Source organism: Leptosomus discolor, chromosome Z (genome assembly GCF_034619465.1).
Source record: "Leptosomus discolor isolate bLepDis1 chromosome Z, bLepDis1.hap2, whole genome shotgun sequence".
NCBI classification, from domain to species: Eukaryota; Metazoa; Chordata; class Aves; order Leptosomiformes; family Leptosomidae; genus Leptosomus; species Leptosomus discolor.
The window spans coordinates 4,001,552-4,071,432 of NC_141419.1; the positions used below are offsets into that span (position 1 = coordinate 4,001,552).

At 51.3% G+C, this 69,881-nt stretch overlaps 3 protein-coding genes across 7 annotated transcripts in view; all 3 read right to left on the bottom strand.

Moving 5' to 3' along the window:
- Positions 1-6,906: 6,906 nt before the first annotated feature.
- On the bottom strand, positions 6,907-46,894 carry RPS6KA1 (ribosomal protein S6 kinase A1). The gene is made up of 23 exons (XM_086479823.1): positions 46,832-46,894; positions 40,275-40,319; positions 23,375-23,428; positions 18,508-18,624; positions 17,332-17,413; positions 16,955-17,035; positions 16,084-16,163; positions 15,382-15,488; positions 14,756-14,793; positions 14,480-14,622; positions 13,884-13,954; positions 13,545-13,633; positions 13,258-13,322; positions 12,158-12,260; positions 11,727-11,854; positions 11,116-11,241; positions 10,585-10,674; positions 10,205-10,363; positions 9,829-9,990; positions 9,138-9,214; positions 8,879-8,996; positions 8,325-8,462; positions 6,907-8,004 (listed from the first exon to the last, which is right to left on the bottom strand). Exons 1-23 carry the CDS (start codon positions 46,892-46,894, stop codon positions 7,882-7,884), a joined length of 2,259 nt encoding a protein of 752 aa, XP_086335949.1. The 3' UTR covers positions 6,907-7,881.
- Positions 46,895-62,689: 15,795 nt separating this feature from the next.
- HMGN2 (high mobility group nucleosomal binding domain 2) lies at positions 62,690-66,286 on the bottom strand. Its single transcript, XM_086479607.1, has 6 exons — positions 66,185-66,286; positions 65,265-65,309; positions 64,871-64,900; positions 64,491-64,541; positions 64,042-64,137; positions 62,690-63,596 (listed from the first exon to the last, which is right to left on the bottom strand). The coding sequence occupies exons 1-6, from the start codon at positions 66,197-66,199 to the stop codon at positions 63,561-63,563; spliced, it is 273 nt and encodes a 90-aa protein (XP_086335733.1). The 5' UTR covers positions 66,200-66,286; the 3' UTR covers positions 62,690-63,560.
- Positions 66,287-67,058: 772 nt separating this feature from the next.
- DHDDS (dehydrodolichyl diphosphate synthase subunit) overlaps positions 67,059-69,881 on the bottom strand; it is a 13,853-nt gene continuing 11,030 nt past the window's right edge. For 2 of the 5 annotated variants that reach the window (XM_086478970.1, XM_086478969.1), the window contains exon 9: positions 67,159-69,881. This exon is cut by the window's right edge. In XM_086478970.1, the coding sequence (XP_086335096.1) occupies positions 69,771-69,881 (111 nt within the window). In that variant the 3' untranslated portion in view covers positions 67,159-69,770. Of the gene's footprint in view, positions 67,096-67,158 lie in introns of those variants that run through there. The other 3 variants (XR_015184047.1, XR_015184046.1, XM_086478971.1) reach the window with 3 other exon arrangements.

Below are 69,881 nucleotides of genomic sequence, written 5' to 3' on the forward strand. Positions count from 1 at the left end.
TTCCCCGGTCAGGCAGCCCATGGAGAGCTGCCTGCCTGCCTGCCTGCCCTGCCTTCGCTTGGGTTTCCATTAGAGGGGAAAGTCAGGCCAATTAAATCAGGCAGCACTGAATCTCTAATTGACATAAATGAGACAGACAGACAGCTGGGAAGACTGGGGGGGGAAGGGGAGCAGGTGCCCGGGATGAGAAAGCGATGGAAATCCAACCTAATGGTGCTGCAGCTTTTCTTATTCTGTGTGTTGATATTCGCTCGCAACATCTTGAAAAGTCTCTGAGCTCCTGCTGGAGGGAAATTAGTGAAATATATACAAGTTACAACCATTGTGGAGTTGATTAGGCTGTTCCCCAAAACCTCCAAACAAACCCAAAGCAAAAAAAAAAACCCACCCTCAAAACCCCTTTATTATTGGTGTAAATAAAAAAATGTGTTTTTTCACTATGCAGTCTGAACATAAGGCCTCGCAGCTGAACAAGTACAAAATAATTTAAAATCATATTTGTTTAACTTCCCACATCTGAGCGTCACTTGACCGGGTATTTCCCCCTGCCTTTTTAACCAGGGAGTGCTCTTTTTCCTTGCACAGACCCTTCAGATATTAATTTATACAGAAAGAAGGTATTTAAATGTGTACATCTCAGAAGAATGAGGCATAAAGGGGAGTAACTTACTCAAGTCCCACACACCAGCACCCGCACTGCGGATGGAACCAGTATTACCAGCCCTTCGGCGGGCGCCTCCCCCGGGAGAGCGTGCTGCCTCGCCCAGGGTGTTGCCCTTATGGAAACACAAACTCTCCGCCGTTTGCTCCAAACGCACTTCTCGTGCTGTGCGGGTGAGCGGGGGGGAACCTTGCGGGGTACAACAGCAGTCCCCGGGGGGGTGCAGGTAACACGGGAGCGGCCCCTGTGCTGGTAAATCTACCAGTGGCACAAAAAGCAGCAACTCGTGCAAACCAGAGCGAAAAATAACCCGCATCTCAGTTTGAAAACAAGAAAGATTTGCACATTGGGGTGCAAGAACACCAGAAATGTTTTTCACTTCCATTTCCAGCAACTTTTGAAGTCTCTTCCCAAATATTTCAACACCTTTTCCTTCACCATTTTTCCCAGCTGGGATCATTTGCCAGTACAGACAATTCTTCTTGGTATCCATGGGAATTGCCTCCATAATTAGACGTGCACCCAGTGCACAGATCAGAGCGTTCGAACCCAGCAGCTGGAACTAGGAGGCGGGTCTGATTAAATCTGCTCTGCCAGAAGGAGAAAAGGCAGCTTTAATGAAACATCAGAAGAGCTCCCTACCCCTTCTTCAAACGGAGCAGGAAAAGGGACTCCGGTTTTACTTTGTGAGTCGCTGCTCGTCATGTGCTCGCAACTCGCTCAACAGCCAGCGAGCCGAGCAGCGAGGGATCTGGGGCCTTGGGATCGGGGATCTGTCTCATTAAAAAGGGTCTGATCGCCAGCCACGGCACTTATTAAAGGCGGCTCCGAATACGCCTTCAGAATTACGGTAAAGCCTGGAAACGTTGGCAGTTGCAGACCTCGGTTTGCCCCTCGATGGTTTAGGACAACCCCTCCTGCAGCCGGTGAGATCAGGGTCAGCTCATACGTGTCTCGCAGAGGAACAACTTCTCATCGGGGTTTCCTGCCCTGACCAGGAGCGATCGGTTGCCTGCATCCACGAAAACACGGGCGCAGGCAGCCAACTCCTTCTTTTTCATGGAAAGCAAGTGATTTCTGTTACCGCACACCCAGGCTGCATTTAACAACCCGCTGTACGGAAAAGGGAGCTGAGGAAGGAGGAGGGTGGTTGGATCGAAATTATTAATCCGAGGTTTTTTTACCTTTAGTCGCTGTTTCCTCTCGGTGTCACAAACCCCGCGACTACTGGGGGCTTCCCCGCCGGCTGGGACACGGGGCTGAGCAAGCAGGGCAGGCTGGGGCACAGCGGAAAAATCGCGCCGTAAACCCGCATTTCTGTACCTTTTTTTAAAAAAAAAACAGAGCTGGGGTGGAGGAGACATGTTAAAATGACAAGTAGTTTGGTGGGTGGGTGGGGGGAGCGCCTTTTAATGGGTAGTGATTTTCCTACTGCTCACGGCAGCAGAGGACACGGCGGGGACTGGGGATCAAACACGGCTCGAGTCTAGACGCAGCTGCAGCCCCCGTCTGCCTTAGAGGTTCGTACAGCACGGGCTGAGCAGAGTTTAACATATCATTTCCCTAATGTGATTAAAACGCAGCTCCCCGTCCTGGGGTACTGACAAACCCTCAAATCTCCAGGCATTCCAAAACGTGGTAGTGTTTCCTCTGCGGAAGAAGTAATTCACTTTGGAAACGTGGCAGCGGAGACGAGCGCCGCTGCGGACCCCAGCTCACGGGGGGTTTCTTTCACTCGAAGTTGGAACTCGGCCCTTGTAATTCTGTCATTTGAATATCATTTTCACAAACCTTGCGAGATGCAGATGAACGAGGGATTCCTGGCTTTGAGTCAAACGCTGCAGTAATTAAATGTTTATAAAACACTTGAAGCCCGCGAAGTGCTGTTCTCAGAGACAAGAAACCAATAGACGGTGGCAGATTGGAGCCGGATTTTGAGGCAACGAGCAAACAGCTCGCTTCTCCCGCTACACCTCGCTAACAGAGGATTATGGAGAACATTACCAGGTTCTTTTTATTATAACCAGAAGAAGTCAAACCAGAATTGCTTTCTTTCATATGAACACGTGTGATTCCAAAGTTTTCCCTTCTGTAATAAATACCCAAGCAGAGGGCAGCTTGCTTCTTCTCTCGTGAAGAAACTGCCCCCAGGGAACCGAGAAATTGCTGCTACTTCTGATCTCTCACATAAAACTGAAGAGGTTCCACCTGTTACAGGTTTCTAACACCATCTGCTGTTTAAAAATAAGACAGCATTTGAGCTGAGCAGCACACGAGAGCGTGTTCTCGTTTGATAAAGCAGAAGTGACACCAGCTAATCCAGACGGTTTCTGTAATTGGCACATTTCACTTTTGTTCTTTCACGCCCTGAACATACTTCAACTTGATCTTCATTATGAAGGGAATTATTTCTTCGCAAGAAGACCCAGAAACCCAACGAGCAGCACCTGAAAGCCAGCTCCACACCGCAGAACTTAAATCCTCACCCACAGTCACGGGACCCACCTTTTCAGTATTGAAGCAGATTTCAAAGCAGCATCACTCCACTCCAAAGCCCGGCCCAAAGAACCTACTTAAAAACCTTCGTATCCTCCACAGGGTATGAGGAACTCAAAGAAAACAATTCTTTCCACTAAAAATAAAAATATTTACCTGTTGCTGTCTCACACTGCTGCCTGTATGACAGAACAAATACTCTAACCAAGGATTCTTTTACTGCTTCCTAACTGATACAAATTTTTGTCCCAGGAAAAACAGCAGAGCCCTGGAATTCATTAGACATCTAAACCAAAGGCTTCACCACCAAAGCTCCTCATTTTTCTTACCTGTGTTAGAAAGCAGGGAGGTATTCTTAATTACAACACTTTTTCTAAAAAAAAAACCCAAAAACAAAAGAGTTTTCGCCAAAGGGGTCCCTACGGAGCCCAGCCATTCACCCCGAGACGATGCAGGGGTTTTATCACCGCATGTTTAGACAAAAATCACCCCAAACCCTAAAGCCTCATACCGACCGGAGGATGCAGCGACGCCATCCTTCGCTAGCCGCATCACGTCAGCCCGTTCACAGCATCGCCCTCCATATTGAACATTGACAGCCCCCTCCACCCATCACTGAAAGAGTCAGCGGCTCCTTTTGTAAGCGATCAGCTTCTTACCCCGGCACTTTACACGCACGTCGCGACAAAAGAGACCTTTTACATGTCAATTTATTTTCAGACAAGCATATCTGAAAGGGAGTTTCTCTCCCCAGCAGAACCAGTATTAATGGCAGGTGCTCCAGTGTCACACAAAAGGAGGAAGGCAGCAAGTTGGCTGAGCTTAAGCAGTAAGACAGCTTGATGTTTTAATAACCAGAGCTCAGAAGAGTGGCAGCGGACCTCCAGCTTTCGTTGCATGAATGAAGGTTTTATTCAGAGCCCCCTATGCACTCGCAAAAGACGACCTTGAAATATTTCAAATGTTTTCTTTGCATTAAAAGAGGGATTAAATTGTTGAATATTACATGAAAGCGCAGCATCCGCCCCACATACCGCCGAACACGCTTGCGGTCACCGAGTGAAGCCTCCCACGTTCTTGGGAAGGCGGCAGTGGCTGCCACGAGGAGGTGGTGGCACCCGGGAGGCCATCGGCTGCACAATTCACTGCCCACGAATGGCAAAAGACGTGGGAAAAAGAATTATGTGAACTAACTTGAAGGTGGGGATTGACTGCTGAGAAAGTTACCGGCCTTCAGTTTCAAAGACAGCCTAAATAATCATGATGGGAATATGTATCAGGCCAAAATACGTTTATTTATGCTGCAGTTAATTTGACAAAGGTCAGTACCACATCATTAAGAGGAGGCACGGCTCCTTTACACAGTGGGAAGAAGGAAAACAGCCTCTCAGCTGGGTCAACCTCTTTTACCACAGAAAAGCTGCTGATTTACGCCCCAAAATAGGAAAGTTCAGCCTTTCTTATATGGAAGCTGCATCACATAAAGAGAGCTGCTCAATATTATTTTCAGGCTCCTTGTCTATGGATTAACACGCTATTTCCACACAGGTTAATTCCAGGTAGACTCAGCTATTCGAGGCTGGATTCCGGGATTTCTACTCCCTCGAGCTTTCCTATAGACGTACAGGGCAAAATTTTAAAGGTCAAGTTGGCTACGAAACACCTGAAATAACACAAGCAGTTTTCCTTGTGAAAATTTCCTTATGTATGAAAGTTAAATACATTTTTGTCCCTTTTCAAACCAAGACAAAGGCAAGCTGTATATCCTCTTTGTCCCAAGTTAAAGCTGAATGACCTCAAACTCTTGTGAGAGCAGATCCTTTGGTCTTCTCTAAGACACCTACTGGCTCCCCGCCACTGGCATTAGAGACCCAGCCTGACCCAGGCCCAGCTTTCACCTGAAATAACGCAATTTCAGTTAAGATGACAGTAGTTGGTCTCAACTGTATTTTCAAAAGGTTTAATGCTTTCATGACAAGACCAGAAAGGGAACGAGGGGGCCCAGCTGACCCGTTACAAACACCTACAGTTCTCATACACAGAAAGATCAACAAGTCCATTTTTATTGAGCACTGGAATTAAAAAAGTAACAGCACTTGGTTGAGTTGGAACTAAAAATCAAGATTATTGTGACTTACGGAAGGCTCGCTCACAACAACTCGGTTAAAAGCACCCCAGAAAGCAAGGTGTAGCCCTTCGTGCTCGCTCTGTCCAAAGCGATGGAGCTCCCAGAAGCTACAGCTGCACTGAACACAAAGTCCCTCTGATCAAAGACCCCGGTGAGGCGGAGGGGTTTGACCCTCCCGGTGTCGGGGTCTGACCCTCCGGGTATCGTCTCACGGCCAGGCCGAGCCTGCAGCAGCCACGGGCTGCGCTCCCTGCGCCCACGGATCTTTGAGCCGTCACTAGTTGGCCTCGCACCAGCACCATTGCAGGGAGGATTAAGCAAAGGTCGTCACGTTTTTCCTGGCCGCTCGTTTGGACGCCTCTATGATTTCATACAAACAAGCCAGCTACCCTCCAAGCAGGGCGAACGTTTCGTTTAAGAGCCACCCTGACCGTCCGTACCGTTGAGAGGTTCACAGTGAGTGGTGATTACCACCAACATGGCCAACCCACCCACCGTTTCAGACCCCACCCTTGAAGTGCCAACACAGCAAATATTCTGAAAAACTCTCAAGGTGCCTGCTTCAACCCCAACAGCCCCCAAAGGGACCAACCCCAGCTCCAGAAAGAAGCTGTTTACAGTTATTGTATTTGTTTCAGGTACCTAAAATTTGCAGGGGCACCAGAGTTACTGCACAGCTGTAGGAAACGTAAGGCAGGTTCACCGGCACCAACGCAGACATCGTGCCAGAGGAGAAAGCAAGGGTTTTTAAGGAAGGCATTGTGCGTGGTGGAGCGTCCCCCTCCCCAGCTCTCAGCAAAACATTAAATCCAGCTCTGCCGGGGGTCGGTGGCAAACGCAGTGAGAAGATCCAGCATGCACTGGCACTGGCCTCCTCCTCTCAGCGGCACTGGACACTAGGGCAGTACTCGGAATCAATATAGAAAAAAAATTGTGACTGTTTCAGCTTCTCGCTGGCTGCTCTAGGGATTAAAACAGGACCTGCCTGGATGAGGGCAGAGGAGGAGAGAAAGCTGTACAGCTCCGAGAGGTTTTTTTTAATGGAATTCTCCATTTTAGAATCAGCTGGGACTAAGCAAAAGAGAAAAGCAAAAAAGAAAGTTTCCCCTCTCGTTATGTGATCACCCAAAAGTAGCAGAAATTCACGTGAGAACCTTTGCTGGCTTCGGTCGCATCCTTGAGCACGCGAGTGTTTGCTGTCCCCGCAGCTCTCCTGCTCCTCCCGAGAAACAGCCACCACTGAACCAGGGAGCTCCAGCAATTCCCTGCAAGTCAGAATGAGTCGGGAATTTATTTCTAGCACAGTTTGCCTGCGAGTGTTGGTTTCTATTAGCACTAAAATGTCCTGAGAGTAAGAAGTTCCCCTCTGCAGCCCCCCGTTGCTGCCTTATTCCATAACTGGTTCTAATTCCTTCCCTCTGCAAAGTGAGGAATTGCACCTGCGAGAAGGTGGCACAATACGCAGCCCGACTACAGTACTGCTGGTTTTCCCATCACAGGGCCAGATGAACAAGCTCTGCAGATCTCCCAAAAGGCAGACAAGAAACATTATCCCTGTACGACGTGGGGAAACGACCGGGGTCGCTTATTCTGCAGCTAAAAGTCAGTCAGTAAAGTAACGTCAACTGAATGACATGTTTATTGTACAATTCAGAAAGAAACCCTGAGTTACCAGCTGTAGAACAAAGTTAAATAATAATAAAAAAAAAGGATAGTTTGTTTCATAGGTCCCTGCTGAAGGAAACACAAAAATGGGCAGAGCAGCCGCCAGAGCCAGCTCAAAGCCTCAGCTTTGCCAAGGAGAAGGTTCCTTTGTCGTCCCCACCTGCGTGGGTGACAAACTCCCCAGGGAGTGATGGGGAGAACACGAAGATGAGAGGGCAGAGGGAAGGAATAAGCCAGACCTAGCAGGTATCCTGGACAGCCGAGCCTCTAAGGGGGTGTTTGGAAACCCCGTGGTTTATTTTGTTCAGAGAACTGCGGGCTGGGCTGGGGGAGGGCAGGAGAGAGGAAGAAACGGAGTCTGGAAAATCGACCTTATGCTCTGAACACACACGCACAAAAAGTGAAGCCAAGGGGAGGGAAATCCTTTACAAACACGAGTGCTGCTGGCTAGGGGTCTGCAAGGCTGCTGTTGGGAAGGGCGTCCAAAGCTTCAAGGGAGGAAAACCCCCTCAAAAGCCTAAACCCCAAACATTATGGAATCTTCCAGCTGCTGTGGCGTTGGAGAGGATCAATTCCAAGAAATGATGTAGCTACAACAAATATCTGGCCCTACACAGGGAAGGGTGAACCAGAGCTGCTTTTTAGTGCCACTTGACATCAGTTATACATTCTAGTTCTCATATACACAGATGGATGTCTTTAAAAATTGACAATTTACACTTCAAAAAAAGTTGTACAGTGAAGTTCCCTCAGCAAAGATCAGTCCACACAAGGAGGAGCCAGTCTTTCAGAGCCAGGAAGGCACTTGGCCTTTGGAGAACGAGTCCTCAGGGGAGCTCCTGTGCAGGCATAGACCACCCGAGCTCCTGCCCCTCGTCTTCAGTAGGTGTGCAAAGTCTGGTGCGCCTGCACCGCGCAGACCATCCCCCCTTCACAGCGTGGTGGAAGGAAGCTTCTTCACCCGCCTCTGTGCTAGGATGGAGGATTCGATGGGCTTCAGCTGGGGGCTTGGCTTGGAGCTGTTCAGTGCAGAGTACGTGGCAGCCATCGCCCCCTTGGAGAGAAGGCACGAGAAGTCATTTAGGTCTAGGAGAGGTAATTCAGACTCATGGCTTTACAAGATGAGGGACCAGAGGAGCCAGACCCACACACAAAGCCAGGAGCGTCCTTCTTTCTTCTCTAAACCTCCCTCCCGCACTGACGTGCCGTTAAAGAACCTCCCTAGGTTTTCCTGCCAAAACCCACCTTGTTTTGTATTGCCGCCCCTGGCCCTCTCCAACCTTCCATCCTGCTTTGCCCCCACCCAGACCGGTGTTTTCCAAAAAGCCCAAGGTACACGAGGAGCCAGCGGAAGGCCCAGCCCAGACTTTGTACCTTTACAAGCTGAACGTCCTGGTGATTCAGCTGGCTCTGGGGTAAGCTGTCCTTCTTGGTTATCCAGGGATGCTGCAGGACCTGCTTGGCTGTTAGACGCTGGTGAGGATCCACGTGAAGCATCTTTGATACCAGATCCTAAGGACATCGTTTGGAAAGTTAGACTTTAGAAGATTTCATACTTCCAATGCAAAAAACACCTGTCTGCCTCCAAATCAGGATTTAAATTCAGAGGCCAGGTTTCAAGTCTCCAGACATCAGTCTCCTTTTGTATAAAACTTGGTTTTGGTAGACCTGGGAGATATAACACAGCAGCAAATCCCACATGGGTCAAGCACGAGGTTGATGCTGCAAGCAAATATTCACGGCCAGAGCGGGAGAGGCACACTGCTGAGCTGCCGTGGGGGAGATCTGCACGGGGTAGAAGCTACACTGCTGGTTTTCTCCTCTCTCTTCTGGCCTCCCTCTCCAACCTGCTTTAAACTTGCCTCCCAGCAACTGGCGGTGCTTGACCCCGACCCTTTAATATGACACAGATGAACATCAAACTGTACCTTGGCCATGTCCGAAATAGTGTCCCAATTGCCTCCACTGATGGAGAACTTCCCCCCACCTATCCGGGTCAGGATCTCTTCTGGAGTGTCACTGGGACCATTTGCAAACGGAGTGCAGCTGGGGAGAGAAGAGAGAACATTTGGTTTAGTGTCCTGTGACCCGGCCAGGGAGCAGTGACCGACGAGGAGAGGCCCAACTGCCACCGCTGAGCACGGCTGAGAGCAAGGTGGTCACAGCCCCTGCTGCTGCCCCGCTTACCCTGCGAGCATCGTATAGAGGAGAACTCCCAGGCTCCAGATGTCACAGCCCTCGTCGTAGCCTTGCCGTTTTAGTACCTGAACAGAACGCGCAAAGGGAAAAAAAAAAAGTGTGTTTGGTTCTTGTCGCTGAGCTCACTTCAGCTTCTGAAGAGCAGCTTGACCCCCGCGTGCAGCCCGCATGCAAAGCTTCTAGAGCCCTGCTGAACACCAAAGTCTTGGACTACAGATCAGGATTCAAATCAGACTTTGGTTTTGTGCAACAGAGGAACCCCCCCAGGCACATCAAAACAACAAGCGAGAAAGAAGCCGCGTTCCAGCGCAGCGACACTGCACACGTGCTCCACGGCGTGCTGGCTCTCCTCCTTTCTTCCGCACCGAGACAGCTGAGCGGAAAATCATCCCACCTCTTTCAGCCGGTCAGTTAATCAGGAAGGGAAGCAGCTAGAAAATCACTGGGGTTTCAAAGTCTCAGTACCCTCAGCAGACGCCTCCATAAGGACAGTACAAGTTGGAGGACTGCACCCATCCCCTGTTGGTCCATTGCTACAAGTGGTATTTCTGTATTTACCTCTTCCAGGACAGAGCATGCCAGAGCAGGCTGGAGTGAGGAATGGGCCAGACCTACCTGTGCACAGGCTAGGGGAGGGATGTGAGAGCTACCGAAGGGTCTCAGGTCAGTAAGTGCTCACCTCGGGTGCCACGAAGTTTGCCGTATAACAAGGAGTCATGAGGAGGCCGTTCTCAGCCCTCAGCTGCTTGGCAAAGCCAAAGTCACAAATGCGAATGCTTTCGGGGTTTCCCGACTCATCCACGTAGAGAATATTGCTGGGTTTTAAGTCCCTGTGAACCACCTGTGGAGCGAAGGAAGTTCTCATACCCCAGGAAGATGAAGGCCTGAAGCTGCAGCAGGACACTCGACCCCAGCTCTGGCCCCACCTCTGGCTTGCCAAGACAGCAACACCAGCAAGAAACAATAGTCCCGACAGGCACGGTTACTCCCCGGAGGAGAGGGAGCGTAGTGCAATGCCAGAGAGCTTCCCAGAAGACAGATGGAACCATACTCACCCCTTGGGAATGCAGATACTCCACCGTTTTGCAGATCGTGTGCAGGACTGAACTGGCTTCCCTCTCCGAAAAGAACTTCTGCCTGAGGATTTTATCCAGCAGCTCCCCTCCCCTCATCAGCTCCGTCACCAGATACACGTACTTCCCATCGTCATACACCTACCAAAGCAAATATGGAGGGGTTAACCCAAAACTGCTTCCACAGCTTCCCTTTTGAACTCCTGCCACCAAGAAGCACACGGAAATCAGCAGTGCAGAGGTGGGTCTGGAGATGCTCCCCCACACCAGAGCGACACAGTTGGGTTGCCCGTGCTGGAGCTGCTAGACCAGTCTGTGCTTCCTAACCCAAAATACAAGGAAATCATTCAAGCTACACTCACATCTTTCAAGGTGATGATGTTCGGATGCTGCCCGTAGCGCAGGAGGATTTCTATTTCCTCAGAAGGGTCTCGCTTGCTCTTGTCAATAACCTGCAAGAGCGTGCATAAGCGTTAGCCACATCGGGGTGGGAAAGGGGCCAGGACAAGGCAAACAAGCTGAGTGTTTGGAGCCCTGAGAGATCCTGTATCTGCTCCCTGTCCCCTGCTCTCTTTAGCAATAAGCTCTATGAATCCCCTAGTTGCTTCATCAGTTCTGTCTCCCCAAACCCCAAAGTTTTACCTCTGGCTTATTGGTTAAGATCTGACAAGAAGGGTGAGATACTGGCCTGCCTCTGAGAGAGGAGAACCCTGCTTCCCCGCTACTCCTAGGTAAGAAAGCGGGTGCAGTTACATGCACAGCAGCACCGAAATTGTCCGTTTAGGCCCTACGCAAGCAGGGAAAGCGATTTCATTCCTGGATGTTATTTCAGTCATCATGGGGACAAACAGACACCTATCAGGGTAGATCAGTTCAGGAGGTAAATCTCAGACCTTGACAGCGTATTCCATGTTGGTGGCTTTATGAATGCAGCGTTTACACACTGAGTAGGAGCCGACGCCGATTGCCTCCTTCACCACGTAGCCGTCGTTGAACTGGACGTTCTTGCCGTGCAGCTGCTGGAGGAGGAGAGCGGAGAGCAGATGAGCTGGGAGGGTTCAGGGAAGGGTTTGTGCAACGTGACGAGTTAACTTCAACACCGAGCGAGCTGACAGACTGCTGTCTGCTACATCCCACAGCTTCCCTCCCGGCTGGGGAGAGGGAGGAGAAGAGAACAAGGCAGATATAGGTCAGTGGGCTAGCACTGCCTGCAGCAAGGAGGGTGCATTTGGGTGGCACCTTTCAACCCCTGGGCATTTACACGGACCTCCTGCTTGCATGGGTCCACCTGAGGAGAGGAAAGCAAATAGACTTGCATTGCCCTGACGACCTTTGCACATGATGGTCAAGAGAAATGAAAGAACAACAGGATGCAAAAATTCAAAACAGAAAGACGCTGCCTTGGGCTTCCCGTTAGCTCTGCTCCAGACGGTACAGAGGTCCCGCAGACCCCCTCTGGAGTATTACTGCAGCTTCAAACAGTTCCTCTGTCCCCACTTCTTACCTGTACCACCGAATGTAGAGGCGACTGGGAAGGTTTCACCTTGCCATCCTCCATCAATCCGGTCGCCACGAAACTGAAGCCTCGGAAGAGCTGATGTGCCCCCGCGCTAGGGGGGATGCCTGGGGAATCTACAACAGGAGTTGAGAGGCAACTTGAAGAGGGCCAGCCCTGCGGAAGCAGAAGCCTTCCCCTTGCTCTCCCCCAGGAGCTATGGCTCCTCGCTAGGTTATTTGGGATAAAGCCACACCACAGAGCACCGAGCTTGCCCCTAACAGCCCATGGCTGGGCCACCTCCTCAGTGCTGTAACCATCTGGAGCTGGCGGCACTAGCAGGAGGCAAACCTTGCCCTGCTGGCACCGGCAAACCAGTACGAAGCCGTGAAGCACCATTTCACACAGGAAACTCTGGCTTGGCGTGAACTCATACGAACCTTTTGGTGTACGTGATGTAAATTCTGTGTCAAAATAAAAGGTGTCATCTGGCTGGCCGACGGCGGGCTTGAAGGGCGGTTTGATTTCCCTGCGGTACAGCTTCTGCAAAACAAAGGCAGCTCGAAAGTGCTCCGACAGGTCAACGCTCTCGTACGCACTCAGAAGGGCTTCCCATTCAAAGGCTTGGTAGGAACGAGAGGCCAAGGAGAGATTTTGCAAAGCTGGAAACACCTCTGTGGCTTAGCACTTAACTATAGCTCAGAGGGAAGACTTTCTTGGCCAGGTGCTTTTGAGTCACTTTGTGGAGAAATACTACAAGCTCTACCAAATATTAAATCAAGAAAACAAAGTGTTCTACATGCAAAGTGGCCCCACTCAAAAGCGGTATCCATAACATATTTACCTCGCCAGGCTCTTCCACCTCGTCCTAACTCCCTTTAGGGCTTTGCTGACACGTATCTCCCCAGGGACAGCCAGAGGAGATGCCCTAGGAGGACATTCCTCTCCCAGCACTCCCACAAGTATCCTTTTTAAATTGCTTCTTGAAGCAAAAATTTGAAATGAGCTACACCAGCATTGCTGGAGGTTCAGGGGAGCAGCTTTCTTGGTGCCTCGAAAGCACTAAAGGACTGACCTTCAAAATCCCTTACCAAGTATGGGAAAACAGGGAAGAAACACAATTGTGTGGTAAAGTAGGGAGCTGGCCAGAAGCAGCTGGGAAATTCCAGTGCAGTCCTCACCCTGCTTCTCTGTGCAAAACAAGGTATTTCCTTGCCAGAAATGTTTCCCCGATGCCTTCCCAGCTTGTGCAAGACAATCCTTGTTGTGCCAACCCCCAATTAAAACCTGTGCCTTACTGCTGAGAGATGAGCAAATTCAAACCAAGGTGAGATCACAGGCAACTCGGGTGTGAAGCAGCTGTTCAGGTAACAAGCAGAATTTTAGTTTTGGGAAGGACTGTTGGAACAGAGGGAAGCAGGGACTGGTAGCTCTCCCATAGCTGGTCAAGCATCACGGTCGTGCTATTACGGCAGCCAGCAGAGCTGCGTTACTGGTGCTGAGTGGTGGAGAACCTTGCTCTTCTGTTTCTGATACTCACATTCCAGTCAATGGTGGAGTAGAAAGGATGGCGCTTGATCTCTTCCGCCCCATCTGGTCCAGAACCTGAAAGACGCACCCGTGGAGTGCGTTGCATTAAACCCAGCAGCCGACAGAGCGAAGGCTACGGCCACGTACGCCACACAGCCAGGTATTACGGGGAACCTGGCTGTAACGAAACGAGCCCATTAAATACCGAGCACAAGTGTGAACATGCTGCTGACCCACGAGGATGTGAGAGGCCCCGATACAGCATCAGGTGTACTCAGAAACCACAAAACGTCTTACCTAATCTGTTGGCTGGATTTCTTTTGAAAAGGGCTCGCAGGATGCTCTGTGCTTCAGAGCTCAGGAACTGTGGCATGCCCAGCTTTGCTCTGGAGAGGAAGTTGTGCAATCAGTTGCAGGTTTAAAGAAGTCAACCCACAAGCTGACTGCAGCACCTCCACCCCCAAAAGTACAATCATCTGTTTGGCATTTACACTGCACCCTTCAAACGAACTGTTGATCCAAAACCGCTTGCCAAATAATGCCATTAAGTTGCAAGAACCCCCTAAATTGCAACACGCTCGGAGAAAGAGCAGAAGCTCGCCTCCTATACACTCGTGAAAGACAAACTCCTCTTACTTGAGGATGAGGGTCATGGTCTCCTTGCGATCCTTCCCCTGGAAGGGCAGCGAGCCCGTGAGCATTTCAAACTGGGAGGGAAAAAGAAGAAGGGGAGGTCACGTCTGAGCAAGCCTGAGGGTTGCACAGATCCCACTGCACCTTCACCTGGGAGCTCGCCAAAGCTAGCGAAAAGCCAGAAGCCTAGCTCTGAAAAAGATCGTGTTTTCTCAGGAGGAGCTTGGTTCACAAGGTTTGCAGCAGGAGTTATGTTCGAGCCAGCGCCTGCTCCTGCGGGAGCCCTCGGATTCAGCAACCACCAGACGGTGGCACCAGATCTGCACAGACACCGACATCCCAGCGCTGGGGTGGACACGGACACCCCGACGCACCCCACGCTGCCCACCCCACGCTGCGCACCCCAGCGCTCCCTCAGGAGCTCAGCCTGCCCCGAGAAACACGCATTCCTGGCTGGATGCCTGGACGGCCTGTTGCAGAGCCCTTCTGGGGAGCTTGGAGAACATCCCCAGCTCAGCACATCTGCCAGACATGCAGCACAGGGCTGTTTCAGAGCGGCTGCTGAGCCAGGTCCCCGATCACGCCAGCTGGGTACGTACCATCAACACCCCGTACGACCACCAGTCAGCACTGTGGGAGTGGCCCTGGCGATTCACAACTTCTGGTGCCATGTATTCCACCGTCCCACAGAAGGAATAGGCTTTCTTCTCGTGGTCTATAGCCTCCTTACTCAAGCCAAAATCTACATAAGAGAAAAACTGTCAGCGTGCACCCACGTGCCCTGAGCAATCACACGGAGCAGAGAGGCCTAAGAGAAGCTCCGTATTTCAAGACCCAACCTTGCTGGAGCACAAGGCTTTTGTGGAGTCCCTTACCTGTGAGTTTGATGTGCCCTTCTTCATCCAAGAGGATGCTACAGCAGGAATGAAAAAACCAAGTTGTCACTGTCTGCAGTAAGGTGAGAACAAGCACACGCAGCAGAGGTCTGAGATGCTCCCAGAATCCAGAGGAGAAAGTTATCTGTCCCTTCCCCCAGTGCATTAAGCTCCATCACCAAGACACGAGCGGGACCAAGAGCAGCTCCCTTCTCTCTACACCCTCAACTTCACAGCGAACGAATGACCCACACGGGTTACACCACCTTTGATGCCCCCCGTACCCCAGGTAAGAATGACCAACTCATGCAGCTGGTACGCGCCTCTGCAGAGGCCCAGCCTGGTGCCTCTGCCCTCCAAAGGGTCTCCGTTGCTTAAAGCTGGAGCCCGGAGCCTGCCAAGGATTACTGCTCAGACATGTGGTGCACACATGCTGCCTCCTGGCCGTAAGAGCTGATCTGAGGAGCAGGAGAGCCTCGTAGAGCGGCACTGCCGCCTCCCATCTGGCTGGCCTCGGGGCACCGTTCAGCTTTGCCTTTGTGGAAGAAGGCTGAGCCCTTTGTGGACCACAGGCTTGGGACCGAACTGGAGGACCAGGTTCCCTGCCTCAGCTGTGCCCCACGTACTTCTCTGGTTTGAGATCCCTGTAGATGATTCCCAGGCTGTGCAAATGGTCGAGCCCCAGAGCCAGCTCCGCGAGGTAGAACTTCACGTCCTCCTCGGTGAACATGACCTGCAGGAAGGGAGAGGAAGGGAACAGGCGCTGGGGTCACAACGCCGGCAGCGGGACCACCTCCGCTGCGCCCCGTGCAAGACCTTTCACATCCACGTTGCTCCCTCCTGCCCTTTCATACCGCAAGTTTCCCAGGCTTCGCCCGCCATCCTGAAGTATCAATTAAAACCACCCAGGTTGCTCAGCAGCAGACGGGTTTTTAAAAAAACCTCTTTGTTTTCGTTCACCAGGTTACGTTCCCAGTTGTCTTCACCTGGCACAACTTCTTGTCACCCTTCCCATTCCCTGCCCTCGCCCCGTCCCAGCAAGGCGACACAACCAGCCAACACTGCAGCAGAGCACGGTTCTCGCCTGGTTTTGTTCTTAACGTGATACCCAGCAGAGGTGATACCTGCCTCCTACGCGGCTGCTTTTCTGCCACAGGACAGGGTTCCTGAGACATCCTCTCCTGCCTGTCAGCTCAGGGCTTGCAACAGGTTGGAGGTTGTTTCCACCCCTCTCAAAGGCTTTCCAAGGGTCAATCGCTTCTCCAGGCAATTAAGCACAGATGAACCCAGAGCCTCAGCAACCCACCGAGATGCCAGAGCGTACCCACCTCTTTGGAAAGCCGAGTAAAAAGGTCACCTCCTCTGAGGAAATCCAAGATGAGATACAGCTTCCCCTCCGTCTGGAATGCTGAAACACAAGCCGGAGCAGGAATCAGACCCCTCCGCTAAGGGAAGGCTCCGTGGTGTTACATTAGTCACTTAAACCCCAACGGCTCCAGTTGTGCAGATGCCCTGTGTGGTTACTAGGTTAAACACAGGTAGGGCTAATTATTTGGGCTAAGTGAGATCGCCTGTCCGTGACGTTGGAGTGGGAGCTCACCAGGAGCACTCTGGCACTGCAGAGAATCCTCATTTTTTTGGTTCCCTTTCAGCCAGGGAGGTCTGGCTGAAAGGGCTGTTTTCCTGAGAGAGGCACTGCTCACTTTACAGGGAAAGAAGGTGTCCTCGCCTTCCTCAGCATCAGAGCGTTAATCTTGCCAAGCTCTGGCTTGACTAGCTAACTCTGCTTTCTCAGTTTCTCCTGATTTAATGTTTTAATCCCAAGGATTTGATATTTAAACCTCTTCTCCCGCTTTGTGCTCTGTTCCCCATTCAATAGCTAGAGCAGGCACGGGACCAACGGCCTTTCCAGGAAAGGATTTGTGTTAAGGGGATTGTGACGGCTCCAGAGCAGCACAGCCATTGAGGGATACAGACAGATCCAGGCCTCTTCCCCCTTTCAGGTATCTCCAGAAGCCTGTTAGGGACCATGAGAGGGTCTTAGCATCCTCCAAGCAGCCTGCTGCTGGATGCCTCATGCTCATCCACCTGCTCATGGCCTGTGTGCCTGTAGTAGCATCTTCATTGTGCTTAAAAGCAGTCAGTGTCTGCCCGAGCCTGCAGCCCCTCTCCCAGTGTCCCAACTAGCTCCACACTCACCGTAGTGGAGTTTCACCACAAAGGGATGGTTTACATCAGCCAGGATGTCCCTTTCTATCTTTGTCCTTACTCGATCACGCACTGTGGGAAGAGAGAGGAACGGCTCAGACACAGGAGGTGGCACGTGGTACCCCGGAGTCAGCCTTGTCCCCAGCCTTATGCCCTTTAGGACCAGGCGGCTTGAGCCAGATCTTTTCCCACCTCCATCACTCCAGTAAGGGTCTTTTACAGATGGAGAGAAAAGGAGGCTGTTTGGCTGAGATAAAGATACTTCTCTTTCACCCACACCACCCTGGGGCCAGCAGTGACTGCTGTGACATTTCCCCAATGCTCTTCAAGGCGTGGAGGATAAGACGATGGCAGTAAGAGTCTCCTACCTTTCAACGTCGCCTTCTTGAGCACTTTCATGGCATAGAGGTGGTTGCTGTCTGGCGGTGTTATTTTTCTCACCAAGAAAACCTGAGGCAGAAGAACACCACATTCACCAAGCACTAAACATGAGCAGTAGGAGCTGGATGCCTCCCAGAGTGGCAAACCTCACAGTAACCCCAAGAAGCAGCTGGCCACAGGACTGTTAAGATGTACCTCAAGCTCTCCATGAGAAACCCCATGAGGTTTTCAGGAAACTGCTGTGTGTAGACTCCTCTCACCCCCTATCTCCAGCCATTACAGCACTCATGCTTTTATACTGCACTTTCCTCCTCTCCAGTCTTCCACACCTCTTGCTCACTCCTGCAGTTCCCGTGGGGCTGCAGCTGATGCCTGGGAGCTTGAAGCACTGATGCTTCAACGTACCACAAAGCCTCCTGGTTTGACAGCCCACATCAACTCCTTATTATCCAGGTCCTGCGCCCTCTTTGGATTTTTTACCTCCTTCCCTTCCCTGATGTCCCATTCTACCTGCTTTTAGGCAGCTTCAAAAACACATCACCTTTCTTCTGCATAAAGCCGCTGCTGCGTTTGCCCAGGCAACAGCAGAGTCCTTGTACAAGCCCTCGCTGTGAGCGCTGGGAACTGATTGACATGAAGTTGATTTAATGTGTGAGCAGATGGTCTGTAAGAGACCTGGATTATTTACACATTCACATAGATAAGAGTTACAGGCTACTTCCTTCCCCCTTCACAGAAGGGAAACTGGACCGTAAACAGGGGCCAAACCCAGTCTCTGGCACACAGCAGCGTTTCTGAGAAGAGAGGAACACGCCCGAGTCCTCCAAGTCCTCAATTCAACTGACAGCTCGGCAGCCAGCTAGAGAGCTGCAGGAGGTCCTTCTGCCCTGGGCGACACCTGCAGTCACGAGCAGGATGCTCCTCCTTTCCTCCTGATCACCTGAGAAACGAATTACAGGGGAGCTCTGGGCACACGGGCTGGCCCTTATGAGAAGGCATCGCTAGAGCTGCCTTTGAGGCCAGAAGCAACCGTTTGCTAAGTGGGTTCATCAGTCAGATTCTCAGGATCTGGTGGGAATCAGGTAAGCGGTTTCCTTGGGGACAGTCCCTTTCGCCATCAAAATCATTTATCTGGCACGAGGCACAGCAAGAAGTGAGCTCACCTTGCCAAAAGAGCCCTGTCCCAGCACCTTCAGGAGCTCAAACTGCGAAGGATCGGCTTTCTCGGAGCCTTCCTTCACGTGGTGCGTGATGTTGATTTCTTTCACAACACCTTCACCCTGAAAAAGAGGCGACACGGTTGACTGGGAATATACTCCTGAACACGGGAAAGCAAGCCTTATCGGATTAAGGAACAAGGATTGTAGCTACAGACTCACAGGAACCACATCTGAGAGAACCATAAAAGTTGGTGCTTGTCACAGGTATCTCCTGGCTTCAACATCTGGAATAAAGAAGTCAGCGGCAGGCTCGCACCAGGCAGCCCTGATAAATATCCTGCGCTCTCCCCAAAGGCTCTGCTCCTCGCACCACAGGTGCTGCGTCCCTTTGAACTGCATTTCAGAAGAGCGCTTGAAAAGCACCTTCCTTTTTTTTAAAGCACTGGTAGCAAAAACAGGAGTGTTTATGCCACTAAAAATCCCACAACACAAAAATACAGCACTGTTGTCAAAACACGGCCAGGGCTGGCAGAAATCAGACATGTTGGAGCCCATCTGCTCAGCAATCTGAGCAACTCTGCAACATAAGTCTTAGTGCATCTTCAGCACATACAGATGATGCTTTAACAGACTCAAGCCTTCAAGAAGATTGAGGGGAAGCCAAGGTCTCTGGCACATGTTTTGTTTAAAACACATTTTTTTTAATTTAAAAAAAATAAAGAAGAAAAAGAGATTTAATCAGCAGTATCTAGAATAAACTCTCTGACGAAGCTAGGCCAGCACACTAGAGCAGCCACGGACCCTGAGGTGATGCTGAAACACCTCCTTTTCCCCAGCAAACCTTGTCCATACCTCTGGTGCAAAAAGGCCACAGTTCAGCTCAACAGAAACACCTTGTGCTGCTTTCTATTTGCATCCCAAATACAAAGACACTTCTTACACTACCACTCTTCCAGCTGTGCCTTTCCCTCTACTTCTCTTGATCATACCTAGCCAGTATATCTGTGCTTAGGTTTCCTCTGAGCTTGACCCGTTCCAGCCCCTCACCCAACTCACCACGGGGAGAGCCCACAGGCTGGACTCAACCTCCCACTTCTACAGACACGAATCTTACTCAGGCCAGAAATGCCTCGTGGCTGTAGGTCTTGTAAGGGCAAGTCCAGGCTTCTCAGCACTTCAGTCCCACGTTATCCAGTGTTGGACGTGGGCTGGTTGCTATTTGGACCCGAAGGCCGGCAATTATGTTCCAAAGGGCATTAAACTCAGTTGCTCTTTGACCCTAGGGCAGATGTAGCCATCAGAGGCTGCCAGAAAGCTGGGACTACTATTTAGTTTTTCCCCTTGCAGAGCTGGCGGGGGGGGCAAAGTTATGCTTTGTTTTCTGAAACTGTTCAGATACTTGGTCTGGAACCCACCTAATCAAAGCAGCTTTTAAAAACAACAGGAACCAAGTCTCAGGCTCTGCCCCTCCTCTGCACCCCAGCCCACTCCTCACCCTCCCAGCACCTTCTCGGGGAGGGCGGCCTTGCCAAGCACCCGCGGATGTGGTTGCCTACCTGCACCGAGCACCCTTCCCTTCCTGCTCTCATGCTTGGCTTTTCTCGAGACTAGAAAGAGGCTTTGTTTCCATGTCGGTAGCTTTGCTCTCTCAAGATCCTGCATGATTCAGACACTAAGACCTAGCAGAGAAGCCCACGCTCTCAGCGGTGCAGCACGTACAGACTGAGCACGGGGAGAGGGCAGGGGGACAGGAGCTCCCCCCGTGGCATCCTGCCTTTTGCTGGTCTCGGTGATCACAGACAAGAAAGATCTTATAATCCCTGTAACAACAAGTTTTCATGTTCCATATGATCCCCCAGCTTAAACCTGCCACCTTACACTTCTGGGTTTGTTTGGAGGCTTAGTCCGTGGCAGACGGCTGGTGGTTAGGAACAGCTTCCCACTTCTAGCCAAGAGCCTGAGCGGGAGTCAGCCAAGAGGTCTCCTCCTGCTAGTCCTTGCATTCAGCTCTCCAGGGAGTGACCCCACAGCAGGGAGAGACCTGGGGATGGCACCAGTGGAAGCTGTAGGCTCTTTCCCTCCTGCCCATCCTCATGAAAACACTAGAGAGAAACCAGGTCTACACAGCATCAGCACTTGCACAACCGTTCACGTTTCACCCGGGAGCATCACACACCGATGCAGAGAGGAAAATTAAAATGAACTCTTGCATCCACCTCCGAGGCATCTGGACCCATCCTCCCACCGCAGCTCTTCGGGAGCTGCTGAGCACCCTGTTTTCACAGCCGTGGGAATTCTTTGCCTTGGCCCACAGCAAGACCCAGTGGGTTTAACTGCAAGTGCTTTCAGCAGCCCCAACGGTATCTGAGGGCAGGCAGACATTTGCATGCGCAGCCTGCCAGCCAGACCGCGTCGGCAAACGTACGGACACACCAACTAGACCAAAAGCGGCATCAGCGGAGACGTCGATAGCTTTCTGAGAGAAGCTTTGAGATGCCGTTTGGCATCTTGCTGACACAAGGGAGGTTTCCTCCCATGGACTCATCCAATAAGGTGCAATTCAACAGTTAGGACTCTGGAGACCGGCTCCTACAGCCTGTTTGGCAGCACACCAGAACAAGTCTCCAGCACCAAAGCACCTGCGTGCCACCGAGCTGCAGCACAAACAGGCTTGGCTTGCACCGAGACAGGTTTCTTCCAACGGCACCATTAAGCAAACGACCCCAGAAGGCAGAAAAAGGAAAGCAAACCAGGCTGCTCCGAGCATCCCTCTGAAGCATCGGCCCACCTGGACGAGCAACCAGTGACCCCAAGCGAAGCGACGCGAGCTAGCGGCAGTACTGACCGGGCTGGAGAGCTGGCTGGGGGCAGGCAGCTGCAGGCTGCAGGGCTTGGCTCGATGTTTCCTCTGCAGCCAGAGCGCGAGGAACGCGCAGATGCGAGGAAGTTTAGGGTCCCTCTCCATTCTCCCATCCCGATCAACATCGCACGGCCCCGGTAACGGCCACCCCCGCGAACTCCCCGGGAAGCAGGGCCGGCTCCCGGGGATCGGGGAGGCTCCCGCGGCGCTGCGTGGACGTCCCACGCTTGAGGTTGCCGGATGGAGGAGATACAGGTGGTTAAAGCCCAGCTGGCAGATGCGCAGTGGAGACAAGCGACTCGGTCGCACGGAGGCAGGTTCACGCTCTCACTCCCCAGCAACAGTGCTTGTGGTTGGGGCTTTTTTTTTTTTTTGGTTCAAAAAAAAAATCTCACAGCTCCTCGCTCACATTTGGGTTCCCTGGTTTAGACAAGATGCTGACAGAAAACCTACATGGTCTAGTAAAAGTGACTTCATTGAGTGCTGCATGAATCTCCTGTCAGGCTGTGAGCTTTGGGGGTATTTCCACAACGGGGGAATATTCCGAGAAGCCACTTACTCTTTAAAAAGGAAGAGAAAAACTTATGAAAACCCACACAGAAGCCTGACACAACCTCAGAAAGTGGCACATCTCTCTGCTCTCACACTGGCACAGGGATGAAGGGACACCCACGATGGGATGCAGGGTGCATCGATCCCATGGGCAAATCCTCTGGCATCACTAGGATTTGCATCCAGCCCTCTATTTGCTTTATGCTGTACAAGAGTCCTTGCCGGGGATGCTGGAGCTATCCAAGAGCCACCCTGGGAAGTTCCACGCGAGGTATTTTTAAGGGCATTTCTGATGCAGGCAGCATCTGAACCCACTGCTGCTTGGATTTACTGGCAGGACAGAGGAGAGGTATTTAGATTGCTTGTTTTGCCTCCTTCCCTCTCCGAGCCTGCTCCCCTTTGACCTTTCCCCTGGGTCAGGACAGACAGATATTTTCTGCAGCCAGACCCCAGAGAGCGCAGGGAAGAAAGAAACCCCTTGAAATGAGTAAAGAGACACCCACGCACCTTTGCAATCAGAAATAACCCCGCGTCAGCACTGATTTCTGAATTTCTCCAGAGGGTGCAGAGTATGAAAAGAGGATCTCGGTTTGGACCCAGACAGACCACTTATGACTGTCTTGCCTCCTCCGCATCCATAACGTGCTCTTTGAGAACCAATAACGAAAGAAACAAATGACTGAAGACCAGCAAGGCAGCCGGTCCCAGCTCCGCAGAGGCAACCTCGATAGCTGATGAGGTCCAAAGAGCTGGGAGTAGGTGCCAGAGAGCAGCGTGAAACAGCACCGTGCAGCTGCTGAGCACAGGAGGCTCGGTTCACACTGCTGCCTCTTTCATTCTGCCGCAGTCCCAGCGAAGCAGAAACCCGCGTCCACCACGGGCCATCTGCAGACGAGCATCCCCGCTTCCAAGGAAGCCTTACGTCGCTCAGCGCGGCCGCGCAGGAGATGCAGCCAGCCAGCCAGCCAGCGCTCTGCGCGTGGGCCGGGCAAGGGCTGATCGATCTCGTCCCAACCAAGATAACTTTGCATGTTGCGTTATTAGGCGCTCAGCGCGGGGAGAGGAGCCTCAGAAAAGCAATCCAAAAACCCCGCTGAACGTCCACGCGACTAAAACGCCGGAGCGCCCGCCCCAGCAAGCTGACAAGATCAGAAAGCCACAGGAGACATAAATGACAGCACGGAAAGGGGTTTGGTGTGGGGAGGAAGGAGGAGGAGGATGAAGTGAAGTCCAGGATGTCACATGGGCAAGTGAGTAATCAGTGTTTTCTGTATTAGCAGTCCCACCTAGCTGAGACGGGCTGGTAGGGGCGTGCTGCAAGGAAGGGTTTGGTTTCCAGAGAGGTCCTTGTGAGCTCTGCTTACGCCCTCGCACACGTGGGATGACCCATCATGGGACAAAGTGCAAATTAAATGCAAGAGTCTCCTTGAGATGCCCATCTGCAGCAGGCTCTCTTACCTTGTCTGCCGAGTCCACAAGGTCTTTCTCTATCCAAGTGATGTCTGATTTTGCCTGCGGGACAAGAAATGTGTGTCAACACAGAGGGGCTGCGATACTCCACTACAGTTTTCCCAACGAACTTGTTTAGCCAGACCAGGCGAGCTCTTTGCGGTCGCTGGTGGTGTCCCACCAGACATCGCTCCTCGGGATGCGATTCCGAGCTGTGTTGGTGGCTCCAGGAGAGCAGTTGGAGCCAGATGCTGTTATGGGCTTTGATAAACTCTGACGGGCGGTGGAGTAGGACACGCGGTTACACATGTTCCCCAAGAATCAGAGCACCACTGCCAAGAAGAGAGAATTAATTTCTGTCAGGTTGATTAACGTCTAGATCAGATTTTACTCTCAGCTACACCTGGACAAACTCCAAAAGCATCTCGTCTGGTAGTGGCGTCCTGGGTCTGCAGGGAAGTTTGGCACCCCCACGGCAGAGAGATCTCTCCAGGGGCACGCTCAGCGTTTCTAAAGCAACCAGAAGGAACAGATTCAAATACCAAAACTCACCACATCCCTCGAGGGCAGGGCAGGGCCAGCCCAGCTGCTCTGACAGCTCCCCGAGCAGCACTAGAAACGTCAGTTTATGCTGCCTCTGGGGCCAAATGCAATTCTGTGAACCCTTAAAGGGAGAGATGCAGAAGCATTTAAAGGGAGCTCAAAAAAGAAATGCTTCTCAGCTAGGGTATGGCTCCTTCTCTCCCAAAAACTCAGACTTAAGGGAAGAAGTAGGTTTTTGCAAGGTCAGTCCCAAGCCCGCTGGATTTTAATGAACATGCATAGATGTTACTCTTTCACCTGTTTTTTAGATAACGGGCTAAGTTTGACCAGCAAAATCACCCCACCCCCCCCAAATCGAATCAGATTTGAAACATTTCCACTGAGAGGTTCAACTCTTTGGCTGTGGATGAGATAAAACTCATGTGACTGCAGACAGAAGAGAGCTAAGAGAGACTCGAGCTGTGACTTCTCTTGTTTCTTTTCACGCAGTCCGTCACCACGACGGAGCCCGGGGCGCTGGCAGGGCTCTTCGGCGCCAGCAACGTCAACCGGGTGGGCACAGGGCAAGGCAGAGCGACCTGAAAGTAGGACAGGAGCTATGGAGAGGCGAGAGAAGAAAAAGCAAGCCTTGAGGGAAGGGAGAAGCTGTGCGAAAACAGCGAGATTAGAGTTAAGAATTAACTGATTTTCAGCTCCGGAAGGACCGAATCAGAGAATCAGGGGGCCCTTGCAGTCCTTCCCCTTTCTCCCCTCCATTGCTCTGCCCTTGCTGCGGGAGCAGCCAAGATCTCTTTGGGGCTGGGAGAAGGTGGCTGTCCCGCTGCCGCCGCGGGAAGCGGAAGCCTGGCTGACCCGTCTACCAAAGCCACAACAAAACCCCTTCCCCAGCGCCCAAAAGCGATCACAAAAACCTCAGCGGTCCCCCGCCTGGGGATCACACCCACCCACAGGGAAACCAGCTCCTTCACAGCTCCCACCAGCGAGCAGGCACCAAACCCTGCCTTGGACGGGGATGGATCGATTTCTCTCCCACAAGCACGGATCTCTCTGCAGGTCCACCCTACCAGCACAAGACACTGCTCCTGTGAGCTACCAGCCATCTTCTGACACCCACAGCCTCCGGGGAGGCCATTTTACACAGATTCCTGCACCACTGGGGAACGATATTTGCTGCTCCTGGAAAAGAAAAGGATACCCCTGGCCACCGGCCAGGTGTGAGCCCAGGAGGTCGCTCAAGTCTGAGGAGGAGACAATTTCTTCTGAAGTTTCCAATGACGCCTTCGAACCGCACGGGTGGCTTAGTCATCCTAGATCGGGGGCTGGGGACATACATACAGTGGGGTGGGTTTTTTTTCCAACACCGAGTTCAAAATACAAGTCCTCTTTCCTACTTTCCCCTTTTTTGAGGAAGGATTTTACAAGCCAGGAGCCAAGAGACAGGTTTGTTTTTACTCGCGTATTGTCACTTTGCTGGTTGAGACAGTCACATCTAAATGCAAGGAAAAAAAAACCAACCCAAAAACCTGCAAGAGCTAGAAACAGATTATGCTTTTGGCATTTTGCTTCCTATTCATCAACAACTAACCAGAAGCTGTTTTAATTTCTGTTGCTTCAACACATGCTCTGGTCCCCAAACATTCCCAAATTCTGGCAGCACCTAGGGGAGACACTTCTTAGAAAGCAGTTCTACCATCAGAAATGCCTTTTCCAGAAAAGAAGTTGTTAAATAAAGCTGGATAAGGTCTGGCTCTCTAAGGTCAGGCGATTCACCAACTTCTTGCATCCTGCAGAAGAGACAGAGCACAGTACTGTACGCAGAGCAGATAATTTTATCAGCTAGACACTTGCCTCCTGGATCCTTGGCTTGATGCGAAAGAGGAGCCTCAGCATCTCCAAAGCTTTAGGCTGCTATTCTCCCATACTTTGCAAGCTGGCTTCTGAACTTAGAGCACTCTGCAGCACCCAGAGCGGCACGAGAACCCCGAGTGTAGTAGTTATGTCACTGGGATGTATTTTGGGAGTTTTCGCTGAGAGGAAACTGCGGTTTCGTATGGGGAAATTGCATTGTGTGGCGATGGCTGCACAATACCAGCAGCCAAATGAAAACACTGGATGGCTTTACGGGTGCTTAGGCATGGCTCTTTCCATCAGCAAATCTCAGCAGGCTTTTCAAGAGGATCAGTATAGTCCCCCACGTCACAGACAGGAAAACAGGCACAGAAAGAGCGATTTCAGTCACTACACGAGGCAGCAACAAGCAACTGAGAGTCTGTGTAGCTTTTTTCCCCAAAGTTACGCCACCCCTGCTCTGAGCAGCACAAATCCTGAGCCCAGCACAACTGCTCTCCCTGCAGGACCAGCTGAATTGCAGGTCTCCAGGAAAGGGGCCAGGAGGAGGCAGCTCCCGCACCCTTCCCTGGTTTGTCCCTGCCCCACGTCAGAGTTGCCGCTTGGTCATCTGCTGTAGCGGGTCTTTGGGACGCTTCTGCGAGGCCCCACGCGACGTTTGCACACTGACACCTCAGGGGAGGTTGCACAATCCCGCCCGCTTGCTCAGGGGTCAGCTCCTGCACCGAGGCGCTGCTCTGCACCCTCCTCTTATACATCCAGGGATGCCTTAATACGGCTGGAGTGGGAAGGAGCTGGGAATTGGCCAAGTGAGGCAGTGCAGACGCGGGGAGCAGAGCAGAGGGGGAAGAAGGTCTTCAGCCCTGTGGCTCTGAATCAGTTCTCTCCCAATTTCTACGTTTGCAGGGAAAAGGTGGAGCCACGCCTACTCCCAGTTCCCATCAAGAGGCCATCTGCATTTCATCTATGCAAAACAGAGGCCCTAGATGGTTTCAAAAGTTACCCAGCTGTTTCACCAGCCTCGCTGCAAGGTCCTTTGCTGTCTTACAGAATCCCTGTAGCTGTCCCCACTCTGGACCTTAAAAAAAGTCACAGTTCCTGCCAAACTTCTTTCCAGATCCATGCAACTTTCGCTGCTGTGAAGCTGCTTCATGCTGCCCTGGCCCGCAGCATTCAGACTGCTGCCAGGCTGCCGCTGTGTCTACATGGAGCATCCCAATAGCTCCGTCCCACTCCCAGAGCAGATTTCCCAGAGGAGACGGCTCCCTCCTCGGCGGCAGGAGGCACAAGGGATCTCAAAACAATTCTGCAGCAGAGGAACACAGAAGCTGCAGCTTACATTTGGGCAGCTGCAGCTCGTGCAAGGCATTAAAGCAGCTGCAGAAGGCAGGCATGCTTCAGGGTGATGATGCAGTACGACGGTACAATGCAGTACACTCGTTCATGGTCTGGCCTCTCTTCTGAGCAGTTTTCTGACCTGTGTGTTAACACGGACACAAAGAATTGCATCCTCACCCCGTCCTGCCTTGCCAGGCTCAGCCTACCTGCTCCTTTTCTCCCTTAGAAACAGCGCTTTGAATTCCTGAGGCTCTTCACAAGGAAGAAGCCTGTCCTGAAGCCTCTCTGCTAAACCTAGAGACCATAAACCAGTCTTGGTCAGAAGCAGAAGCCATCAGCTCTTTGCTTCAGACGCAGTTAACAGCCATGGAGGGAAAGGCTGCTGCAAGAGTGCAAGCCTCCAGTGCTTCGCCGTCTCTGCTCCAAAGAGAAGGGACCAGAACCAGCCAAGCAGGTAACAATCCCAAGATAAGGCAATAAATCTAAAGCAAGAAGCACAAACCAAAGGAAACTGCAGCGCAGGCAGCTGCACGCCAATAGGCAGGTTGTGGGTCTAAGGGCAAGAGACACACGGGCTGAGCCGAAGCAAGAGCCTTTCTCCATCACATCCCGGGTGAGTTTGATGCTTTTAGGGCAGAATTAAGTCACTTCTAAGCCTTATGCCTGAAAAGCAAAAAGTTGGTGACTTTTTGGATTTGCCAATTCTGTTCCTTCTGTTCCTGCACCCGTGGGTCCTGGGAGAAGCGAGATGATGCTGTCTGGCCGGCGGTGGGCCAGACGCTGGCACCGAAGTGCCAAGACCCGGCTGTAAACTCTGCGTGAACCTGCTGGCGTTGGCACATCAGTCCTAGGAAAGACGATCCCCAAATCGTCGTGCCAGATACAAACGGTTCCCAGCGCACGGTTTGAAGACGCTGTAATCCAATCCTGTGTCAGCAGGCAAGACTGCAGGACTGAGCTCCGGCAAGTCCCAACATCAGCTCCACAAAACAGGACACTTGCTAGCTCTACAGATTTAAATCGGAATAACCAGGGACTGCCTTTGCCTCCTGCCAGGATCCAGTTACATCCCACCCCGCACTGGGAACAGCACCTTGGCAGGAAGGATCAGGGTTTCATAAACAGGAAGGTGACGGTGTGAAGAACTGCTGCCTGAAGAGAGAGCGCTGCTGTCACCTCAATACGCTTCAGAAGTGGGACTGGTGCCCCCAAGCTGGACCAAAGGGATGTCTCGGCAGAGGTTTCAGCTGCTGCCCAGGAAACACTGGACGAAGACGACCTCTGACGGCATGCAGCCGCCGGGGCTGCACCTCCTGCAGCCCCCTCCAGTGCAGCCTGCTCCTGGGTGCCAGCCTCAGGAGTGGGAGCTCCACACTCCCAAACTTCTGCATGAAGTTATTCTATGCAGTGTACTCCAGAGCAATAACCTCCCTGCAGAGCAGCGACTCCCGCTCTGGAGGGAGCTTGAAATAAATGGGAAGCAAGAGACGGCGCAGTTTTGCAGAGGAAGCAAGTCTGCTTTTTGCTGTTGTAAAGAGCAGAGAGGCAAAGGCTGCTCTGTCTGGAACTTTTTTTTAAAGTGGTGGTTCTCAAAAAGGGGAAGAAACAAAGCAAAGAAACCTCCCCAGCCGCTGTCTGTTCTCCTGCAAAGGCCTTATTTGGGCAAGGCTGACGGTTGGTCTCACTTGCAACCAAAGAACTGGCTACAACTACGTACTTTTGGCTGCGCTTCTTTGGTGCATCACCCTCTGGGAGCCCCCAGACTGAGAAATCCTGTGGGACACTTGTCCCTGAGCAGCGCTGTTCTTCCCTGAGCAGAGACACCCTTGGAAAGCGAAAGGCTTCAGCTTGCGGTACCTGCGTGTGAAGGGACCCACCAGCCAGCAGGGAGGAGGGGCTGGACCTGTTCAGAGAGACGGGGACGGAGGGAAGGGAGCTGTGCCTCCAGGCAGAGCCATTTTGACACGAGAGGGAGTGCTGCCCACAGCAACGAGAGGGTCATATCAGCAGCTGCAGAGTTTAACTCGCTTTGTTGCCATCCTCCACCTTCCAGGAAAGCGAGGCAGGTGACGCCGACTACCCCCACAGGAAACCTGCCCTCTGAGCAGCGCCTCTCGAGAAGCCTGCGACTGCCCCGGGACTTCTCAGGAGCTGAGATGTGTCCCCGTGGACCTGCGCTATGTTCACACCCCACACGTGGCACGGTCACCACGTCAGCCCACCGCCACTCCTGGGGCTTTGCTGGGAGGGGAGAGCAAGAGTTAGAGAGGTCAGAGCGAGCAGGTGCTGCTACTCCATGTTTATTCAGGAAAGGAGGTGTTTCCTGGCCTGCTGCTCACTACAGCTTAGCAGAGAGGTTGAAAACAGAAGTGCAGCCAAGCAGAACATTTTGTGAGATCAGACCCATTTCATTCAACTGCACGCCTGGGAGAATTCAAGGGTTTCACTTTATCTAATTCGGCAGCAGCGCCGTATCAAGGTTGTATTCAAAGATTCAACACCAAAGCCATCTCTCCCCTGCTTACACACACCCAATTAAAGAAAAAAAATAATCATTTGAAACCTCAAGCGGATTTAAAAGCCCAAGAGGAGACTCTGCCCTGTTCTCCCACACGCGTTCCCATGGGTTTAGTCCCAGCCCACGCTCCCTGGGCCATACAGCAACCACAGCCCCACGGCTGCCCTCCCTTCCAGGTAGGAAAAACCTTGTGGGCTCTGGGTTTCCCATCATCCCAAATCACCAGTCCACATCACTGCAGGGCTGCCTGCTCAAAGCGAAGGTCTGACCGACCACTGTTTTACCGCATTTTATAAGACAGGGTTACTTTTGCTTAGTATGTGTGTGCCCACATCTGCAAAAGGTCAGGGAGAAAAGACACGAGACCTCTCACTTGAGCTCCTCAACCACTTCCAAGCACACTTGGAGCAGGAAAAGAGAAGAATTCAGTCCTGGGGGTTTTCTAAAAGCAGGCAGCGGATGGAGGGAAGAAGTGTGCCCATGCCCCTATGAGACACTAGAGAATCGGCAACAGCTTCTGCAGGAGGAGGGAGAAACAGGACAGCGCTTAAAAGAAGAGGGAGATTCTTAGAGCAATCCAAGAGGATCTGCAGGGAAAGAGACAGCTTCGTTAGTCCTTTCAACTGAACTCACGCTGAACAAGGGCATTGGCTGTTTTGACAGACAAAAGCCTCGGGAGGCAGCCAGGGCCTGGGGGAGGAAGGGCCCACCGCAGGGTGGCTTTGAAGATGGAAGTCTTGGACAAAGTCACTTCTACAAACACAGCTAAAGAACACCGGAGACTTCGGCAACTGGAACTTCCCGATAAGTGGATAAGGATGGGGGCGGATTCCTGGCAGGAGCTTTGCTGCCAGAGGTTTGCAGGACGGGATTACTGAGAGGGAACAGGGCTGCGGTAGAAAAGAGCCAAGTTTCACCCTACACCATCTCCAAGGACTGTTTTATTTGTCTCCTCAAAACAAAACAAACCAGAAACGAGTGAGGGAGAAGAAACCCAGGACACCCAGCCAGACCTCTGCACAGCGAGGGTGTCGGTAATGCTGGCATCTAGAAATCCCGCTCATCGCTACCTTCATGCACAAACTATTACTCAAACTCCCAAGGCAGCTGGGAGAGGCGAATGACCAACTCCATCATGGCATGGATAACACCAGGAATCTCCCCACAGATGGCTTAAAACAAAAGCCTTAGACTCCGAGCACCCTAGAAGCACTTTGTCATCTTCCTCGGGCAATTCCTCTCCACTGAGAGAGGCAGCCAAATGCTCAGTGTAAAATTAATTCGGTGACTCTTGGGAAGGACTTTGCTGCCACTCTGAGCAGTGATCTTGGCTCCCCGCAATGGGGGCTACAAGCAAATCCCTAAAAAGGGAAAACTCAGACCAAGACACTACAGTTTTACCCTGTTTGGTGTTTAGATGGAGCAGTTCCACCTTTTTTTTTTTTTTTCATGGGCCCCTTCTCTCACCAACAAGTTCACTTCTCCTGTACATCAGAAAGTGACCCACATCATCTTCCGTGGAGGTGGACGGCGCTGTCACAGGGAGGAAACACTGCAAAACCCTGGAGGCCACAAACAGACACCAGCACGCTCTGGCAACGAGGAGGAGAGCAGCAGTAACAAGAGCACGGGGCAGTGGTGACAAGTACCGGTGCATGCAGCCATGGGACAGGCTGTGTCACCCCAAAGGGGCCGAGAGCCCAGGGCACCCTGCCAGGCTGGCTGCCCGGCCACCGCTCCCCGTTGAGCACACTCCAGCAGGTGGCACTCGGAGCATCTTTAATGTTCAAAATGTGTTTCTCTTCTGAAACAGGAGGGTGAAAGCCCCAAAGGATCCATTTCATAAACACCCGTTTCATAAACACCTCTGTGGGAAGGTTCAGCACCCCCAAAACTGGGGGGATCCAGGAACTGATTAAGGGATGAGATGTTTTCTCAAGCAAAGCCTGAGGCTGAAGAAGGGAGAAGGCAGAAGGTGGCCTCACACAGCACAGCTCCCATGGCAAGGCAAGTCCTTCTGCCTCACAACAGCCTTTTTGACTCATTTGACCAGGAGCACCAAAATATCTCCTTCACGCCAGAGAGCTCGGATCCCTTGTGGGACAGGGAGAGCAGGAGGCTCAGGCACGGGCATTTCCCTTGCACCCCCTGGTCTCCTCCTGCTCTTGGCTCTCTCTAGGGGCATTCAGGCACCAGCTCCTGCAAATTTCTTTTAAAAAAAATAAATAAAAGAAATATCTCCACCCTTTCCAGGCACTACAAGCCACAGCTGGCCAGGATCAGTTTGGCCTCAAGATACAAGCTCAGGCAGAAGATGTTCCCAAACCCCACGGAGACTTCCCAATAGCTCTCCTGTGCCACTGCAGCCTGTCGCGGAGCTGCGAGAGAAGCCCTCGCAGCCGGCAGGAGTTTGCACCCAGTGAAATGAGATGCCGGAGAGGAAAACACCTTTAACCGCCAGGAGATAAGGAACTAGTTAATTATGCAGCTTCTACAGAACAAATTAGTCTCCTTTTAGAAAGTGCAAAGGATGCTGCGGCCCCTTCCTGCAGCCCTACACACATTTCCCAGCAAGGAGGAAAGGTCTGCTCTCAGCAAAGTCAGATCAACTCACTCTTTGATGGTGGGAAAACCAGGAGGGCATGGCCAAGGCTTTTCGAAATGAAGAATATTATTCTTAGGAATGAGCATTAAAGCGCTATCCTCCACCTGGCTAAAGATGTCCCTGCTCACTGCAGGACTAGAGGACCTTTAAAGGTCCCTTTCAACCCAAACTATCCTATGATCTAGGCACGATGCAGTTTTGCAACTTTCAGTACCAAAGACGAAAACTCTTTCTAACTGAATTATAAAACCTAACGCTGGTTTCACAATGAGAACCGAGGCTTGTTTGCTGCCCCTGGAGTTATCGTGGGATGTGGAAACTATTCTCTATCGCAGGAACGCAGGAATTCCATACTCCTCCCACCACACACATGCTGCCGGCGGTTTTCTTGTTGCAAGACACACAAAAAGTGGCCTCAGGACTTGGTAAAGCCTTTGCTTGGTACCTACCAGGATTGGTATGCGCACGCTGGGAGAGCCCAGCTCTCTCCCACCCTCTGGGAAGGACACACGTGCGAGATAAATTGAAAGAAAAGCGACCGTCACACTTCCGTGGTGGCTCTGGAGTATGGCAGTGTGAAACGAAAAAAACCCACCCCGTCCAAAACACACCCTGAGCTGTGTGTTACCAACACCCTGGTGAGAGCGTTCAGGATGACGAGTGCCTGCTGGAGCAAAGCAGGATTTCTTCATTTAACGCTTGTAAAAAATACTGATGCAGCCAGCGGCTGCCCCCTCCACAGCTCAGCCGGGACACAGGCACACGCCTGCCCGGGACGTGAGGATCACTGTCCATCCCCTTCCCAAACAGTATGGGGATTACAGACACCCAGAACACTGGGAATTACATGTTTCGTCCTGTTCCCCTAAAATACAAAACCTGCTATTTTGAGGAGCGTTTTTCCCCTGCTCTGTCCACATGCAGACCCCGGGGCTCCTCTCCCGGTGCTGCTGCACAAAAAGGGGTGACCCCCAAAGACCACCGCTGACCCCAGCCCTGGCCCGATGCCAGTGCAGAGCCGTTGCCTCTTCCGCTCTGTAAGCGGACACTGCACAGTCCCGAGCCATAACCAGGCCAGCCCGAGCCGTCCGGTTAAACACACCTCTCTGATGGCAAGGAAATCGATACCGACACGGCTCAGAGTGCTGACGGGAGCACAAAAAGCTGGTGTTCACAGTCCATTCGGTATTCCCAGAGCCACACCAGAAGCTCTACCGAGACCGAGGTTTCAAGTACAAACAAGGGATAAACGCCCTCATTTTTCTGCATCCAAAGGGGTGAACTGGCAAGGGAAGGACCTGGATTTCACGCTGCAGTTGGGAAACCCCTTCTGTGTCAGATCATCATTGCAAGGAGATCACTGGAGTTTCTGGGAGGCAACGTCTCTGCATCTCTTGCCACAGAGGATCCCCAGGCATGCAGCAAGTGGCTTTTCCTAAGGGAGAAGGGAAAGAGCTCCAGGCAAGGCAGAGTCCTTAGAGGATACCTGGGACTATCCTCCCCGGATGGTCCCCAGCCCCATGGCAGCCCCCAGCAGGCAGCACAGCGCAACTGGGGGGAAAAAAGCTATTGCAGCTTCGCCTGGGGCTATGGAAGGAATTTACTGCTCGTGTCAAAACTAGGCTTCGGTTTCCAAATAAAGCCGAGACTTGTAAAGCTGCAGGAGCTTCAGAGAGACTCCTTAGGTGTGCAGTGAGAGCGCTGGATCAGCATCTGAGCTGGCTGTAGAGCCCGTGACGCCCCAACAAACGCAGCCAAGGGGACTCAGAGCTCCCAGTTACCGGGGCGGCACGCTCCAGAGACCCAAGTCCACTCTGACGTCTTCAAAAATCAAGTGTGAATAAGGTCTTCAGTTTGCGCTCTTCAGGGTCCTCTTTGGTGCCAGCCCTTGGCTGCTGGCTAAGGGAGCTGCCACCACTCCCTCCCCTGCGGCCCGTCTCCATCTTTCCCTCAATCAAAGAGAGGAGCCCACAAATCCTCCATCCCTCCGGGGAAGCGTCGGCAGAGCTCTGGCCTTGCTCACACGTCTTCCTGGGTCCCCAAAGACCTTGACTTCAGCAATCCCGTGCCCTCTCCCCACCCCCAGCTCAGACAGCTGGGTGAAGCCTGGCCGAGGAGGGGCTGGCAGGAGCACCCCTTGCTGTGCTGCACGCTCAAGAACTCCTTTAACTCTGATGGGGAGGTGGATGACACAGGTTTCCCCCAGGTACAGCACACAGTAAAAGACCTTTTTTTTCTCTTTTCCCAATAAAAGAGGCTTTCTGGAGGCAGAGCTTGAGGCAGTTTCCATTAACCTGCGAGGGCAATGGAAACGGGAGAGAAGAAAGCGGCGCAGTTTGGACGGGTCGGCGTGCCGTGCGTGAGGGCTGTCGGAGCGCTGCTCGCCAGCTCTGCAGGCTGAGCTGCGTTCCTCGTGTGCAAGGCCTGTAAACTGACCCCTCTTCAATTATTCATCAGAATCTGCAGCTCATCAGAGACTCTGCTCCTCAAACAGGCATTTATTTATGGTTGTTTTTTTTTTTCTTTTAAGAGCTCAGAAGCTTGCTGTTAACCAGAGCCCAGCCTTGCCAAGGACAAAGAGCAAACGCTCTGGCAGGAACAAGCCAGGCAGCTGTCAGGCATTACGTTAAAAACAAACCCACTTGATTACTTCAACTGACAGGACGGAGCAGCCAGTTTGAACTAAGAGCTTCACCACTGCCAGGCTGAAAAAGCCCAACGTTAGAAGAGCTGCAATAGCTGCAGCCCAGTCCCCGCGGTGGCGAGGGGAAGGCAGATCTCCAGGCAGCGCCGTGCCACGCTCGAGATGCTCCCGCCACGTTATCCCAGGTCCTGCACCGCCCTGAGGGACCAGACTGGCTGGAGCACCCTTGGCCAAGCAGCTCGAAGCAACAGAAGAGGGGGCAGTGGACAGAGAAGGGATTTGCTGAGGTACCTGTCCCTTCCCACGTTTGACAGCTTTCCAGTTCTTGGAGAAAACAGCAGCAGCTGTGCAAACACGCCAGGCCCGTTTCAAAGCAGAGCGTTTCACTTGTTTGTTTTAAAACCCTTCACGTGAAGAGGCCGTGATTAGAGTGGTGTCCAGTGCTGATGAGGATCACACCACTGGACGTGTCTTCTGTCTTGCACTCAGCCTGGAGCTGGGGTTCACGTGCCACGCTGGCAGCGTGCAGCCTATGCCACGAGAGCCCTCCGTCCCCTGGACACTAGGTGGGCCCACAGGTCTCGGATGACTCTTTCTTCCTGCCCCGCTGTGAAGAGAAGGTGCTTCAAGTCTCCTCTCTGACCACCCACTTAGTGACGCAGCTCCAGAGATGACAGGACGAGTGCCAAGGGATGTTCTGCAGCCAGCAAAGCCTACAGCAAGCCGCGCAGCGCAAAGCCTGGGTGCAGGAGAGAGACGGACTGTCGGGAAGCGGAGCTACGAGCAAGCAGCAGTGCAGTATGCCATGATGGAGCAGCACAAAGCCTTCCTCTCTGACATCCCGCTGGAGGAGCATGAAGAATTCCCGGTTCATGACTAGAGGTCAGAGCAGGAGTCCTCACCAGCAGTGAATTCCAGCCCACAGGAAAGCTGCTCCAGGTACACCGGTTTTCAGGTGGGAGTGAAGAGCTTGGCTCGAGTACCTCCCAAGTGCAGAGGGAGCGTAGCAAAACCAAGAACCAGCCTTGTTTCTAACAGCAGTCGACTGCTGTTGAGCCACACAGAGGATTGGCACAGAGCTGTCACAGGTAGACAGCTACAACCCTGTTTCCTCCAACTCATCCCAAAGAATTCCAGTTCAGAGCTGTGACTGCAACTCTGTCATCACTGGAGCGTTACAGCAGGGTGTCTCACCCAGAACAACACAAACTAACGTTAACACTGGTGATGCAGGTATTTCTCTGGCCAGAAGTGTCCATGTCCAGGGTTCCTGCCTATAGCTTCCCTTGCTGAAGAAGCTGCAGGGGAAGACCTTTCTGCAAGCTTTACCTGGTCAGGACAAGAGGATAAATCAGCAGGAGCTCCACAGATCTGGGAAAGAGCCGTGCCTTCCCCCTCACTGCAGTCCCACCGGGGTTTGCTGCCTAACAGCAAGGCTCAGCCTGAGCAGGTGGGGCACCTCATGCCTGGTGTGTGCAGCAGAGCAAAGCCATCCCTCCGGTCTCAAAGGTCTCTTTTATGGTGGAAAGCAGAGCTGGAAGAGGTTACTTATTCACTTCCCCAGTTGTCATTGTGCACTGTGATAATCACCCAAGAACAAGCTGATCGGCCCTCCCAGCCTGCACCAGGGTTACCTCCAGAGAGGGAGTGGGCACACTCAGCACTGCAAATCCACTCCTCTGCTCTTCTTTATGAAGTGATTTCACTAATTGGGTGTTGTACTTTCACGCATAATTCCTCACACTTGGCACCTTCAGGGAGCACAGGCTCACCCCTCAGCCAAGCTGGCTGCTGAGCAGGCTGTAAAGCCCCAATTATGAGAGGTTCCATTTTTCCACTGAATTCGAGCCCTCTGTTGCCACTCCCCAGCCGAACAAGGCCCAATCTTCAGCCTACCCAACAATTAAAATCTAAAGAACGCAGGAGAGAACGAGGTTCAGTACCTAAGGACCAAGGCACAGCGCTGCCAATTAGCCCCTGGGGCAGAGCAGCTTTTTGAGAGCAAGGCAAGAGACCTCGTGTTTTGCTCCTGACCTGCACAGAGACACAGCGGAGGTTAACCCAAGGCTGTGGCAGGAGATGCTTCTCTCGGTGACAGCCCAGGTTGGGCCAAAGGAAAGACAACAGGAAGAAAGCAGACCCTGAGCTCTCTGCAATGCAGAGGATGCCGGGGCAGTTGTCCTGCTCCATGAGCATCACTCCTGCTCCTCTATCACGGACACGAACACGGATGAGGAGCTCTTCTGTTCAGCAGCCCACAGCCATTGCACTGAAACCTTGCACCAACTGTGCTGCTGCTATCCTAAAGCCAACATCAAATTTAAACGGGGTCAAATGCCACCACCAAAAAGGAGAGGGGAAAAAAAAAAAAAGCCATCCTTGCACCTATCTTTGCCAAAGGCTCTGTTCCACGTAGCATCGGTTCGGCAATCTGGTTTTAGGGATGAGGCCGGGATTGCCTGGCAGACTGCAAACTCTCACAGTAGCAACTCACTGGGAACACCCAGACAAGCAAGGATTCGGGCACGAGCAATCTAGGATTGTGCTCGCTGTCAGGAGAGGGTTTGGCTTGGAATTCCTTATGGCCACAGAGCTGGAATGCCGTTGGGGTGGCCCTGACTGCGGACTCAAGCTCCTTTCCCTGTGACCATGCAGAGGGAGGCAGATGCTCCAAGACAGCTCTCTGCCCAGCCTGTGGGATCTTGCAGGCATTTCCAAGATACTCAGATAAACCCACACCGAGGTATGATGCTTGCAGGGACTTGTGTACCACAGTTGTTCCTGAAAGGTGGGAATCCACATAGGAATAAAAGCCACAAGAAGTTGGGAAATGCACCAGCTGCCTTCGGTAGAAAGCTGAATTGGAGCTACAAAGGCAGCTAAAAAGTACCAGATCACAGCCAGCCTGGCCCAAAACATCCCCTCGCTCCCTCTGCAGTGCCCACCTCATCGCTTTTCATGCCCAAAGACCCTAATGTGCTACAACAGCAGGCGAGATGAGGATGGAGGCATCAGAGTGCATCAGTCTCACGCTACCAGCTGCGAAGGTCCCAACTCTTTTGAGGAACTCTTGGATTCCCTCCTTTGCAAAGCATCTTTGGTTATTGCCCAGGCAAATAACCATTGTACTTCTGGTAGCATCCTACTTACGGGGACAGAGGGAGGGATGGCACTTCTGCGTGGGTGTTGAGTAATCGCCGCTGTCGCTGCTTCAGGCTATTTTTAGAAGAGATCACAGAATTAGCTGCAAAAGGATAGCAAGTACAAACCTAGAATAAAGGTGCCTCTTCCCCTCACAGCTCTCCACACACAGCTCGAACAGAAGGGCACGGGAGGGCTCCTGAGCAACCTTCAACTTAAGAACAGCCAACCTCAGATATTTACTGCCACTCACTTCTCCATCCTTAGACTTTGTTGTGGAGGTAGAGCCAGTGCCAGAAGCTGCTGCTGACTTCTACCCCCAGAACGAACAGAAAAATACAAAGATATCCCGTGCGCTGCCTGCTTCCCCCATCCGCAGCATCACAGCTGGTTCAGAGCGCCAGAGTTTGCCCTGAAGTTGAAGGTATGTGTTTATAGGAGGGATTTCATTTGCCTCTGCTGGTAGCAAACGTACCTTGTACAAACTTGGAAAACACAACCAAGGTTATTTCAGGAGCACGTAGAAGGGCTTCACGTGTTCAAAAGTTACCAAAAATGGGGTTGTCGAACATGGCTCACAAGCATTTTGGCCACGGTGCCTCAGAAAAGTGGAAAGAGGACACCTGCACGTAGCACAGAGCTCTTAAGGTTTCCCTGCTGTGGGATGTTGGACTATTTGCCTGCTGCTCTGCTCCAGCTCCCCAGCTGCAACAGGGACTTCACGTCCCTCTCGCACAGAGGGACAGATGCTGACACAGAGCAGCAACGAGAACCCCAAGTGCTTTTTGGCCTCTATCGCACAATCCTTCTGTGGGGCTGCTTCTACGAATGGCATCAGCCAGGGTTTGTCCCAGTGATGTCTTTCAAGGAAAAAAAAAGCCTTCAGTTATTTTTAAAGCAACATCCTTCAGTGGCTTTTACGGGAGGGCAGTTTAGCTGAGTATTTGAAGATGAAAGAGGGAAAGTCTCAAGTCTTAGAAGCCCAGCTGGAATCCAACCAGAAGAGACAGATTTTTTTTTTTTTCCCCATGCCGGAGATGCAAGCACAGTGAAGAACCGTAAAACCCACTATTCTCAGGGGAGGGAAGTGCCCAGTCTCATTGACCTGAGTTCACCTGACCCACACCAGATTTCTTTGCAGGCCACTGGAAAAGTGCCAGTCCAGTAACTGGGACAGAAATGCAGCACAGGTAGTAGAGACACAATGGCAACGCTAGAAATCCAGCGTAAGTTCCTGCCAAAGAGCTGGCTGAAAAGCAGACAATTGGTTTTTTAGGTTTAAACTTGTTTTACTAAAAATATGACAGTAACCAACCGGAAAAACAACACAACAAGCTCTCATGGCCTTTAGCACGGATGATGATTCAGAGAGAGAAGCTGCTACAGGGCACTCACTGACGGCAAGGCGCAGGACAAACTCTTGACAACCCGTTCAGCAAGGTCTCCCAAGCCAAATCAAACATGTTGTGTCATTCTTCACGGTTATAGCATGTATGTATCAGAAAAGGAAATCCTAAAAGGCTTATGATTTCAAAGGTACTGAAATGGCTCTTCTGCCCTGCACAGCGTCTTGCAGGACGGAGAAGTATGGGTGCAACTAGGAAATACCCCCGCTAACATCAACGGTCCTCGGTCTTGTGCTTAGAGAGGGCTCACATCAGAGAAATCAAGCAGGAAGAGCTTTCGCTGTCTGAAGAAGGCCTAGCACATTAAGACCCTTGCCCAAAACATAGAAGACAGCAGCTCAGTTCCCTCTACCATTCCCAGCTGACGTTAATGGGGACGCAGAGGGCAACTCGACAGAAGTGGAGCTTCTCCCAGCCCCACCAAAGCACGAGAATAAACAGATACCAGGCACCTAGCAAGGGCAGCTGTGCCAAAACCATCAAATACTCCTGTATTTCTCATCCCATCTGGCAAGATCACAACACAGAGAAAGGTGTAAACACGGCACTGAAACACCCCAGGGATTCTCGCTTCTAGCCCTCTGCTACAGCCTCCAGTCCATCTCCTGTGTGCTGGACTGAGGTAGCCCTTTGGGAAACCTTCCAGATGTGTTTGGATGACCAAAGGGACAGGAAGAAAGAGGATTTTATCTTTTCTCTTCCCCTACTCCAGTCCCTTACACTCCCACATGCGCTCATCCAGATTACAAAGCAGCAGCTTACAGGATTTAAAAATAGCCGTCCCCAACCCATTCGCCAAGTCAGCTCACACCCCCCCACGCAGCTCAGAGGGATGACTTAAAGACATAACCCCAGAGCGTTTTTACCTTGGATGGAGGATTCCCACCTTCTTCTGGAGCAGCCTGCCCATTCTGCAAAGGAAGAGAACCTGCCATTAGCACACGCCAGGCATGGGACCGCTCCTTCCACCCCCTTCACAGAGGCTGTTGGCTTTTGAGAGCCCTTCACGCAGGACAGACAGGGGAGGGTGCCGCTTGCAGACACGGTACAAGGCAGTTGAACACTCCCCACACAGAGAGGACACTTTCTGCCATGGAAAAAAAACCTTATTTAAAAAAAAGGCTCTTGCCCAGAGAGCCTCTCCACGCTTCCCCCAAACGAAATGAGGGCTGCTCAGATACCGACCATCGCTTGTGGGGCGAACGGCACCCCTGTGCTCCTCAGGCGTGGATCCCCGGGGCGGTGGGCACAGGAGTCCCACCCTCAGCACCACGTGCTGCAGAAACTGCTCGAGAGATGCAGCCCTGCGGTTGCACTGTCCCCCCACTCCCACACCCACGTCGTGGCTGCCCCCCTCCACTGCTTCTCTGGGAGTACTGGAAAGGAGCAAGCAGGGGCGGTGGGAAAGCAGCGCTGGAGTGCAGTTAACAGCCATTTTGCCATGACGTTGGCTTTAATATGAACATTTATCAGTTATTTATTACCCTATCGCAGCTGATACCGCGGCAGGAAATCTGCACCACCTGCTTGGCTCCAGGCCACCTCTGCCCTGCAAGTCCAGCTTCTGCTGCTGGAGCTCTGCACAAAGTCACAGCAGGTGACCTGAACCGCCTGGAGTAGCATCAGCCGGTCACACTCGGCACTGAACCAAAGGCGTATCAGGTTCAGCACAGCCCTGTGCCCGGAGAAGCCAGCAGGAGCACAAGTGGGTGGGATTTAATTAGACGTAGATACTCAGAGCAGGATAAGCACGTAGAAAAGGTTTTCTGCAGACTGTGGAGAAAAACAAGGGCGAGATGATTTTGCTTTGACATCTATTTGCACTACAGTCTTCGGCTCCAAAAATCATGAATTCCTCTCTTTCTTTGAAAGAGCAAGGCAAATTTATTCACTCCTCTTCAGATGCTATGGTCCAAGAGAAGAGATGCAGTGCGACTGTATTTCAGACTCAGATTCTCAGTTGAATGCCTGGGCTTCAGAAATCTTAACAGAAACGAAGCTAGCTCCTTCCCTGGAGAAGCAAGGGGACATCAACCTGACATCTGTCTTAGGATTACACCATGCCCTTCTCCCCCTTGGGCCAAATTTAACTTTTAAAACAAAGCAAAACTTGCAATTGTTGATCTTGAGAGAGATTTGGGGCCACTGAGAAACCCTCCCTCTAATGCTGCACTCGCTTTCTACAACGTTCAATGGGTGCTTCCAGGTTCAAACTCTTCTGCTTCCTCTAGGAGGTCACCACTGCTGTTTTCAAACCGCTGAGGTACCTCCTCACAGCTAGCTCACAATAAAAGGTGTAACGCTAAAGAGCTACATTTAAGCACAAGTTTAGTTTTCAGATACTTCAAATCCACAGACAATAGTCCAGAGTCTCCCCATATCTAGGTCTCCCCACCTCAGCCCAACCTGCGCTGCCTGCAGCACCTCACGGAACAGCTTAGTCCTGCCACAACACAGAGCACCACCACACCAGCTGGGGAGATGGGGAGACGATCATCTGCCTCTTGGCCTAACGCTGGCCCTGCAATATTGACATTTATATGGATCCGCTCGGAGCTCCACAACTCACTCAGTACCAACTTGAACTGGGCTTAAGTTCCTAAGTTCAGCCAACGACTGAAAAAAGCACTACCACGCAAGCCAAGATCTTCCAGAGGAACGCTGCCCTGATGTTTACAGGGAGATCTCGGTGCCATTAGCACAAAGAATAGCTAAAAAGTGAAGTAAGAGTTTGTGTTTATGTATAGCCTCCACGGAGAGGGGGGGGAGATGCTGCGCTCGAGATAACCAGACTTGGAAACACACTTATGTTTACTGGCTCAGCTGTCACTGATCAACAATTCTTAACTGGCTGCTAATCCAAACCACAGCTCGGGGACGGCTGGTTTATGTCTAAAACAGCTTAAGAAGTAGAATTTCCATGTCAGACAGAGGGAAATAGTGCCTGGCTTGTGGTCTGGAGAACAGATCTACAAGGCACGTGTCAGGAGAGGGGTGCGTTGATGCATAGGACAAGGTCTTTTATTCCCCTGGGAAGACCAGCACAAGGCGCAGGGTCTGCCCGACCCTTTGGCTTCAAGGATAAGCTAGGAGACCCCGGGCGCTGCCAGACCATTTGAGCGCTGCGTTTATCAGCTCCCTACACCGAGGAACACTTGTCCTACACGCTGCTGTTGGCAGAAATCCACCCTACCTGGGGATGGAAGAGATGTGGAAAGAAACAGAACAGCATCCACCCCTGGGAGGTTTCCTGGGCATGTAGGTCCATGGTCTCAGAGAGATGAAGCTCCTGATGAACAGTCACTTTCTCAAGATGACATAAGGCAGATGTAAGGGGAGAATTGCAGTATTTAGAGCCAAGTGCTTTCCTTCTACCCCAGAGCAAAACCAGCCTTTATTCCCTCATATGGAATTCAAGAGCCATTTGTAAGCATCGAAGATGGAAACACACTCGCAGCTACAGACTCATCACCTCCCGAGATAAAATACAGCCATTCACCGCGTTGTAAGTAGAGCTGAAATAGTTTGTGGGTTTCTTGGTTTGACATTTGTCTCTTTAAAATGCTTTATTTCTGCACTCCCCCTGCATACCACGCACAACATGTTAGCGAGTGCATGTGTGCGTGTGCCTCCGCGCCAGCTACCCTCGTAGAGCACGCTGTTCTCGGGGTTGGAAAGGCGCCTCCTGACTGTCCTACTCCAAAAGCGACCCCAAAGATCTCCCCACAGGCTGTAACCAAGCAATACCTGCTGCAGGAGGGAGGCACAGCTCCTTCCCTTGGGTGCCCAGGGCAGTAAGGAGCTGATGCAGATGGTGACAGAGGACGGCTTGGGCTACCAAGGTGGCAGTGGCATGAGCCTCACCGGGGGCCGGCAGCCTGTCCCTGCGGCTTTCCAGCCAGCACTGCTCTGGGGCAAATGGAAATGGGGATTACAGAGCTAATCTGATGGGCACGTGGAGTGGCAGCCCGGCAGCGAGGGCACCTCTGGGTGAGTGACAGCTAAAACTGGCCGAGAGGGAACGCAAAAGCTTCTGCACACACGCTGCTCTGGGAAGTTTTCTCACTATCACGCGGAAAAGTTCCCCGGGAAACAAGTGCGTTCAGTTATGCAACCGCCAGCCTGGCTGAACTTGGGAGATCTTTATCTCAGGGCATCTTGCATTTTAAATCCCTTTAATTCCACATAATCCGCAGCACAGGGAGCAATTTACAGAACAAGCCAGTGCTGCTCTGATCTGAAACCAGGACGAGTCGCACCCCTGGCAGGACCGTGCGAGATCGTGCCCACTCCTGCTGCCATCGAGGGCTGCGCTCTCGAGTTAGCACCATCAGCACAAGCCATCCCGGAGTATCCACAGCTCTGCTTGGAAAAGCAGCCTGCTGCTCTTGCTGGACCTCCATGTTTTGACTAGTCGCTTTTGAGACGCCAGGTACCCAGAAATGCTCTTTCACCCAACTTTGAAGAACCAGAAGCAGGAAGGAGTGGGGGAAGAAACCCTTCACCCCAAAGCTTCTGCTCGTTTGACACAAGAACAAGGCATTATTATTAATAATAATTATTAAGTGGAATTTATGGATCTTGTTCTATTGCAGTTCAGAGAAAGGAAATGATTCTGCAAAAATAAAGATCTCCAAAAGAACTCACGTAGCCCAAAGGGACCGAGGAGTTTATGCACAAGGCGCAACAGAGACAACACTCGCTCAGCTTCCTCTCCTATCTTTTGATCACCGTTTTACGCATTGTTCAGCTAAGATGCTTGAAAAAGATAGTTATTCATGAATAGCTCCTGCTCAATAAAGGATGATACACATATACAGGCAAAAGTAATTCGCTTGAAGTGGCTGGGTTTGGCGTAATCCCACGCCAGTTGTGTTGCTGTATGTTTGCGTAACAAGACAAGAGTTTAAAGAAAAGCACAGCCCCGATGACAGTATCCATCACTATGGCGATGAAGTCATTCAACTCCACTCTTTATCGCTTGTGCTCTGCCCCAGTCAGGTTTTTCTACTACATAAGCAATATTCTGAATGGTATGAGCAGCAGAGAGAACAGAGGAAAAAGGAAAAAAAAAGGAAAAAAAAGGGGAAAAAAAGGAAATAGTATTACGGAGCTAGCTCAGTCCCCAGGACAGGGGGACTTGTCTCCCGCAAGGGACCAGTTCAAGCTCCCACTGCCTCCCACTCCCATGCATTTCCCCAGCATGGCTCCAGGTTGAGCTCCGGTGGGCCGGCACAAGGGACACCAGTCGTGACCCATGGCCAGCAGCAGACGGCCAGCGCAGTGGAAAAACCCCAAATCTCTTAACAATAGGACTTGATGCCTCCACCAGCGCGGTGACAGCACCTCTGCTCCATGACTCAGAAAGCAAAGGTTGGAGGAAGCCGGTTTCTAACCTGGATGGCAGCGATCCCAGGGCAATTTACGTAACTGGTGTTCCAGAAAAGTCTCCTCGGTTTCTCAGCTGTGCCACCTTGCCCAGAAGAGGTGAAAACTTTCTTCTTGGGCCCCCACCCTTGGTGATTTTAAACCTTGGTGCGAAACTCCCCCCAAGCCCTGGTCCCTCTCCACTGTTTGCAGATACGCTGGATCTCAGGGAACCCCCTAACGTCTGGCGACGGCAGCCAGGTTTAGGGGTGAACAACACCGGTATTCTTTTCCTCGCTGGAATCAAGTGCACGTACTTACTTCCCTTAAAACAAAGGGAGGTAAACTGCTAACGTCCCACTTGTGATCCTGAGATGTAAAAAGACCGATCTGCAGAAATACCACCTGCAAGCGGCTCCTGACCCTGACCTAGAGCTCTGGCCGAGGTGAGACGGGGAAGGGGCCAGCTCCGAAGCGCGGGGCAGGCCCTCCAGTTTCGGTTTACAGTCAACACGCCCGTTACTAATGCAATGGGGAGAGCAGTCCTGGCTGCTGCCACGGGCTTCGCAGCTGACCCGGGCTGCCAAATGCACCGGACCCCCCTGGCCATTTCCAAGATCCCGTGACGCTGACACAGCGCTGCCTGGCACCTGGGATTAAGCAGTAAATGAATCTCGCCCACAGCATTCACCGCCCTGGGCACTGGCATCGGTTTCCTCCCATTACGAGTCTAGTTGCGTTTTCTGGCTTTTCAGGCTATCTTCCTCCTCAAGAAGAGAGAAACCACAAATAAAAAGCCCTGTCTCCCAGCAATAACCTACACCCTGGCTCTAGGCGCACGGCGCGGTTTCAGGAATCGCAATCGAGTCACCGCAGGACTTCCCTCCTCTCCCACCTTCGAGCACAAACCCACCCTCGTGACTCAAGAGACGTTTCAGAGCAAATGCTCTCAGCCCACCGCACCTTCGTGCCAGCTGCCTGGCACCCACAGCGGCCCCTCAGCACAGCACCCCACCCGTACGGGGGTCTCTAGGAGAAGCTGTGCCGTATCTGGCCGATGAAAATGAGGCAACTTCACCTCCGATGGCCAGCAGACCTCCCTGCTGTCACTGTAGCAGTGGTGAAATGCTGTCTTCACTCACAGCAGGGCTCTCTCAAGAGACATTTTAATAGGAATGAGCAAATCTGACCTATTAACCATCGCGACATCCCTAGGCACGATAGAGGAGTGTGACAGCGTCGAATCCAGACAAAATTATGCGAAAACACCAAGGTCTGAGTAAAGTGCCTGGGACAAAATCCGCCCCCCATCCCTCTGGTTTCTCCAGGAGAGCTGCTAGCTCCAATTTGGCTGAGAAGATGTTTAACTAAAGAGTGCCAGAGCACAGTGCCTCAGCTGGCTGCTCTGCGAGGGTGAAAACTGCTCCAAGCTGTCCCTTTATTCTGCCATGGCTGTGATGCAAGCCTGCAGATGTGGACAGATGCTGTGCACCGTCCTGCACATCTGGCTCGGAGGTCTTAATAAGAAAGAAAAGAGCAAAGCCGGAGGGAAGAGCAGACACCCAGCAAAGTGACACAGGACCGTGACCGGAGTTTGAAACACAGGCCTGGGAGAGCAGCTGGGGCTGGGGAGGGGGACAGCGGGGAAGCCTGGAGGAGAAAGACCCCAAACCCGAGACATTTATTCCCTGGCTTTCCTCTATGCCTGGGAAGAGATTTAGGAGCACGCTGCTCACGCTCCCGGAATAATCAAGCTCCACAAGGGCAGCACCGGAGCCAGGCAGCCCCCGGCACACACCGAGCCCCCGGTGCAGCCCTCGGCTGGCTGCGACCCCCCCCCCCCCCCCCCCCGCCCTTATCTCAACCCCGGGCCGCCAAACCCACCCCCACGGGGAACCGCCCGGGCCGGGGCGCCCCGCAGCCCCCGCAGCCGGGGCGGGGAGGGGGAGGCCGGGCCGGGCGCTCCTTTGTTCGGTGGAAACCCCCGGGAGCGGGGGGGACACACACACACACACACACGGCGGCGCAGAGCTCCCCCCCCCCTCCCGCCGCTCACCTCCGTGTCCAGCTGCACCAGCTCCATGTTGGGCCAGGGCTCGGCCAGCTGGGCGAGCGGCATGCTGCCGGCGGGTTGCCCCGCGGGGCTCGGCAGCGGCTCGGCTCGGAGCGGGGACCCCGCGTTGGGCACCGGCTTTTCCCCCCCCCCCCCCCCGCCCCCCGGGGCCGGGCCGGGCCGGGCCGGGAGCAGCGGGGCGGGGCGGGGCGGGGCGGCTCCGCCCACCGAGCTGCGGGGGCGGGGAGGGGTCTGGGCCCGGCGGGAGGAGGGGGGGGGGGGGGGAGTGTGTGTGGATCTGCTGGGTGGGATCTGGAGGTGGATCCAGCGAAGAGCGATCGCACCGCGGGAAGGGACAAAGGTGGGAGCTGTGCGGGGATGCCACGGGCGTCCTTCTGTGGGTGCGGGGGGGGGGGTTTAGGGGTGATCCGTTCTCTGCCAGCTGCACCCTTCCGCGGGCATTTTGTCCTCATAAATTTGGGGTGCAAATAAAAAGAGCCGGTAGGGTACTGCTCGCTCCTCGCAAGGTGAGGGGGACAGTCCCTGCGTGCTCGTGTCTCCTCAAGAACACCAAACATCTACTGAAAAATACCCAGCACCGAGTGTCCCACTCTTCTGTGCCCCACAAGGGGGTTATTTTCCCCTCTAGGAGCGCCCCCCGCACACGCAACGCTGCCTAGCGTCACCAGAAGAGGTGGCGAGGATAAACTCGGTGACACAATTCAGATATTGCTGCTCAAAGCAGGAAACCGCTCGGGGAAATCCGCATTCCAAGTTTGAGATGGGCGATGAGTCACTGCTCATCACCGCTGGCAGCGACCCCCCCGCCTTCCCTACAAAACATGAATAAAAACCATATCCACCTTCCTACGGGGTTTGGAGAGACAGAGGAAAAGTCCTGGGCCACGAAAGTGTCTTAAGTGTTCACAATTCGTGGCTATTCTCACCTGCTAGGTTTCCCAAATTAGCAAAAGTTCTCTTCTACTCCCATTTTACCAAACCCCAAAGCATCATGTTTTTGTGTTTCATTATAAAATTGTTAAAAAAAAAAAAAAAAAAAATCTTTTTAAAAGGGTGCATCGCTAAGGGTTGACTTCATCAAGGTGTGGCTGGAAATACTTAACGAGCCTAAGCCAAAGCATATACAGCTGGGGGTTTTGGACTCCAAGGGCAGCTGTCGCAGGCAGCCGGGGCTGTACAGCTCTCAACCTGTTCAGAGAGGGCAGCAAGTGCTTTTCATGAAAAAGCCGAATTAGGACAGAGCTGGGCGCTTTGAAAAATTCATCTTCACAGCGCTTGAAGCTAATCTGTAAGTCATCATCAGGACCTGCTTCTGATTTAGGCTAGAGCTGTCAGCTTTTTTGCATGTGGGGGAATCGAGCGTAGAAAATTCCCACGGTGACAGTAAGCGTTTGAGCCAAGCCCGGGAACTGCTGTCCCCGAGTCCTGTGCTCGGAGCCCCCCTCCGTGCCGTAAGTGTTGGAGCCCCAGATGAAGGCGTTAAATAACACAAATCCACCCGACTGGTACTCAGTGAGGTCCTGTTATAGCCAATTAAACTCATGTCACTTACGGTTGGAGCAAGCTGAAGCAGATCTTGTGGAGTGTTATTCATTCAGCTCCAAAGCTATTCGTAATTTCCCCTCATTGCCTGGAACACGGCGTGCCGTCTGGTTACGTCCATCCTCCAGCTGCTGCAACCTGCTTTAAACGGCATCAATAACACGATGATGTCAACACTGGCGTCCCTTTTACCTTCTCCAGTTGTTTGCAAAACACATCTCCCGGCCCTTCTGCTCTGCGTGCGTTTCAGACGGGTCCGGGGTAGGAACGCAGAGCGGGGTGAGGGCAGGACAGTGCGCTCTCCATCCTTTCTGGAAGGAGAACAAAATGAGACACTACGTGGTGACCTGCCACGCTTTGACACCCGGCCCCACGAATCCATCCTTTGGGCATCACATCCTGGTACGCTCGGAGCTCCCCACCTGGGTGACAAGCCCACAGGGAATATTTGAGCCACAATGCCAGGCACAACGGCCATTTCCCGCTAGGCGACCCACTGAACGCCTCCCAGCTGCCACGGAGGGTTACACGCAGGCTCGGGTGCTGAGCAGTTACCTGCAGCAGCCGAGGGGGTGACCTCAGCCAGGCTGGTCATTAACTCCTGGGAGATTTCTGACTCCAAGGTCATGAGTGTTACTATAAATGGTAGGGAAAAAAAAAAAAAAAAAAAAAGTTAAAAATGAAATAAATGACTTTTGAAGTGTTGAAAAGTTATAGGGTGGTGCAGCAAACAGTAGAAAAGTGAGTTTTCATTTTCAAGGTCACAGTGAAAGGTTAATGGGCAATATCCAGAGGAACTGTGTGAAAGGCCGAGCAAGGCCTGCTGCAATTCAGCGAGGGGAGGGAGACAAGAACCACTGCTGCTTCCATCCCCTGGTCGGTCTGTTGAGATGCAGAAAGTCCTTCGTATTTCACAGCAGAAAGACAGGCAGGCTGACCGTGAACTTGACAAAAGGCAGAAATCACAGAGCTTTATGGAGCAATGACTTCCTTAGGCTGAAAGAAAAAGACAGTGCTCAGCCCACGGGTACCACTGCACCTCAATAAAACTCCCAAATCATCCTGCCCACTTCTTCTACTAAACCAGCAAATTAGAGATATTGGGGAGACCAGAATTGACTTGTGCCTGATTATTCCCTGCATCTCTGCAGCTACTTTTATCAAAGGCTAGGAGAGGATTTTGTAACTCTACAGTATCCTCAAAATTACACTAACACGCCCCAAAAAGCCCAGGCAATGCCACAGGAACCAGCAGCCAATGCTGGGCAGACAAGCTGAGGTCTCTCAATTCCCAGCTCCAGGACTCAAAGCGAAGCCATCTATCTGCTGAGAGAAGCTGTCTGTTATCAGCCTGACCTTCCCTCGACTCCTGCACCAGATAACGCTGAATCGCAGTCGATTACCAGAACGTGAACCATGCCACACGAGATTGCTGGTAAGCCCAGGGCAGGATGTCTGGGTGAGAGAAATGAGGCAGCGGTCTCCCCCAGGGTTTATTTCCCAGTCAAAGAACAGCTGTAAAAAGCAGCTCCTACCCTGAAAGCAGGGTATGAAAATTGTTCTTTGGAGTCGCACAGCAGAGCCTGCTGTTTGGGTGACTGTCACTGCTAAATACAGTGATTAAAACATATATACTGGCATTTTCCTGAGACAGTTGCAGGCTGGGGAGAGCTGCTGCTATGGTAAACAGAGACTCCAGATCAGCTGGATGGCCCTTTTGGCAGTATTGTGTTTGCTGCAAATTCCAAATGCTGTGGTTTTAAAAACATCAAATCCTCCTCAAATACAATTGTAGATATTTTTGCCCCTGCAGCTGGCTGGCTTTTGGTGTGTAACGCTTTCCTTTTCAGAGAGGTCGACAACATTCGTTAAGCCAGTTATCCCCAAAGAAGCACTTCCAAGGCGGACGTACCAAGACTGGTCCTTACCCATAGTACCAGCTCCAATTTTTCCTCATTATTCCAAAAGCTGCCCAAGTGACTCTCCACCTCACCATACAGCAACCCAGCGCTCCCTCGGCTCACCGTACCCGTTCGTTTCACCGAAGCCAGGGAGCATCCCTCGTTAACTGCCTGCTTCATGCTACGCTGCTTTTACACATATAAGGAAATGCAAAAAGCTTGCAGGCACGAGAACTCGCAAGGCTGAGTCCCAAATGCCTGCTACAACTTACAGACTCGTGTAATCTGCTTTGTGTTTACGCTAAGACAGTTGTTTAATTAGAGCTCGCAGCAACCCTCTTTGTATTTTTAAGATTTGACTAATCAGTTCCGTAGCTCATGGTTATCCCCACTGTACTAATAGGGAAACTGAGTCATGTTTTCAATAGGTTGTCAGGGCAGAACTTGAACTCCACGTCCTGTCTCCTAATCCCTCGCTCTCAATTCACGATCTCATTTCCTTGCCTCTTCTTCTGCTTTGTTTTGCCACTGTGAAGGAGGAGACGATAGATCACCTTGTTTGGATCCCAGGGACGCATTTTTCCTTAGCGTGGTACAAACATCACGTTGCAGATATAAAACAGGGGCCCCGGAAAAGAGAAACTTTGGCTGCATTTAACAGCAGAACTGCTTTTTTTTTTTGATTTTCTGACGGATTTCTTGCCGTTCCTTAGCACCCTGTGCGATTTGTAGCTGCCTCAAATGCCAGCGTTTTCCAAGGCAGGTCCAGGCAGCAGTTGGAATGCAGAAACCACACCACAGCAGGCAGCAGGCTGAAGAGCTCCTCGGGGAGCACAGCCCAGGCTCATTCCCCTGCACGGGGTTCGTGCAGGCTGAAGGCTTATTCACAGAGCAAACACCTTTGACCTCTGCTGATACTGCCCGCAGAGGTGAGTGGCACGCTGCCTCCCCTGCGCTTCTGAAGGTGTCTAGCCCCTCTGAAACCCTTTCTTTGGCAGAATGCATCGTGTTTTGCCTGCTAGTTCTGCAAACGAGCAGTCGGCTGAGCCCACCCTGCTTCCACGCCGTCTTACTGCAAACCACGCCGTCCCTCCACGGACCAGATCTTCTGACGCATCTCCCAGGGAGCCCCTGGCTGAAGCACACTCGGCTCAAGCCAGGGAAGAGTTTTGCTAGCAGAATTGATTAAGCTGTTGGCTCCAGAAAACACGTTTGATTTGTGAATTTTGCCCCTGTCTCTCAGGAACGCTGAACTGCAGCCAAGAGGTGCCTTGAGGAGAAGGGACCCGTAGCGGAGCTGGGATGTGCCCTGGGAATGCAGGGGAGGCGATGGGGAATGAGCGGCGAGGCCATATCTGCTGGTTGTCATGGATACAATCGCTGCCGGTCTCCTGTATCGGTTACCTTCCCTCTCCTGGATGCAAATAAACGAGTGGTGGTCTGCTCCCATTCCTCTGCAGGACACAACCCTTGACATCCAAACAAAAGGAGAAAATCATCCGTTTCAAACCTAGACATCTCTTCTTAACATCATCTGAGGGGAGCGAGTGGGAGGTGACTTGCTTTTGTGGTATTCGAGCTATGCGAGTCCGATAATGCTCTGCCCCATTGCATTTGCCTCTGTCCTAACCTTTGGCCATTTCCTAGGACCTCAGAGGAGCTGTTTTCACAGCCCATTCAGCCTTTGCTCTCCTTCAGCCTGTTGGATTCCTGACAAGCTGCCACGGACTTGGACACTGCCGGCTGCACGCGCTTGGTGTTGCCTTGGCGCGCACACCCGGGCAGAACTCTGCAGGCTCCAGTGACTTCAGCTCCCTGTTTCAAAGGAAAAACGAGAGGTCAAGCGTGGCTCAAACTACACCTGAAAAAGGCTTTTACAAAACCCCATGTAAAATCCAAACAATTGCTTTATTTTTATTTTCACTTTTAAAGCAGGTTTGCAGCCCAGGTGGTAAGTTATTTAGAGCGAGTTATCTGGCAAATTTTGGTTTTAATTAGCATACAGATATGTTTGTAGTTTATTTCGGTGTAGCACTGTGCGAGGGAGTGGTCACATGAAAGAGAAAACTATTAGAAACTGTAAACAGAAGTGAAACTGCCAGGCCTGTTTTCACTGTCCCCTAGCCAGGGAGAGAGCTGAGTAAACAACAATGCCAAGTCCAGTCAGTTTTTATGGTTCTTTTAGGTTTAAGAACTTGTAAACAGGTGATGGGGCTTTTAAGTGGGTACAAAATAGATGCCCTCGGTGTTGTGCTACTTCCAGAGCACACAGGTCCCAGTTTCTCCAGACAGGGTAGGGGAAAACAAAGGCGTATTTCAACAGAAACCCAGCTCCAGCGAGAGGAAAATGTCATTCCAGTGTTGGCGGTCTCAAGTCTACATCATGCAACTGAACAAGTCTCGTCCTGCTTAACAGAGGGCACACAAATACCCGTTCCTAATTACCCCATTCCACAGTTCAGGATGCCATCGTTCAAACTAAAAAAAACAAAACCCCAAACAAAAAACCCCAAACGTTTCAAAATTAGAAGTGAAACAAATCCTGATGAGACGACTAAGGACGCCAGTAAGCTACCTTCCTCAGGGGAAACCCCCCCCCAGCTTTATTTCTGATTTGTTTAAGACTGACAGGCTCACGACTGGCAGTATTTTACTTCTCAGTCCCTCTTACAAAACACAGACTGTTGCACACATCCAGCCTTGAAAAGCCACATCGCAAAAACAACCAGAGAAATAAACTTCCAAAATACGAGAAATTACCCTGAAGGGGAATATTTCGGCCTAACGACCAACTGTATTACACAGGAAGACCTGATACAAGGACCATGTTTGAGAGAGGTGTGGGAACGAGGTGCCTTCATCATGTAGGGAGCGAGAAGCTGGTCTCCAACTTCTAACAACACTTGTTTTCTGTATTTTAGGAACTGATTAAGGCAGCGCAGCAGCACAGGCAGGACTCAGCTGGTTTGCACGGGCAGGTAGCAGACACATCTCCCTGGTGCTCAACGGTTGCCTTGTTGGGGAGCGAACAAAAGGCACGACAGGTTCAGAAACCTGATTACCTGGCAGAAGAAAATCTACCTGTCCCTCACCAGCGTTACAAAAAATCCCCCAGGCTGTGGAGCTAGCGAGGCTCTTGGAGGTTCTGCAGTGTTGCGCGTCTCACGGCACGCCGCAAAATGGTGCAGAAATACAAGGTTGGTACTTTGCTGCTGGACTATTTAAATTGCTCTTTTCCTCCTCTCACCTTCAGGATGAGTAAAGGAAGGGAGCTCGGAGACTGCTCTTTAGCCATTTTTCTTTCCAAAAGAGGCGCTTGTGGTTTATATCAGGAACGTAAGGACTGTCCAGCTGAGGGTTTTCTGGCTCTCTGAGGAGAGGCTTGGTGCATTTCTTGGTGAGTTCACCTCGAGTACCTACACCTCTGCTGATGAGGGAGGAACCACTTGATCCTTAACTAGAAAAATCCTCTTTTGGAATTATTCTCTAGTGCTATATAGGCATTCAAAGTTCAGCCCAAAGGGTTTTCCATTAGCAGGCTAAAAATCCACCTGCCTGGTTGTCGTGTGCTGCTCTCGTTTCATTGTCATACTCCAGAATTGCTCAGAAAAAGATAATTTCTAAGATCAAAAGCAAGAAGCTTACTTTAATCTTTCTTCCGCTAAACTTTGTGGGCATCTGTGTGATCGAAAGCCATCTCTTTGTGACACTGCTGCTGTGTCTTTCCTCTGTCACTGTAAAGAGGGGAGGGTAGTGTGGCTCAGACGGTAAAGTTTTACCGCTGGGGACTAAATATCTTTCACAGAGAGAGGTGTCCCAACATTCATACTCAAGAATTCATAAAATAAGCACACACACACAAAAAAATCAAAATAATCAAAGACTGCTCCATGCACAGAAAAGCCTCCAGCACCGAGAGTGCTCAGGGGACCCATCCCCACCGTCAGTGGGGCAGGCAGTGGGACCTCCTGTCTCGCTCACCTCTGCTCTGCTTGCATGTGCATCTCCAGCCACTGACTAACAGTATTTTAGTAAAGTAAAAACGATGCAACTGGTATTTTGTCACTCAATGGACAGATAAAAGCTTCAGCGCACGCCGCTTTATATCAACAAAGGTTTTGCCAGAGGCACTGAGCATTTTAAAAGGTTCCAACTCTGGAAGCTGGTTTGAGTTTTTCTGCTGACTTCAGTGACAGCAAAAATGAGACTTACATGGTAGGTAACGACTGCTTTCACCCTTTTCCTGTGGGAAATCGGATACTTGCTCACGATCTGGTTTCAGAAAGTCCTGGCCAGACCTGCTGTCTTATTTTTCCTATTTACAGTCTGCACAGAGTCATTTTCCCCCTCAACCTGAGACGCCACTAACATAATGTCAGAGATAAATGTCCTGTGGCAGCAGCCCAGCATAAGATACAGTGGAAATAGGGTCAGTGGGTTGGAAATGGATAATAAATAACATCTGATGTAACATTACTTAAGTCAGAAGTCTTCTCTCAAATATAAGGACTCGGGAGTATGCTACAGCCCTTAAAATAGCACACGAAACGCAGCGCTATTGGCTGTTCACACTCTGTAACACCACATACTTGTTGAAAGGTAATATTGATCAACAGAGATGGAAAACAGTTTTTTGGCAGCTGTTTGCCAGCTCCTTGGAAATTAATACGGGAGTCAATTACCAACGGACAAATGTCCCTTCTTACAAGATCGCCAGCTCACTTTGGGCACAAGCTCGCCGGCTGCCAGAAGCGTTTCGGAAGAAGAAGATACAGGGAGAAACGGATGGGTTTAAATATCATCGCTATACAGACAGAAACAGATGGGTTTAAATATCATCACTATGGCCTTAGAAATTAATTGTTCAGTAAAGCGAAAGGGTTATGTCAGAAAGCAAACCAGTCTGGATCAAGAACAGGGTAAACCAGCCTACCCAGAGCATCAGTCAGTTACCCCTTACGGTCCTGCAGTTCTTAGCACCAGTCACGGGGGAAATTGAGTTATTTGCCTCCCAGTGTAAGATGGGAACGGTGTCTGAGATGCAAAAAAAACCCCTGCAGAACCCGAGTGTGGGTGAGGTGGCGATGCTGGAAGAATCCCTCTTGCGAGGAAAGCCTGGTATTGCACCGAGACTTACGTAAGGCAACTGTGCACGGGAGCTGCTGCTGGGTGAGCTGCACACAACTGCAAAGAAGCCCCAGTTCTGTCCTCGCCTTCATCTGGTTGCACAATAAGCTACCTGCTCAGGCACCGTTCCTTCGTATCGGGCAGGAACCCAACGCCTTTGACTTCAAAAAATAGATCGTTGCACGTCTCACCACTCCGGTGCACCACGGCAGCGAACGCCCAAACCCAGTGCCGAGCGCAGGGCACGCGAGAAGGACCTTGGGATGACATTGGGGTGTTTTATCTTAACCCATCTGTTTGCTCACGTGTGCAAGCCAGGCACTGGATAGAACATAACCCAGCTGGGGCCAGGACACCAGTCCAAGCAGGATGCTCGCTCCAGCGGCTGTGGGGCTGCCAGCCCGGCCAGCTCTGAGTAACAGGAGGAAAGGGTCTATCAGCCCCCCCCATTTCTGGGCTGAGCTGGCCTATTGTTTTCCTTCCCAAACACAAACTGGAGGTGCAGCTTAAGGCTGGCTCACCCTTGCTTTGCTGATAGAAATTGTTCATTTACTGAGTTAATCAATAAACCAAACTCCCGAAGTGTTCCCGTGCAAACGGATAAGAACCCTGGCCTGCTCATTTTGCTAATCACTGAATAATCACTGCAGGTTTGTTATCTAGGAACTAGCGGGGCATGGTGACAGGGCCGGTTTAGTGGAGACATGTGAATAAAACCTACGTCATATTTTTCAGTACAGCACACACTCAGATGTCCCTGAAACATTTGGTTTCAATGTTTGCTACATCTTCATGCCACAGCATTTATACTTGTGACCGTAAATCTCTGCCTTCGGCTTTTTCCCTGTAATTCTGGGTGGTGTTTTGCCCACTTCACCCAATAAATGCATAAATCCCTGCCCCAATAAATGCATAAATCCCCACCCCAAGCAGGTACTGAGAACTGAAGAAAAGGAATGAGCTGGGCTTACCAGGAGCTCGTCTTTCCGTTTTGCATCCACTTCAAGGAAGTATCATGAGGGTGTCAAGTGCTTCACATGTAATCTCATCGACTCTGGGAAGCAGCCACTTCCTTTCCAACTTTACACACTGCTCCTTGGTAAAGGTAAACATGGAAAGCATGTGTTAGAAGGAGATAACCCAATGACTAAGGTATTTCACAACATAAAAGGTGAAGGAAAAACACCTCTCTGCAACTGACAACATCGCTTCGGCCCAATACACGACACAGGACGGCATCCTGTGAGAGTTAGATGCAACGCTGGTGAAAGATGCTGGTTAGAAAACCCAGCACAGAGTTTTACAGCACCAGAAAAGTCACACTAGTTAAGACTTTTAAGGAACATTGTGAATTAGCACAAATATTACAATTTGATTTCCTCGATTTAGCTCGTGGAGAAAAAGCACACGCACTCAAAATACTGGCACACAAAAGCAAAGGGAGACACGACAAAAAGCCCAGGGAGTTTTTCAATAAAGTATCATTTCTTTGAACAATAAGATTTATTCTGTAATCTCAGGTTACAGACTCAGCAAGTCTGATTTACGTGGTTTGTACCAACAAGTCTAGAAGTGACCAGGCTTACACTATACCTATTTAAATCTGGGTTTAGGATAAAATATCTCTTCCCCAGTTGAGGACAGATGAGACTGATAGCGGCAGCTCTAGTTTCGGCTTAAACTTCCAGGACATGTGTCACAGCAGCTGCAATAACTGTCCGAGGAAGAAAATGAATGGTCCAGCGAGTCTTAAAATAGAATTTGGGAAGCCTAAGTTCAAAGGCTTGTGTACCACAGACAGGTTCCTGTGAGATGTCAGCTATGCCTGTAAAGTGATGACGAGTTGAGCACTCTGACTGGATTTCAAGCTAAAACATAACAAAAACTGGAAAGTACTCGCATGCTGTGTTTGTATCGGTACATGAGAGCGGGGACTCGCACTGCTCAGGCGATTATCGTTGGTCTAACGCGGATCCTCTGGAGGCGACGGAAGAGCGGGGCGATGGAGGTCGCTGGAGGAGCGCTCCTCCCGCTTCCTAAAAGCAAATAACACACGTTAGATGGGGATAAACCCGGCTCCAGTCTCCCAAGTTTGCTGACAGGCAGCTTGTGCTGCATTTGGAAGCTGCCTGCCATTTGTTGGCTTCCAAGCACCGATTCTGTGTTTCCTGGTACCACCATGCGGTGAAGGGAGGAACAGGCTGTTAATCAAAGCGATGTTAATGAGATAAACAGCACTACACAAATGCCCGAGTCCACTGGGCTGTGGCAAGGAGGTACCATGAGGCTGCCAAATCCAGCCTTCCCCTGCCAACATGCCGCGGATCCAGCTTACTTTTGAAACCACGGGCATTTTTTGCAAGTGAAATTAATTCAGTATCAATGGAATTTTCCTTCCTTGATTTCTGCAGGGCTTGCCAACGTGGAAGCTAATTTGATTATGGTATGGCAGGGAAACCCGGGCATCTCGAACCAGGCTGCAGTCCAACAAAACCTGTTCACCCAACACCCACAACACAGTAACAATCTCTGGTATTATCTCCAGTAAGAAGGAAATTAGGAGAAAAACTAATTTAATTGCCTGAGTTTGCAATCAGTCCTCGGGCTAGACTCGGAACCCCGAAGATATGTACAGTCTGTTCTCATATGGAGATAACGCTACTGAGATAACACTTATTGCCATCAACAATAAGCACTGAGATACCACTTTATTAGAATAAAAGCAAACAAAATCTCCTGTCGGGGCAATGCTAAAATAGTAATCTAGTGTAACTAGAGTAGTAATCTAATAGTAACTCCTCTCTTGCTTCATGATTGCTGTATACACTCACCTCTGCACAGCAACAGCAACCAACAAGCTTGAGAGCAGGGGAGAGCTGTTGCCTGGAGGGAAATCTGTTAAAAATCCAAACAGATTGTAAAAATAGTTGTTTTTTTTTTTTTTTAAAAAAAAAAGCCCAGCCTTTCACATCGGAAGTCTTCCTAACGCCAAGTCATTAAATCTCTTTATTAGTCCGTATCTCCCCCTCATTAGCCTCAATCAAACTTTGCTCGGGATCAGCTCCCCCTGCGCCATCTCCTTCCCATCCCTTGCAAATGAGGATGGGCTCGCACTGTAAATTGTGAGTTCAGCTACAGCTCCATTTCATCTCTACGAACTGCAGGACAAGGACCCATTTCTCAGAAATTATAGCCAGCGATATTAGTCCCTGGGTACGGTATTACCATATCTGGGATGATTTAGGGACAATGAAATCCCTGTGCCATCAAACTAGGTGATTCCTCTGACACCAGTGATCCTGCAACTCAATATTCACTGGGTGGGCTGGCTGAGATTTAGTCCGTTTTCCTTCCTTGCTCCTTTTCATACCCACCCATGGCAGGGCTTGGCTGACGGGAGGAGAATACCGTCCCTTTTTCCAAATCCCACTGAGCTCTGCGAATGCAGGATGAAAACTGCTGGAGGAGGAAATCATCCTGAAACTCAAAACTGTTACTCCAAGGGCATGGCACTGGGAGGAGCAGGGACAGGAGTTGGTCATTGTGGAGGAGTTCTCCCAGCATGATCTAGTTCACTTGTTCTCGTGGTTTTTCAGCCCAATCCACTTTCACTTGGAAGTAAAAACACGGTTGGAGCAAAAGTGGTTCTGTAGGATCACGGTAAGTGACCCACTGGCCTGCAACTAACTCACATGAATTTCTACTGAGTTTTAACCGTCACTTAGCACACTGCTTTTGGGGAGGCCAGAGGCTTTGCTCTATCATTTCTCAGTAACCTAAAAGTTCTTAAGACCCCAGCAACAACCTGAAGCATTAGGAAAACAAGAACCTGCCAAAAGGTTTCAGCGCCGTTAAGAACTCGGCCATTCTTTGCAGTCTTACCTATTAAGAGGCAAATAAACGAGAACAGCAGTTTGGGTCTATTTCCCAGACAATTTGTGCTGAAATTAATAAACTGAGAAACAAACTAGTGGCATAGCCACTAATTTTACATGGATTTAAACCCTGCTAGTACACAACTACTTCTTCAAGGCCTGATAAGGAACACTGAACCTACCCATTTGCCCTTCTATCGTCAGTGGTGACTTTCTGGATCCTGGATGCGGCTGTTCCCCTTTGCGCACAAGCAGCTGCAACTCCGAGCAACAGATTCCCTTGGCACATTGCATCAGGCTTCTGGTTCACTGTACGTGTCTTGTGCAAGTCAAGTTTTCTGTAAGAGGATGGATAAAACGAAGGTGGGAAATGTATCAGACAGCAGAACAAGAAAAATTATCACGTAAGTTGACAGGGAATGTTCAGAACTGGGGTAATTAGCAGAAAGACAAAGAGCTCTCACATCTTATTTTAAGTACAGGACACATCCAACGTACCCAGCACCGCCTGACAGCCTGGCACAGCTTTCAAGATCTGCAGTAACCATCCAAAATGAAGCGATACAGCTGTCCAAACATTGCCAGGATCCCAGCTTACCCTTCCAAAATGCCATCGCTGGTCCTCAAGATATCAACGTTTGAGAAGCATTGAAGAAGAGCGGACAAAACCCCAGAGGATGTCATCTTCTGCAACAGAGACGAATTCCTAGGTAGGACACTCGAGCAAAGCCCAGGAATGCCGCTGAGCTCTGACAGCACTATTTGCCTCTACACCTACTACCTGTATTTTTAACTAAAGTTAGTGCAACCCATGGTCTTTCCTAATCATCAGCGGCAAGCGGGAACTGCCGTTGTGCGTTCCCAGGGTTTTTTAACACTCAAATCCTCAGCTTCACTTCAGATAGGACACCCTCTGTCTTTAAAGTTGGAAAATAATTGCACATTACTGCATAGCACCGGTACCCTTCCGCAGGAGACGGCTGGGTAGTTTTTCACGTCAGCTTTGCTTCCGTCAAACACCGGTGGATCTCCAGCTTTTGTGCGCTCAAATAGGACAAACCGCGCGCTAATGCAAAGCCCACCTGACAGACCAGCTTTTTAAATGCACCCAGCAGCATAAATCACATTCCCAGACGACACACAGAGACAATTTTCCATGTAAAATGATTACGATTTAACAGAAAAACTTATTTTTAGCTTAAGGCGTTCTGGCAGCTGGAGATGCAGATTTGTGGCTATTCTAACCACCAAACGGATTGCAGCACGGCGTTGCCTGCTCTTTAGTTTTTAATTTACAGAACTAATTAGCTGGATTTACTGTCTTTAGCATCCCTGACACTCTATTTGCTGAAGGAGAAATAGATGAGCTCTGCCTGTCGAGCCCAATAGGCCAATAACTCCAGCACAGGGGCACATCAGGTAGGAAAAAGGTTCAAATCTCGCGGCACCGAATACACGCGTCACTTGTGACGTAGAGAAGAGACAGGCAGACCCTCACCTAGCCACGGCGCAGATCATCCGGGGGGGTTAAAACTTTTCTGGCAACTTTGACAGGTATGGAGGAGAGGGGACGTTCTGACCAGCCAGTTGATTCCAGAGCAGGATAAAGGAAAACGCGGAAGTTTTGGAGCAAAACCAAAAGCGTCAATACTTCTTCCCAAAGCGTATCACGGTATCAGCAGGAGGTAACACGTGCATCAAAGCCATCAAGGCAGTCGATTTGGTCCATCTGAGATGTAACGAGGTTTGGGAGTTCACTGGTTAGCAGTCAGGCAGCACGGCTGAGTAACTACAGAGAGACTTACGTGGCAGCTACCACGTAAAATCACCATTTTCCCGCTCGGCTGGAGAAAACGCCGCGTACGGCAGCGCGCGGGACAGCCACGCGCAGTTTAGACTTCTGGGTTTTGAAAAGATTAAGGAATAGTTAAGCAGTAAGTTCTTCAACAAAAAGCAACCCTGCAATTACGCTTTATTAGCGGTACTTTAGTTAATGACTAGGGGATGAAGAGACCTTCCAACCGCACAGACGCTCGCGGAGAACACCAGAGCATTCCAGTTGGCAACCGCTGCGCTTGGAACTGCTCGTCCTCTTTGGAGAAGCCCAACGTAAGGCTCTTACGAAAGCACGGTAGGCTAATGCACCATTTCTCATTTTAAAGCATTTAATTAAAGTATTATTTTAATTAAATGATAATTGCGTTATTATTATTGGGCGAAATCCCGGTTTCACCGCTCAGAGGGTGCTTACAGGTTGTGACCAAGCCCCAGACCACTCCACAGCCCCGAGGGCTCAGCTCCCTCTCCTACCTAAAAACCCGTTGGGACATCTAGAACCCCAACCCACCACTAGCCCTCTCGCTCGGGGGCTTGAGCTGCTCTCGCTCCCTACAACCAGCCTCTTCCTCAGGAGAAGGCAGAGCAAACCAGAGCAGCGCCACGGAGCCTTCGCAGCCTTTTTCTTGGGAATCCTCGACCCGTTTTCCGCTTTGCTCCGACATCTCGACCCCACACGTGGCTGTCCCAGGGCTTCTTGCATTTGTCAGGGCAAATCTAAGCCGTAGCAGCCACGATAAGGCGAGATGGAAAAGGCTTTCACATCGGAACTGGCTGTTTTCCCTATGTCCAGCCATGCTGGGACACTTCTAGACACCGAACACTCCTTCGTGTGAAACTCTGCCCCGGCCGTTTTCATGGGATTCCCGCTGAAAACAGCACAGGTTGAAACAGGTCGCTGAACTCCCTCAGGAAGAGACACTGAAGTCCCAGAAAACACCAAGCAGAGATGGAAAAAATATTCCGAGAAAGTTCCTGAAGGGACAAGCACACGCTGAGGGGTTTCGGTTTGGCTCAGCTCTATTGTGTAAATAGCAACTATAAAAATGGTGCATTTTTACGCCCCAAATCTTGTTTCCTGCTTAGTCACTACCACAGCACAGTCTGTATTCGATTAGCAGAAGCAACAACACTCAAGCTTAAGTGCAGAAATCTCACACATAATCACTTTTACGGCGCTAGTTCTGGTTTCGCTACCAAGAAAAGCTCATCAAAATTTACTTCTCTCCGCCACAACGGCAAGATGGGTGTATTCTTCCCCCTTCCGTACAGCACTACTTTTTAGACAGTAAGGAGGGCGACTTATCTCAGGAGATTCCCTTGCGCACCCCACGTCGGGCCGCCTTAGTGAGCCAAGAGTCCCAAAACATCCCGCAGCAATCTAGCTTTTGGGCAAGGAAATCTTTTTTCACTTGAATTAAGACCGAATTAATTAAGATGCTTAAAGTTTTGGCCATTAGCAAAACATCGCCTGAATACCAACGCATCGGCAGCGAGTATTCCGTGACATCAACCACATGAGAGATGAAAAAGGCAAGAGAAATTAGAAAGGCATTAAGAACAGTCCAAGCCAAACCGTATCCAGCTTTATTAAAGGTACTTTTCATAAACAATCATGGTAATTTAGGCAGGACATGGGCTACAATCTGCAACATTTTACAACAACTGTCAAACTCCCCTCCCTTCCTGGACTACCGAAACGTAAAAGTTGCTATAAACCCGAAGAATCTTCATTTCATACTTGTAGAGGGAAAAGTTTAGAGTGAGGGTGGACACTTTCACATTTAGCATGTTGTTTAACAACTCTTCACAAACCTACCCTGACTTTTAGAGGACAAAAATTAAAATGCAGGTTTCTCAATCTGAAGAAAAACAATATAAAAGAGGAAGCGCAGCTCCTTTTGGAGCTGTTACCTCCCAAACTGGACACCAGAAGTCCGGATCACCTGACAAAGCACTTAAGAGTGACAAGTCCCAAAATGCCGTTTTTGCCGTATTTCGGAGTGACGGGCTCCAGGCAGGCAACGAGGGCGCCAAAGGAAATGGAGAAGGTGTTAGGAATGGCGGTGCTGGAGTCGGCAACGGGCACCTTGGGAGCTTCAGGGTTTGCTCGGATGCACTTCACAGAACTTAACAGACGTGCAGCACGAAGGAATCCCTACCTCCTCTGTTCAGGAGGAGCCTTTCTTCCAAAAACTGGGGGACCGGGAAAACTTTTTGTATTAAAATTTAGGTTCTGAGAAATAGACTAAGTGACATTTGTCCCCACTGCCCCCCCCTCAAAACACAACAACGAAGCGGTCTGTGTGCTAACAACATAGCTTAAAAAAAAGTAAACCAAAATTCTGCATTGTTATAAAACTTGATAAAAAATAGTATTTCAAACTGTACAGTCACCAGAAGTACACAGTTATCAAAAATTCACACATTTTACTTGGCTTCACCAGCACCTTCGGCTTTCTGTGCCTAAAAGAGAAAGGGGAACCAGTCAATACACACCCGGCACTCGCACCAAACGCCCGAGGACTCGTTTTTCCTCAACTGCAGTTCTCTGAACAGCAGAAATCCCACCTGGGCTGCGCCACCGTTAATTTTTAACAAAATTAAATCTAACGTCTGAAGTGCCCTAAAACGCAACTTGAAGTTGCTTTATTATGCACCAACTTCACGCATTTTCAGAGCGAGGCAGAACAGTAACTTTCGTGTGGCAACTTCAACCGGCAAAGACAACTTTAACTCTTTACCCACCAAGCAACACCCCTCCCCGCACCTGTAGATGTGTCGCAAGCAAGAGGTCTAAAGAATCAAGCAATAATTCCCCTCCGTTAGCGCAAGCCGAGACCTGTCTGCGTTTGATATGGAAGAAAATAATCTGCTGGTGCAAGACAAGCTGCCAGACCCGCTGCTATACCTGGTCTGTTTTGGCATCTCCGTTTTCTGCAGGGTTGTTTCCCTCCTTGCCAGCATCAGCCTTCCCCTTCTTTCCCTTGGGCAACTTCTCGCTCTTCTGCGAAGGAAAGATGACGCAACCCCGTTACCCACCTCCAGTCACTAAGTGCAAGAATCCAACGACTAGAAGGGTGAAGACCAACACTGGATGTTGGCCCGAAAGGAACACAACCCACGAGCGTTTGTGCGTTTAGAGACTGACAACGACCGAAGAGTCTTCGCTTTGCTGGGTTTTTTTACGTAAGCTTCGTGAAATTCACAAGTTTCCAGCGCAACTTTTTAGGAGTGACGATGCAGCTCCATTTCATCACTACACATGCTGTTAGTCAAAGTTTTATTAGTTACTATGGGACAAACCTAAAGCTCATAACCCCTTTACCTCTCAATAACAGCACTGACACGACGACTCACCTTTGGAGCTGCCTTTTTAGGTTTAGGCTCTGGCTTCGGAGGGGCAGGCTTCTGTAAGCGAGAAAAAAAAACAACCCTGTGTGATTCAAACTATATTAAGAGAAAAACACTACTTTTTCAAAGCCTTCAACCCAAACAGTTCATTTTTTTTGGAAAGCAAATCAAAGCATTTGAAATTGAAGCGCTTGATTTGTCAGTTATTCTACCAGCTCCCATAGCATCACGCAGCGGGGCAGCTCGTGAGGCCGGTGACTGACTTTCAGCTGAACGAGGTGCCTTTCCAGAGCACCTACGGCTCCGGCGCAGACGCAGCCTGCCGAATGCTCGAGCTGAACGCTGTCGCGCGGTGCGACATCTCTGCTCCACGAGGGGATACTCACAGCAGATAACCTCGCCGATCTCCGCTGTGGCTGTTTAAAAAGAAAAACGATTGAACTTGATGCGCTAGAATACAAACTCTCCAAAACTCATAAAGTAATTCTCATTTCAGAGCAGGAAATTCCCAGAACTAATGTTTTAAGTTTATAGTTCCCTTTTTCCCCCGCCCCGTTCTCAAGAAACACGAGGCTGTCGCATTTAAATACTACCAATACCTAACAACAGTTAAGATTTTTCATGGTTGAGGTTAAAAGACAGTTAATACTTTGAAAAGTCAGAATCAGTTACGACCAACCCTCCCCCTGCTCCCCAGCTCTTTATTTTGACAAAGTTAAACCTCCTCTTCCAACGTCAACACTTTATGGTCCAACTTTCTCAAAATCTTGAACTTCTTACCTCATCCTTAACTTTGGCCTTATCGCCCTTGGTATCTCCTTCAGCCTAGGACGTGAAATGTAAGTCGCACCGACGAGTTAAGCTCCCACACCCGCACCAGTCGTTATTTTTACCCCTCCCATCCACAAACCAAACGTTTCCAACCCGCTCCCGGAGGGTGCCGGGCCTTCACCGCGCCTCGGGCCGGCGGGACTGCCCCCACCTGCCCCTCACCGCCGGCAGGCTGGGCTCTGCGGCCGCGGACAGCGCTCCGGAGGCCGCCGAGTTTCGGGGAGGGGCTGGAGGAACCGGCGGGGCCAAGCTACCAACGGGGCAACCCCCCTCCCCGGGCCGAGGCCCCACACCGACCCACCCCACGACGGGGCGGGAGCAGACACCTCCCCCGGGGGTGGGAGGCGGGGGAGCGGCGCTGCCCCTTCAGGGAGGCCCCGCTCCCGCCCACGGCTGCCCCCGTGGGGCGGCGGTTTTGGCGGCAAAGCAGCCCGGCAGCCAGCAGCGCGGTCGCTTCCCGCCCTTTCCCGCCCTACCGGCGCTCCCCTCCCCCCCCCCCCAACCTCCCGCCAAAACCAACCGGATCGGACCGGCGCCGCTCGCCGCGCCCCTCCCCTCCCCTCCCTCCCCGCCGCAGGGCCCCCGCGGCCGTTAGTCCCCCGCGCGCGCGCGGCCGGTAACGGTCTCCGCGCCGCCCCGCCCCCACCCCTGCGCCCGTTGGGGCCTCGCGCGCCACCTCGCAACCGTTACCGCCCCGAACGGGCGGGGGGGGGGGGGGGGGGGGATGAGCGCGTAGTCCCGCCCCCCCCCCCCCCCCCCCTTTCCACAGGCGCGGGCGGCAAAGCGGGGGGGGGGGGGGAGGTAGGCCCCTACGGCGAAGAGGGGCGCGGTGGGGCGGCCCGCACCCCCGGCCCGGCAGCGCCACGTACCTTTCTCTTCGGCATGGCTCCGTGCGGGTGTGTTGTGTTGTGTTGTGTGTGTGTGTATGAGGGAAGAGAGGAGCTCGGCTGGGCGGCGTGAGGGGGCGGAGGGAGAAGGCGGAGGAAGGGGAGGGGGGGGTGGGGTGGGGGAGCCGGGAGTGCTCGGTCCGGGGCGGCGGCGAGAAGCGGGGGAGGGAGTGAGGGGAGGGGTGGGGGGGGGGGGTGGGGGGAAAGAAAAAGGAAGGGAGCGGAGCGGCTGTCTGGGCGGCGGGCGGCGCGCCGGGGCTGCCTCCCGGCTGGCGACGCTGGCTCCCGACCCCACTAATTTGAATCGGGTGTTTATAAAGTTTTATATAGAGCCGGACGCGGCCCAACCGGTTCCAGCCGGATCCCCACCGCCCCGCCCTCCCATTGGCCCGTCAGGGTCACGTGGGGTGGGGCCAGGCGGGGAGGGAGGGGATGGTGAAGGATGGAGGGAGGGGGGGGGGGGGGGGGCGCGCTGAGGAGGTGGCGCGCGCGCAACTGCGCCTCGCGCCCCCCCCCCCCCGCCGCCTTCCCGCGCGCCGCCGCGCGCCTGCCCGCAGAGCTCCGCGGGCGGGAAACGCTGAGGGGAGAGGAGAGGCGGGGGGGGAGGGGGCGGGAAGGCGGGCAAGAAAATAGGGGGGAAAAGGAGAAAAGCAGCAATGCAAAAGGCGACGGGCCCTGCCTGGGCCGGTGTCCGTCCGTCTGTCCGTCCCCCCCCGCAGGGAGCCGCAAACCCGCCCCCGCGGTGCAGCGCGCAGGTGAGCGGAGCTGTTCGTTCAGCACCTCCGCCGCCGCGGGGCCCCTCCGCCGGCAGAGGGCACGGCCCCCCCCACCCCCCCGCCCGGGGCTCCCCGAGGCACGGCAGGTCCGGGAACTGATGGTGAGCAGTTTTTTTCCTGTAAAAAAAAAAAAAAAAAAAAAAAAAAAAAAAAAGGAGATGGAGAGTGTTATACCCAAAGAGAAGTGAGGGACAGGGTGAGGCGGTGCTAAAAAGACCAAAAAATAAAACCCAAAATGCAAGAAAATAGCACTAAAACCATTCACACAGGTGCCTGCTGCTTGCATGAAGTGACTTGGGAAGTTGGGCTCCTTCCCACAAGAGGCCATTTCTCACACCTGGGCACAGGCACAGCCCGTTTGCTACAAATCCAATTGCTCTTCACCGTGCCCAGAACTTTTAACCTTTTAATTGAACCTCATCCAGAAAAACACCCTAAGGAGCACACTTCCCCCCCACCCCGGGAATCTCAGGGGGTTTTTTTTCAGCCCTCAATTGCAAGAGCAGCGCATTTTTCCAGTCATGGTCATTTTTCACAGCTTCACCATATAAACATGAATTAAGGGAAGTGAAAATTCTCAGCCCGTAGCTCTTTTTCCACAAAGATTCACCGGAAAGATGCACTCCTGAAACTCAGAGTTTGTTGTATAACATATTCCCACCCTCTAAAGAAGCAGGCCTTACAGCAAGAGTTGGTATTTCAATGGAATAACCGATGCAGGTGGAATAAACAAACCATCAGGTAACACAAGCCTTTTTCCACTCCTTGAAGGACTTTTTCTCCTCCCCTACCACAGCAATAGCTTTCACAAAAGGGATTAAAACTTTCCCTACAAGCCTTTTGTAAACCAGATCCTTCAATTACCACACCTGCAACAGTACTACTACTTTGTGGAAAACCACCGCTGTAGCTTCGGTCACCTGTACCATCACAACACAACTGAAAACCTTTTTTTTTTTTTTTTTTTTAAAAAAAAAAAAAAGGCAAAACCACATTCTCAGGTAGAAGACAGTCTCCCCATCACCCTGAAAAAACAGACTGGAGATTGCTCGTTCTCATGGAGAGTAAACTATTTCCACATACAGCTTCCTGAAATGTGAAGGCAGAGAAAATAAAATATAGCAAAAGAAGTTGAAAATCGACAGCTCCCATTATCTTGGCACACTTTTATCCCAGCTACTGTTTAGTACTTACGCAAGAGGAGGTACACGCACAGAGCTTCATTCAGCCAGGCCTTGGGCTATCAGCAAATTGCTCACACTAGACTGCAAAGAGAACACAGCCTTCAAATCATTTCCAGTCTAAAAGGAATCAGATGAGGAGTCTGTCACAGGTTAAACAATATTCCATCAGACCTGGATATCAACTTCATTACACCTTAGAATAAGAAGCTCTACATACTTTTAAATGGGCAGCTTATTTTTAAAATAAGTTTGGTACGAATACTTTTTATTCACCACTTAACAATGTAGTTACCCTCTTTACAAGCACGTTCAAAGTGCTGAGTTTGCAGCACTTACAAGTCTTTTAAATCTGCATTTTCTAGTTTTTACCTGGAGGTAAAAAGGAATACTTTAAAAAACAGCAATAGCCGGTACTGCTGCACCTGTATGTGCATTAGAAACACAAATCAAGACATTTTCAGTTATTTTGATCATGGGGACGGAAACCAGGAGAAATCAGAGACGGAAACAATCTTGGAAATTAGCTAGTCCATCTCCCTGCCGGTGGAAAATTGAGAACAAACAACACTCCACAGCTGCTCTGGCCACTCCCATTACAATCAGCTGAACAGCCCTTCTAAACCATTTTGGCTGGGCTCAGAGGTTGGTTTTGGCTACTGTATTCCTGAACCAAGTCCATCCTCATTCCCTGGAAACAGGACATTAAGTCATAGCTCTAGAGAGGTCTCGGGGAATTTGGCATACTGTATCCCTCACCTGGTTTTAGCTAACTTCTTTTTTAAGCCATGAAGTTCATTCCCAACCAATCCCTTTTCCTTGCCTGCTCAGGGCCTTTCCTAAGCACAGCCAGCCTGTTCCAACACCAGCATTTGGGTTTTCCCCACATACCCTGCTCAGAAGGGATCACAGGACCCGGGGAAGCTTTGGAAGATCTTTTTTTTCTTTACAGCAAGGCTGACAGCACCCCGCTTTAGCTCTTTGGAAGCTGAGAGCAGATCCATCAAAACCAGCAGAGTAAGGTGGGGAAAAGACAAGACGTCATCATGAAGCAGGGAGTGGGGAATCTCTCTGCCACCGCTTGGCACGGGGCTCCCTTCTACACCAGGAATAACCCTCTCCCTACAGAAAGCAAGGCTCCCCTTACGGGACAGCAGAGGAAATCTCAACAGAAGTTTCACTGCTGCAAAGCCATGGAAAAAATTCAAGTCCAGACTGATTTAAGAGGGCTGAATTAGTTTGCCTGGGCCAATTCACGAGGAGCCCAAGAGAACTGGAAGCTCATTGCAGTTAACTTCTTGTCACCAAAAATACCCAGGCCTGTGGAGCACCAGGCAGCAGAGGTATGGCGGGGTGTGTGTGTTCTCCATCCTCAGGGGCAGGGAGGTGAGACAGAAGGACGGCATCACCTTCCTCAGCAGCATTCACAGAACTAGAAAGGTTCACAGTACTCTGTCCCGGCCCTCAGACGGGGCCAGTGGGGACGTAAAGTCCTATAGCAGCCCTGCATTCCCCCCCCGCAGAACCACACCAAGTGAATTCCTCTGGGCAGCAGCTGTTCCCTCTAACGCAGTTCAAAACCCCCTTCCCAAGAACAACCCAGCACCTATGTCATGCAGACACCGTACACAATCTTTCAAAGAAGTCCACTCTCTTGTGCTCTAGCGCCTGCAGAAAGCCCTGGATTCTCTCCTCCCGCATGGCGGTGCATTTCTGCAACAG

Coding starts and splice junctions, on each gene's coding strand:
- RPS6KA1 (XM_086479823.1), bottom strand. CDS start 46,894: ATGCCGCTCGCCCAGCTGGCCGAGCCCTGGCCCAACATGGAGCTGGTG. Junction 16,164..16,954: donor TGTGGTGAAACTCCACTACG/GTGAGTGTGGAG, acceptor CTTGTGTTTCAG/CATTCCAGACGGAGGGGAAG. Junction 12,261..13,257: donor ACTCCACCATTGACTGGAAT/GTGAGTATCAGA, acceptor TTTGTTTTGCAG/AAGCTGTACCGCAGGGAAAT.
- HMGN2 (XM_086479607.1), bottom strand. Junction 64,901..65,264: donor AGGCCAAAGTTAAGGATGAG/GTAAGAAGTTCA, acceptor CTTTTTAAACAG/CCACAGCGGAGATCGGCGAG. Junction 64,542..64,870: donor GATCGGCGAGGTTATCTGCT/GTGAGTATCCCC, acceptor TCTCGCTTACAG/AAGCCTGCCCCTCCGAAGCC.